The following is a 71855-nucleotide window of genomic DNA, read 5'->3' as shown; positions in this document are numbered from 1 at the left end:
CCCTACCCCGGGGTTCCCTTCTTTATTAAAATTTGAAAATGCCCAGTTCCATCCTATACTGAGGACACTGGGCACCAATGAGTTTTATATATATATATATATATACTGTATATATATATATAACTTAATCCCAGGAAGCACATCCCAGTCACTGGGCAGGTTATTAAGTATGGAGCTTCACCAGTTATTCCAATTTTCCTGCATAACGCTCATCTTGTTCAGTCATCCTTGTACTCAAAATGAGCTCTGCGGATCATCTTTTCCATATGTTAGTAATTTCAGACATGATAAAAATTGAAATTCTTTCTGAGACTCCGTGTTCAGAGTTTACATGTTCCACTCTCGTCATGGCGTTGCATCGTATTTGTAGTTGATGACGTCAATGCAAAAAACCCATTGTAACCATTGATTACATTTCATTGCACCTCTTGCCTCTTAAGTCAAGACTGAACGACTCTTTTATTTGATGCAAATCACACTATACTGTAAATGTTAATTTAAGCCCAGCCCTTAAGGCACGGCCCACTTTTACTGGGCCGTGGTTTAGGGACTTCCTCTGGGGATTAATTTAAATCTTAAAACGAGTCAGACCTTACCGAATCCAACGTACTGAAAAGTGTGTAGTTTATTTCTGCTTACACTTACCTTCGTTTTTTTCCTTGTGTAAAAGGTTACCAACTTTCCTACTGCATTTTTAATTCCTTCACTAGGATGATTCTTTTATATTTTTGTCATTGCCATGATTTTCCTTAGCTTAGGAGTCTTTTCAAAGTGGAAGATTTCTATATAACCCTCATAAATTCCTTAAATATAAGAGGCTTTTCCAAGTTTTATGAAATTGTCCACACCTAGCAAGAAGATAAAGACAATGACCCCAGACTAGAGGGGTTAACATTGGTGTGATAAGTAGAGGTGCTCACCACGCACTCCAGGTAGTGCCACTTTCAGGTGACTCTAAAGTTGTATGGACTGATGAACCAAGCGATTTCTTATGTGGGCCAATGCAGATCAGTGTGAGAGTAGTTCAGTCGGGTGTGGCCCACAAGAATTCCATCTGAGTGATGATTGAAGGTCACTGCTCACGTAATATCATTCAAAGATCATTCAGCGTAGGTCTGGACAGAATAGCCTCGTTCCCAATGTTCATGACGGGACACTAAAGGACTGGATAATAGGAAGCAAGATTGTACTGCTGTACTAACTCGATGCTTTGTTTGCTGGAATGAGGAATGAGAAGAAAAAAAGTTTGGGCTGTAAACAGGAACATGCATAATTAGAAAAAACATGGTCCTTAAATATATTTCTCCATAAATTCATATTGTCTCAAAAATAATGCTTGTATACCCAGTAGGGAAAACATTTCTTCAAGCTGTAAGGTAACGATGAGCATATATTTTTAAAGAAAGATCGATCTAGTGGAACTGTGGTTGCCTACATACCACGTGGAAGGTTTAAATCCAAGTCCATAATGGAATGCAGTAATACCGGTGCCAGCAGGTTGGGCAGTCATATTCTGCTAGGACTGACAGTAATGATATTCTCAGGACAGCCAATGCCAAAGTACAGTATACCAGTGAAGTACACAAACGTCTATTATATACTATAGGTCTACGCAAGAAACACTTGTAGCTGAAAAAGTCAATACTAAAGAACCTTAACGGCAGGCTATTATGAGTTTTTGATAATCGTTTCGCTCAGATGACGGTTTATTTAATTAATTTTATACAACCTCTAGATGATTTAATTCAGCTTGGGAAAGACCTCTTATACTGATGGAGTTAATGATCAAAGACTATCTAACCCCTCCAGTTTGAATCATCTGTAATATAAAAGATGCCCTCGGGCAAAAAGAGTTAAATAAACTATACTGTAGTTGACAGAAAACAGTGTAACTTTTCTGTATTTAATATTATGAATTTTTAAAATACAAGTATTCACAAACTTATGATCATTAGTCACGTAACTACGATTTTTTAAATGATTGTTAACACCTCCTTATAACCATTTAATTATGCATATAGAATTCTACGTTAATATTCACCAGAATGTTATTTTTACATTCTATTTCAGTATCCAAAGGGTATAAATTACCAGCGTGAGAACAACATAGCCTAACGAGAAAAATTGGTCACTGAGAAAAAGTGGTGATGCACACATTTGCTGTGACAATAATCCTTTTCATTTGTTCTGTTGAAGGTTAAATATAATCTGAAGAGTTGATGTGGATCGTAACCAAGGAGACTTATTCCTACCTCTTCCCTAAGGTTCATCGAATTTCATACAGCCACTTAGTATAGCACAGTCACTATTTTCTCGCCTAATTGGTACCGCAATTGTGGCACGAAAGTTAAACTCGCGAAATTTGTGCGTATACTTTACACGTTATAATTTATAATTGGTTCTGGGGTCAGCTGCCTCATTCCCCCTTAGCTACCCATTAATGACACAATACCCCTACTATAAATCACATACAGTTAATCAGACACATAATATATTACTGAACAAAGAATTTACTAACATTGATGCTTAGGCTGAACTGCTTGATGGGGCTTGAAGATGAGTTCCAAGGCTGAGAGCAGTGGTTAGTTACCACCTGCCCCCTCACTGCTCCCTGCCACCGCTGTTAAGTCTCCCACACCACCACATCCTGATGCTTCAACATCAAAGCCCTCAAAATACAGAGGGAGCTCAAAATGTCGTCAATGTCTTCCTTCACAGCACCTTCGTCCTCCCCACCCTGTATGTCCTCCAAAGCCTGGACTTCTTGAATACGAGAGGACAGGAATGATGTTATTAGAGTCTGATGATGTGCATGAACTCTGCCGTGGAAAAGGTCCTTGTAATTAGCTAGAAGTTTATTCACCATCGGGAGGAAAGTGTCCCTGATCTCTGTCCTCCCATCACATTCCTCAATTTGCTCTTTCAAACGAACATTGGTTGCCAGCAAGTCTGTGATTTGGTGAGATGTTGGCTCACCTGATGGGACAGGTAAGAATTTCTGAACTTCGTTGTCATTGACTTGTTCACCTGTTTCCAACATCTCCTCAATGGTCGGTTCAAAACAAGTGCCTGTGGAGATGCGAGGGCTCGCAAAAATCGTAGGAAAATCATGAGACTCCTAGGAAAAAAACATTCCCTTGCCACTGTGAAACGAAATTTCGCAGTATATATTGCGAAAATAGTGACTATACTGTATTAGAGTTGTTAGAGTGGCATAGCTCTGTCAAAGAATAAACAGACTCTGAAGCCATCATCACACGGAACATTTTCAAGCCATTTTCTTCCCGTAAAAAATGTGTTCATATAGGGGAATTCATTGTAAGTTTTACAAAAATCTTTCTTGAGCTCAGTATCATCTGGTGGCAGCAACTGTATTAAAAAATATCAAATCTGACCAGACCTGTAATACTGAATGAGTTTATGATGTCTATATCCAACTCCAATTCGAAAAGTCTCTCTAAAGCTGAAAATCGTCAATATGTCACTAGAGCAAAATGATTAACCCAGATTCAAGGATGTATTTTCTGCCATCAAACAAAATAATTTAGTGTTAGCCAGAGTATTAAAAAAAAAAAAAAAAAAAAATGTCCCATGAGGTTTGAGGATTAACTGCTTCAATTATTAAGACAGGTCTTTCTTGACATTTTTACTCAGAGGTTGCTAAAATAAAAACTTGTACTGAAAATGTTAGCCATATAAAGAAAATGAAACCCGGTTATTTATGAAAGTAACTGCCTGACATTTATTAACAATCACTACAAGTACTGTTGAATACATTTGAACCTCCATATATTATTTGCTTTGGCGTGACCTTACTGCATGGTATGCAGGATTCTACAATACCTGATGCATTTGTGACTTCTTATATATGCATACTTGGAAGCAGTGGGGTGTGAATATAAGGCTTTTTAACTTAGCACACCGATACAACCTCATAATAACAGAAATAATTATTGTAGAGTAATACAGTAATAAATATTCCTGACCCATTTTCCCCAGAAAGGGGTAAATACTGTAGGATCCAGAACAGGAAAAGGAAAGCATGAAAGTAGATGGTAACATGAATGCAAAGAAAATGGAGAACAACATTAATAATAATAATAATCATCATAATAATAAATACATAATGGTACATATTGCCTCCTGTCTAAAATATCTGTATGGAACACTGAATGTATGCACACTAAAACCTGATAACTCAAAGATACCTTTACTGTAGTTTCAAGATCATGGAAACATTACATATACTTCAGAAACAATGTGTTCTCAGCCATTCATACAACCCCTTCAGCCCAAAGGACATCTTGTTACCCTAAAATATTTGCTACCACATGATTTTATTCAGTGTTACATTCATCTTGCTACAAACTAATGAATTTATTCAGCTTGAGAGGACCCTAGTAGTAAATAGGCTATTGAAAGCTTTATCTTACTCCTACAGTTTAAAATATCTCCTAAAATTAAGAAAATCGTCTGGAGATTGCAAAAATAAAAATACCAAAGATGTCCTTGGTCTGATTCTGGCATTTTCTTTAATAAGAATTCACACATTCTCAACCAAGAAATTTATTAAGACCAACAAATAATACATTTTAATTTTGTTTCTGATACCTCCAGATGACTATTATAAATTTGAGGAGACCTCTTGCACTGGATAGGTTTGAAATAATACCCATTAAATTCCTCAACTGTGAGATTTCTCTCCAGTGCTGAACAAAATCATCCAGTGGTAGAAAGAATAAAACAAGACATCCTTGGACTCAAAGGTCAAACTTCATAAGAATTCACACTTTCCCAATATAATATTTATCTTAACAATGAAACCAGTTTTTTTTTTTTTTTTTTTTTTTTTTTCTCCTCATGACCTTTGTCAAAAGTCAGGCATTCACTTAAAATAAACAATACGTTCCCAAATTAGAGGTCCTAAAATTGACAAAACACATAAAATCACACTTGTTTATCTTCTACACTTCCTTAGTTATGAAATTGTAGCATCTGATTCTAAGAACAACTTCAGTACTAACTACCCTGTGTTTAATCCTATTTACTTCAATGACTATAAACATGGCATCTGTAGAACAAGGGAGTTTTGTAGGGGGAATATGGGACTATTGAGCTACATTCTCTTTGACATTACAGACGTCAGTGTACTTCTGCTGTACAAATTTATTTTGTATATTACATCTTGACCTATGATTTCAGTAATATCTGCTTTATTACTGCAATCTCCAGATTCTTTTATTAAGCTCCCAAAAGACTTTCTGAAGTGGAAAGGTAATCTAGCTGTCATTAACCCTGTCACAAATACATATCGCCCCTAAGCTGAAAAACTGTCTAACAGTGGCCTGATTAATGAAATCATCATCATCTAATCTTGTGCTGTGCCCTGAACTAGGCAAGTTGGTCCTGACATTTAAGATGAGAGTGACCAGCCTCACCCATTCCTGAGTGACATTACATGAGCTATAAACCCCAACCATCCCTTGGATATAAACCTTCACTGGCTCAATCCAATTGGAGCACCTTAATTACCCACTAAACCACCAGCCACCAAAATTTGGTTACATGGTTACCACCCAGCATAGTACATGGTTTCCTGGTGTACAGGAAACCATTTGGCTTGTCACACAGTGTAGAGTCACCCATAGGCAGAAGGAACAAAAAAGAATGAAGAAGACAGACAAAAGAGGGAATGTAAAGTCACTCCCAAGCAGAAGGAAGAGGAAAGAATGAAGCAAAGAAAGACAAAAGAGGAAGGAAGGATAGGATAGGGCAGACACCTGAGAGCAGCATTACACTGAATGAGTGGATGGTGAGCACCAATAGCAATAATAATAATTCATCCATCCATCTTTCATCCAATCCTATGTTGCCTCATGAGAGGCGTTGGTCCTGACATTTAAGATGAGTGTGACCAGCCTCACTCATCCCTGAGTAGCATTACATGAGCAATAAACCCCAACCACCCCTTGGATGTAAACCTACACAGGCTCAATCCGACTGGAGCACCTTAATTACCCACTGAACCACTAGGCACCAAAATTTGGTTATGTGGTTACCACCCAGCATAGTAAATGGTGTCCTTGTGTACAGGAAACCAATTGCCTTGTCACTCAGTGTAGAGTCACCCATTGGCAGAAAGAAGAGGAAAGAATGAAGGAAACACAGGCAGAAGAGGAAGTGTAAAGTCACAAGTTGGCAGAAGAAAGGGGATAGAATGAAGGAAACAAAAACAGAAGACAAAGGATGGAAGAAAGGAAAAGGCAGACACCCAAAGCAGCACTACATCGAGTGAGTGGATGATCAGCGTCCCCACCTACCACTGATAATAATAATAATAATAATAATAATAATGTAATCATGAGAGGTTAATGTCTATCTATCTGTCTATTACCAGACGCCACAATCCCGTAAGGGGTGGCCGTTTGACTTTGAGTTACTTGTTTTACGGAGAGGGGCACTAACCCTCCACCAACCCACTTGTTGGCACGTAGGGAGCACGTATGGTTTGGTTATATGGTTACCACCCAGCGTTGTAAATGATTTCTTGGCTTACAGGAAACCATTTGGCTTGTCACTCAATGTAAAGCCACCTGTAAAGGAAAGAAAAGCAATAAGAAGTGACAGGAAAGATGGGAGAAATAAGAAGACAGGAGGGCAGGCACAGAAAAAGAATGATAAAGACTAAGGTGTTTAGGCAAAATACAATGCACAAGAAGTCAACATGAAATATGGTCTCTTATCCTGACCTACTGAAACTTTTTTTTTTAAAGGGCTATGAAGATAATATCAGTTTCTGACTGGACATATAGTCGAGTCATCTAATCCGTGGCAATATGGTTCTGGACCACTGTCGTGCTTTGGAAATTCCGTGGTTTATAAATAACAACTTATGGGAAAAATTACTTATGGTTCTGGCCTCTAAAAGTTGCCACATATCACCCTACCTACACCCAACTAGTCATCAGCAAACACAAGCACACACTCAAGTAATTATTCAGTGCATATATTACTGGGAGTAAATTATATTAAACATTAAATAAACAATATTAAAGGGTCTTATCCGACTCCAACCGACAACAATGCTCAAGTGGAAGGGGTGGGGGTGGGGGTTCTGAGGCTAGAGGCAAACTAGGGCCTCTCAGCATAAGGCAAGTGTGGTGGTGCCTCATGCTGCTGTGCCTCCGCCCCGCTTCTTCTTCAATTCGTTGACACCATAATCAGCAGCTTTTCTTGCATTTTTCTCTCCATTACCGATGTTGTGAATAACATCCATTTTCTGCTCATATTTAAGTGGCGTTTTTTTTTTTTTTGCCCCTTTTGCAACAAAGTCTTAGGCTGGTTGTGGTCTGGCATCATATCATGCTGGGGAAGGGCAAGTAAAGAAACAAAAAAATAAGGGCCAAGTAGTCCTCAGAAACCGAGCTTGTGGCCACTCTTGCAGCAGGTGGTGCAGGAATAAACAATGGAGGAAAGTAGTGTGCACACTTGCTGCCAGGGAAGTGTTATGATTGGCTTCTTATTGCTTGTCATGCTTGCCTGTTAATGACTGATGGCCGTAGTTTGTGGCACAGACATGCACCATGGAAATCTCAACAGAAATGTGTCACTTTGGCACCAAAAGTCTGCGTTTTAAGAATGTAACCATGGTTTCTGTTACTTCTGGTTCTGATCAGGAACCATGCTGTGGATTAGAAAACAGTGGCTTACAAACACGTGTTTTATGTGACTCGACTGTAGTAACTTGCAGCAGTGGATACTTTCTGTGAATCTCTCTATATAACCTAAATAACTTCTTCAACAATCTTACTAACTTTCTTTCCACTATCTTCTTCACCAAGACTTCATTCAGGCTGAAACCAAGGACATTTAATTCACCTGAAACAAATCCTTGTGGACATAGGGTCAAACTTAATCTGCTGCACTGAAAATTCAATCAGGTGATGATTTTGTTAGTCAAGAGGTATGCTGGCAGACTATGGTTGATCATCATCAGTACCACTTCCCTATTTTCCACAAAACAATGGTTAGTCTATATACAAGGAATTCTTAAGTCATATTAATACCAGACCACTTTAAAAAAAAAAAAAAAAAAAAATCCTAGCAGCTACAAAGTTTATCTATATAATACCTTAGCAGAACACTATGATGAATATTTTTTGGGACAAGTGAGCAATTCATAAACTTATACTTACATCCCCCTTGTAAATTTTTATATATCTTGTAAATCTCATCCTGACTCAGTGCATATCACATGCAGTTTGAATAGTCAGTTCCACTTGTCACAATATATGGTGTCCTGTCATGCCATATAATATTCATTTTAATGAGTAATTAAACTGCTATATGACCTGGTAAAAAAATATGAAAATGAACTATTAATGTATTAAATATGAAAATAGTTGTTATAATTCTACTGACCAAGCTTGGATACGAGGGAAAATACAAGTGTAAATGGTGCTGAATGATTTATATGGATAAATAGAGTCTGGGAAGTCACACAAAATAATAATAAAAATAATAAAAAAAATAAACAAAATTATTATAATAACAATAAATTCCAGCCACATATTTTCCAAATGAGGAATTATAATAATAATAATAATAATAATACAGTAAAACCTCAATATAACAGACTTCAGTAGACCAGAATTCGCTTTTATCAGACTCAAGGAGCTACCGAACTAAATTTCTATATATTGGAAAATGTCCAATAAAGCCAGAAGCAGTCTGGACTGCCTGACCACTTCAGCTATGTTCACAACAATAAGGGAAATAAAAAACATGCTTATCAGTGTATAATATTGTGTATTATTATATATATTATACCACTTGATTAATGTAGTGAAGGTACAACACAGTACAGTACTGCAAAAACCATTGGTGCAATCCAGACTAATGTCTGATATATCGAAAGAAGTCCGGATTAGCAGGGGGAAGTCCGGATGTTGCTATTATCGGACTTACATTTTTTCGGAACGGTCTGTGCCCCAATTAGTCCATTATAGTGAAGTCTTACTGTAATAATAATAATAATAATAATAATAATAATAATAATACAGTACAGCAATAATAACAATGATAAGTATCCCATCACAAAATTCCCCATTGACGTGTAGAGGCCAGAGATGGTCCAACCTCTAGCAGTAAAAGACTGAGAAGCCTCCAGTTATCTCTTAGTGAGCTGAAACGTTAGTTAAGATTTGTCCACCTGTGAAAATATTCAACAGCATGGGCACTGGCAGAATAAAGCCCATCAGGGTGGAATGCGATCTGAGTCAGGAGGGGAGAGGCATGGCTATCGAGGTGGAGGATAAGTGGATACAATATCAAGGAGGGCTGAGGTGGGGGATAGGGCCAAGATCTCAGCAGCCGTATCCCAGGCGGATGTTCTTCTTATGAGTCTGCCTCATAAGGCAGGGCGAAGGGCTGCTATGGCAGGGCAATCCAACAAATAGTGGTTTAGAGGCCACTCCTTGAGTTGGTGACAGTGGGGGCAGGGTTCGGGATTCCTCCCTGCTAGTTGAGAGAAGCAGGGGTAACCCATCCTCAGGCAACGTAGGAGCACGATGAGTGAGTTGGGTGTGCAAGGTGGGGCGGAGAGGGGCTCATAGTTCGTAACTCTTGCATACCATGTTGCAGAGTGTGAGCCCTCTGCAACTCATTCCTTGTGCTCTGATCGACTGAGCCTGGAGATGCTGACCCCTGCTTTCCACTTAATGCGAGACAGGCCGGTTTTGAGGAGGAAAATGATGTCAGGCAGGGTGGTTGCTGAGCAAGCAGTGACATTGGCTCGCTCTTTACCTGAGATCCCCACGTGGGCAGGCAGCCAGTGGAGGTAGATTTCTTCTCCAATCTGTGAGATGGAGTCAGCCACAGCTATGATTAAGGTCATCAGATTCACACTGTCAGTGAAGCGTCATGCTCGTAGGCCATGCAGAGACAATAGCGAGTTGGTGCGTATAACCATCCTTTGGTGGTGTTGGCTGGCATGCTTGAGGGCGCCTAGGATAATGACAAGCTCTGTCTCGTGCGCAGAGGCTTTGGAAGGGCGCCACCAGGACTTGACATGGCCTTCACTGACAAATGCGGCACCTGCTGACCCCTCAGCAGTGACTGACCCGTCGGTGAAGTATTTGGCTGTCCCAGGAGTCCAGAATGATGCAATTCTCCTTATGCCATCCTGTTGTAAAAGGGCAGGCTGAGATGCTCTAGGGCAGGTGCCAGAAGGGACAACACTCTGGATCGCAGGGGGCAGCCATGGTGGTGAGGGTGTGTAATCAGGGTCAGGGAGGTCGGGGCCTCCCTGAAAGGCATCGGCAATGTTGAGGTAGTGAATTATATTGGTAGAGCTGAATCAACTGAATCAATATGCATACCCCAGTTAGCTCCTTAAACCACAACACCACCAGGTATTACAAAATTAAATAATTAAAGAGGGCAGTTACATTCCTGATAAAACATTCATTTGTCTAAACATTACCAAAGTCAGAATCAATCCTAACATTCACCCCAAAACACTGCATTGTGGGGCTGTATACAATAACAATACACATAATAACAACAATGACAACACATGACATGTATTTGTGCTTGTGGGCAGAAATACACAAACTAACTTACAATCATTCCCCTCTCGTAACTATTTCTTTGTGTAAGAAGAACAGGAGACATGGAAAGAATCCATGCTCATTTCATTTGTCCCTCCTCCTCCTCATCATCATCATTATCACCATCATCATCATCATCTAATGAATTTAATGATGACGGTGTTCTCCCTGCAATAAAAATCTTAGTTATGACAGAGAATTGATTGTATTTTTGTGAATCCATGCCTTGGTTTGTACATTATGATGATTTTGTTTACCTGGACAGTGAAACATTTATGATGTTTCTATTTATCATATGGTTTGTTCTTACCCTTAATGCTTTGTGTGTGTGCGAGACAGAGAGAGAGAGAGAGAGAGAGAGAGAGAGAGAGAATGTATTCCAGTTATTAGTACAAGGTGCTGCATTTCCATGGATTTGGAGGCTCCATGGCACCTCTCCCTTCCTAACTTGCTTTGCAGAATGTATCATAACCTATTCACCAAGACAACTTTTAACATTTTCATCACACTGTCACCAATGATTTGATTTACCTTAATTGTGAATGGGTTGATGTAAGTTGCAGCTAACTCCTCCAGTTTGAAAGTGACATTCTAAGCTGAATAAATTTATCAGGACATACCAAGAACAGAATAATGACTTATTCCAAGCCTTTGTAACCCTAGCTCCACCTCAGAAACAAAACCAGCTCCACATAATTACTTTCTTTTGAAATGTTCTTTATAGAGCTATGCACTTCACCAAAGTTCCTCATATGGTTACAAAAATAAAGCACCTGATATTCACCTGGAAAGCACTAATTCCCAACTTACAGTTTATATCTTTGGCATGTATTCTGCAATCTCCACCAAAATGAGCATAGTTATTGATATGGGTTGGTGAGCCTTAATCAGTAGGTACTTTGTATCATTAACTGACTTAGCAACACAATAAAGTACAACCTCAATTCCAGCGGGCTTAGTAGCCATCCTATCACCTCTTCCTTAGTCATTAATTTCTGCAAATTACAGTAAAGTACTAACTTGTATTTATTTATGCAATTTTTATTATTTTATGAAGGAAGCTATAAACAACAAATGAGAGTATAAAAATGTTATACACAAACTAAATCACAAAGGAAGAGGTGCTAAGGAGCCTTCTAAGCTCACAAAGAAACAGCCACAGCACGCTGTTAGAAACACCTGAGTGTTCTTGGTAATGATGATACATAACTGTGAACAAGCCTTCATCAACATCATCATCATCCGGACCTCCTTTCCCACCCTTCAGGAGGGTGAGGAGTAGCAATGTCCTGACAGCCCAAATTTGCCCACTCCAAGAGGCCATGCTTCCATTCACTCATCGTTTAAGTCCCAGGAGTCCTGGCTCTCTCTGATAAGCCAAAAACATTCACCACGTTCTGTAGCTTCACATAAACGTATCCGACAGAGTCAATGGGGGCACCCATCATCCACTCATTTAATGGAGGGATGCCTTAAGGTCTCAACAATGAGTGACAAGCCAAATGGTTCCATGTACACAGGAAACCATTTACTACTGTGGGTGGTAACCATACAACTGTGGTTTTTGGCCTGGTTAAGTGTCCCCCAGATTCCCCTATCTAAAAACACTTAACTGTGACAAGCCTTCTTAATTCATTATAACAGTTTATATATTATAATTACTGTAGTTCTTCTACAGGGCATCAAAGAAGTCATCTTGCAGTGGATGACACAACCACATCTCATACAGAGACATCACATGCTACCAACTCTTTCATTGGCAAACTCCTCACACACTGCCACACCAAAGAAGCCATGCAACACATCACAGCCACACCTCACTGTCACACAACACTACCATGCCTTGTACTGCCACAACCTCTCCCAAACATACAGGCATGCATGCACACTACTATACAACAAAGCTGCACGTTTCACATGACCACACCTCACACGGCAATATCATAATCTCCATTTCACACTACTACAGGTACCATACCATGCACTGTCACACCTCACACCATCACTCCAGACACTCCCACATTTTATACTACTGGACCTCACACTCCAATACCATTACAATATTTTACACTACCACCACACAAATTCCACTTTTCATACCAGGGATGGGGTCAAATACAAGCAACCAAATACAAATATTGATACAAATACTGTACACTAATCTGTCAAGAGGCAAATACAACTACTGTACAAATACAAATATTGATTTTAAGGTATCTGCAAGTACAAATACAAATACAAATACAAATATGTGATTATTGTACTTGACTGTATTTGAATCAAATATGGCAAATTGTAGGATCAAACACATGTAAGAATACAAGTATGCAACTTTTGACATTTTCAAATACAAATACTGATTTTACTGTATTTGCAAGTTCAGTACAAATCCATCTATCCATCCATCATCCATGTTGCCCCATGAGGAGCGTAAAAGCCCAGGGCTAGACAGTTGGTCCTGACATTTAAGATGAGAGTGACCAGCCTCACTCATCCCTGATTGGCATTACATGAGCAATAAACCCCAACCACCCCAAATACAAAAACATATTTGGTCCCATCCCCGTTTCATACTGTAGAACACAGGTCTACTCTCAAACATACTGCACCTTGCACCAGCACACCTATCTCCCACTGCATAGAGATATGTTTAACACCCTGTACTGGACTTCATATACTGGTATCCATATAAAGCTATCTGTATTGCCTTTCACCCACACAATAACTATACATATACTGTAGTGTCATCCCTGTACATAACCTTGTTTGATCTTATAGTTTCCCTGTTAAGTTCATTCTGTCACATACAGAACTTTTCGACATCAGCTCCATTTGTATACATCTTCTGTTTCTCTCTCTTTTTAAGCATACTTCCAATACTGGTCATTCTGTCATAAATGGAACATTTTGATCTACAATGACTTCATCTGTGCACATACCAGTTACTGTAGTTACAATAAAGTATTTACAACACCCTCCGAGCTCCCAACCCCTTCACTAAAATTATATCTTTGGACTTTATTTAGTGTTGCAACTATCAGGTGAGTTCCTTCAGATCAGTTAAGATTCATCTTTTGAGCTACTTTGGTGTGCTCCCAAAAAATAATTTTATTCGACTATAGAGAGACATGTTGTTGTCAAAACAATATCCACTAACTTGTCCATTAAGAGAATTTTTTTCCTATGCTGAATTATATCATCTGGTAGTAGCAACAATAAAACACAAGTCACTATCACTGTAGGAGAGGTTGAAAATTGTGCCAAGTTTAACAAATATCTAAAAAACGATACCATGTGATCCCTAAGACTTGAATTCTTTCAAGTTTTGTACAGACACTTCAGCATTTTCCAAACTTAGTGATATATTTGCTGCAATCTCAGAATGCTGCACAACTTTCTCAGCATTCTCCGTGTTCTTTGCCATCATTTCTATATTCCCCAAGTTTTCTGCCACCTCTATGTTCTCTGAATCTTGTGCTGTCTTTGTCTCAACCAAGTACTGTGCCATTTCTGTGTCAGCCATATTTTGCATCATCTTTTCTGCCACCTCAGAGTTCAATGCCTCCTTTTTGTTGATCTCCAAGTTTGGCACTACCTTTTTCATGCCTTGTACCATCTTGGAGTCCATCACACTCAGCTCCATTCCTTCTTCTAGTGCCACCTTTTCTAAGATCTCCAAGTTTTGTGCCACCTTGTCTGTGATCTCCAAGTTTTGTGCCACCTTTTCTGTGATCTCTAAGTTTTGCGCCACCTTTTCTGTGATCACTGAGCTTTGTTCTGCCATCCTCAAACTTGGTGCCATCTTTTCCAAAGTTTGTGTCATCGGAGACTCCATTCCACCCTGTGCCTTCCTCTTCATCAGCATCATTTCTTCTGTGATCTTTGAACTTTGTGCCACCTTTTCTGTGAACTTTGAACTTTGTGCCACCTCTTCCAAACCCTGCACCATCTCAGAGTTCCCCCCACCCTGTGCCATCCTTTCTACATACTGATCTGCCTCAAACCATACCTCCTTCATTGCATCCAGGTCAGAGAAGATGCCCTGCACCAGTTGGCGGTAGAGGCGGTCACTGTAGTAGGTGTTGGTGGGAAAAATGCCTTCCATGAACCCGATGTGGCCACCCCGGGATGTCACCACAATGGCCACATGGCTAGACTTGTTGGCTGCCTCCATGGGGATGCCTGCAAGGAGTCATATGGAGCTAGTATGGCAGGTTTTATCGTCATAATCATCATCCCAGTCATTTCCATCTAAGGGATGGAGTGAGGCAGGATCCAGATGCATCACCACCATCATCACTACATTTTCATCATCAATGCCATAACCCTACAACCCACTGACCCCTGCTGAACTGCAGACCTCACATGAGGTACAATGAAGGTCTGCACAGGTCACACTGCAAGCTTCATATGAGGCACAGTTTACACTGATCATGAAACAATGACTCAGGAGGTAAACTACCTTACAAATAATCAGTGTCGTAGGGTAGAGGTTAATAAACAGGGTTTCTGGACTCTCCTCTTCCTGTTACTTAGTCGGAAATAGGGTTAAGGCAGTAGTGATGATGATGATGATGATAAAGAACCATCAACTGAGTGACAGGCAGGCAGGTTTACACGTTACCATTATCATTTTCATTATCAAAACCTTATTTTCCTGATATAAATGAGGTGGGTAGGATTCAGAAACAAGAAATGGAAAGCACAAGTGAGAAAGCATTCTCTAAAGAGTGTCCAGCAAACTGTGAAATGCATTATGGTATACATCCATTCATTCATCATTCAATCAGTTCCCTGCCACAGCCATCCCCTGCTTCCTCCTGGGAACCCATCGACAGGATAGCTGGAACCCCATGACTGGGGATGACAGTGGCAGAACTCTTTAGGCTACTTTGTTTTTCCATGAGTCTCTCATTCTGCTACTGTCCCTCCCCTTCCACCTTCTCTCTTTCCAATATCCTATACCACTATTTCTTCCAAATAACATATGGTCTTCCTCTGTTTACAGTACTTCCATTCTCAGTTTCACAGAATTTCTTTAGCACTCTGCTTGGCTTTATTCTTTGTGTATGTCCATATCATCACAATGTAGAGTAAAGTACAGTAAAACCTCACTACAGTATAATAGACTAAATGGGGCCCAAGCCAATCTGAAAAAAGCAAAATTCTGATAAGAGCTTCATCTGGACTTCCCTCTGCTAACCCGGACTTTTTCCAATATATACCAGACATTTGTCCGGATCGCACCAACAGTTTTGGAACTGCTTTCACTACCACTATAGTACTGTAATGAATTATACATTCACTGCAATAACCAAATGGTATAATATATATAATAATGATGTACTGTACACTGATAAACATGTCTTTTATTTACCTTATTGTGGTGAAAATAGCTGAAGTGGTCAGGCAGTCCGGACCGCTTCTGGCTTTATCTGAATTTTTCCGATATATAGGAATTTAGTCCAGTTGCTCTTCGTTTCTGATAAAAAGGAAGTCCAGCATACTGAAGTCCACTATACTGAGGTTTTACTGTATTTCTCTTCAAGAGTTTAGCACTAAAATCTGCATTCAGAATCTCAATCCAAAACAACAAACAATCATGGCAATTAAAATGTACTAGGCATGTTACCAGATATTGTGGAGTGGCAACGAACAACTGACATGACCTTTTAAGGCTCCATCATCCAAAGAACAACATCAGGCACGGTTAGACATTACCGACCTTGGGGTTCTATTTATAGCATGAATCTATTCCACAGATGAAATGCAGGTATGAAGAAAAAATATGAAATACAGGTTTATGTGTGCATGGTTTGTACTTGTGAGATGAGGCCAGGATTTCAAAGACTTGAATGAATGGTGCAATCACTGGGCCTACTGTCTGCTAGTGCTAGTCTTGTGCTTTATTTGATTTTGGAGCCAACTCCATCTCTTTGGTGGAAATATGGGTTATAATTATTATGATGATGACAACAGTGGTAGGTGGTGGCGACCATCATCCACTCACTTGATGTAGTGCTGCCTACTTCTTCTTTAGCCTTTATTATTCTTTTTCTGTGCCTGCCCTCCTCTCTTCCAATTTCTCCCATCTTTCCTGTCACTTCTTATTGCATTTCTTTCCTTTGCAGGTGGCTTTACATTGAGTGACAAGCCAAATGGTTTCCTGTAAGCCAGGAAACCACTTACGACACTGGGTGGTAACCATATAACCAAACCATATGTGCTCCCTACTTATCAACATGTTGGTTGGTGGAGGGTTAGTGCCCCTCCCTGTAAAACAAATAACTCAAAGTCAAATGGCCACCCCTTACAGGATTGTGGCATCTGGCAATAGACAGATACACAGATGATGACAATGATGGTTTACATTATCAGTATACACTATGGCTGTATTTCATACATTTACTCAACATATTATCCCCATATAGTACTATACTTAGGAGGATTTAACCATTGGGATGGTGTGGTGATGCCATTTCCTGCATATTGATATGCAGCTAGATAGTACCGGTACTGTAGATTAACCCCTTTGATCAGGTCTTCATTTTATATTTCAATCAGATTAATGCCAAACAAATACTCAATCAGCATAAGAAGAAGACCTCCCTGGGTTGTAGGGTTGATAACACTGGCATTATCACAACCTTCATCACTCCTCTGCATCATACCAATACACGCACTGCAACACCACAACAACCTTTACCTTCAAGGGGCTGGAAGGGGTCGTCTGCAGCAGAGAGACAGAGGAGAGGGACACGTATCAGATGCAGCTTGTCATGAAGGCAGGCAGAGCGGTAGTATTCCTCTACGTCTCGGTATCCAAACTGCCGGGCAGTAAATCTGGCATCGAACTCTCGGATGGTCTTGCTCTATGGGGAGAGGATGTTGTGTGATACAAGGCTACAGAGAGACAAACAGTAGATGAGGCAGATGGAGTGTTTGTATAATGCTCCTTCACATCTCAGGAAGAGGAGAGAGGAGCAGATCCCATTAAAAAAAAAAAAAAAAATGAACAAATAGATGTAATCTTATTTGCATAACAGAAGAAAGATGATTCCATTAAGAATACATTAATACTGTTTTTATCATCAATATAATCAGTCATAATAATAATAACAATAATGATAATAGTGGGTAATTATGGTGCTCCAGTCAGACTGAGCCTGTGTAGGTTTATATCCAAGGGATGGTTGGGGTTTACTGCTCAAGTAATGCCACTCAGGGATGAGTAAGGCTGGTCACTCTCATCTTAAATGTCAGGACTAACTTGCCTAGCCCCGGGTTCCTACGCTCCCTATGGGGCGACATAGGATTGGATGATGGATGGATGGATGGATGGATGGATGGATGGATAATAATAATAATAATAATAATACTGTAATAATAATAATAATAATATCCACTCACTCGATATAGTACTGCTCTTGGGTGTCTGCCCTTTCCTCTCCTCCATCCTTCTTTTCTTCCATCCTCTTCTGTCATTCTTTCCTTCATTCTTTCCTTGTCCTTCTGCCTGTGGGTAAATACACTCCCTCTTCTGTCTTTCTTTCCTTCATTCTTTCCTTGTCCTTCTGCCTACAATTGACTTTACACTCCCTCTTCTGTCTTTCTTTCCTTCATTTTTTCCTCTTCCTTCTGCCTGTGGGTGACTCTACACTGACTGACAAGCCAAATGGATTCCTGTACACCAGGAAACAATTTACTACACTGGGTGGTAACCATATAACCAAACTTTGGAGCCTGGTGGTTTAAAGGGTAATTATGGCACTCCAATCGGATTAAGCCGGTGAAGGTTTATATCCAAAGGGTGGTTGGGGTTTGTTGCTCATATAATGCCACTCATGGATGAGTGAGGCTGGTCACTCTCATCTTAGATGTCAGGACCAACTTGCCTAGCCCTGGGCTCCTATGCTCCTCATGGGGCAACGTAGGATTGGCTGATGGATGGATGGATGAAGAAGAAAAAGAAAAGAAAAGTGGAGGAGGAGGAGGAGGAACAGCAACAGACCTTATGGTCTTTTCAAGGCTGCTTGTTACAGAGAAAACTATGACAACAAGATCTAACTCTACATGCTGAAGGACAAGGATAGTAAAGCAAGAAGGCTCCCCCAACCCCCAAACCCTCCAGGGAAAAGTGTGAAAAACCACCATGCAGCATGGAAAAACTGACATGGAAATTTCACAGAAAATACTGGAAAGGAAAAGTCACATTCTATAATACTTTGGCCACCCTGTCTGGGATACATGGCGTCTGGCAATGGATGGATGGATGGATGGAAAAGTCACATTCTATAATACTTTGCCTATAAGCTACCCGTCTGGGTAACCTGAAAGAGAAAGTAATCAAATAAACTAATAGTTATGGCATGACATTATAAACCAGTACGTTGAGTTAATGGGGTGTCTGTGGACATAACGTGGAAACTACACAGTGCACAGTGTGGATGTCTAGGGCTGGTGCAGCAGCCTTGCCTGGCGCTTTTAAGGTAGGCAGCAGTCAATTAAGCCCTAGCTCTGTTCACTCCACTGAGACAAGGAACTCTTCCATGTGGGTCAAGTATACAAGTTTCCTCCTGAAGCAGTGACCCCTGGTACATTAAAAAAATCCCAATGGTGGTCACTTGACTAACAGGGACCTTCAGTGATCCACAGCCCATCACAGGTCGAAAGTAAGAAGAGTGACCGTTAACTCAAGGCTATCTGTGCAGATCCTAATCTGTGATTATATTACTTTCTTTGCACTGAGGAGATTGAAAAATATATAAGATGGGGTGTCTTATAGGGACTGCACAGTGCACAGAGTGGAGGTTTAGGGGTGGTGCAGCAGCCTTGCCTGGCGCTTTTTAGGTAGGCAGCAGTCAATCAGGCCCTAGCTCTGTTCACTCCACTGAGACAAGGAACTCTCCCATGTGAGACAAGTAAACAAGTTTCATCCTGAAGCAGTGACCCCTGGTACCCGGTACATTTAAAAAATCCAGAGGAGGAGGCCGTAGCACGGGCCGAACAGGGTAGTACTCCCGAGGGGAATGGGAATGCTGGTGATAGGGAGAGCTGGAGCTCCTGTTTCACTAGCTATCTAACCATCCCCCTTTGCTGACCTTTTGAGTGTGACAGTAACATGGAGAGTAGACCAGCATAGTCTCCCAAACATTACCTCTAACTATCTATGCACTACACCACATGCACTTTACATTTCACACAACGTATCCCACTACGTTACAGGGGTTGGCGCCAGCAAGGGCATGCGGCCAGAAAACTTTGCCACCGCTACCTAGTGGCGGACTTCTGGGGGGAGGCGTGGCGGGGGTTCCGCCGGCATAGATCATGGGTCCAGGGCGAGATGGGGCTCGGGCCTGTGCTAGAGGGTACAGGGCATTGCGGTTCCCAGGCTGCCGCTTCCGCCCAATAGAGAGGGGCCCGAACCTGGGAGTAGCGTCCCAGGAGGCTGCCCTATCAGTGGGTGTATAATGGCGGGATTGTTGCAGTGCCAAGACGCGCTTGGAGGGTGTCCCTGCAGCTGTCCTGGCAGGGTGCCCCGAGGCCACTACCACAGCCACTGGTAAGCTGGTGGGCTAGGGGTCCCAGATCCATTGCCTGGACCTGGGGTTGTGCGGTGAGTGGGACCTGTGCTGTGTCTGTCCCCATTTATTAATACTGAAGATGACAAAACAAAAAAGGTTTCAAAGCAAGCCTGAGGACAGTAAATCACCCATGGGGATGAGGGTGGGTTCATGGAATGTGGGAAGTTTGAGAGGAAGAGCAGGGGAAGTCGTTGAGGCATTCAGTAGGAGGTGGGTGGACGTGGCGTGTTTGCAGGAAGTCCGGTACAGGGGTGGATCAGCCAGAAAGATTGTTGGGAAGGACTGTTGCTATAAGTTGTTTTGGCAGGGGAGGACAGATGGATATGGAGGTGTTGGTGTGATGGTTATGGAGAAATGGGTGGAATATGTTATGAATGTTTTGAGAGTAAGCGATAGGATATTGGTTGTGAAAATTCTGTTGGGAAGAAAGATAGCTGTGATTATATCGGCACTATATGCTCCACAGGCAGGATTGGATGAATCAGAGAAAGATAGATTTTGGGATGATTTAATACGTGTAGTGAGTGGTATGCGGGATGATGAGATAGTGATTTTGGGAGGGACTTAAATGGTCATGTAGGTGAAGCAGCCCAAGGTTATGAAGGAGTGCATGGGGGCTGTGCATATGGTCTAAGGAATGCAGAAGGGGAAAGGATACTCGAGTTTGGGAGGCAACGGACATGATTGTGTGCAACACATATTTTAGGAAAAGAGACAGTAGGTTAATTACGTATGAGTCTGGGGGAAATAGCAGTCAGATAGATTATTTTCTGGTTAGGAGGGCCGATAGGAGGTTAGTGAGGGATGTTAAAGTTATAGGAAGTGAGGAGTGTGTGCAGCAGCACAAACTACTGATTTGTGATATGGTGCTTAAAGAACAAATGATGAAAAAGAGGACTTATGTACCTAGGAGGAAAATATGGAAGTTGAAAAACCAAGTAGTAAGGGATGCCTTCTATAGCGAGTTGAGGAGAGTGGTGGCTGAACAGGGAGCTGTAGACAGAGGCGTTAATGAACAGTACAGAGCCCTCAAGAACAATTTCTTGAGAGTTACTGATGTAACATGCGGCTGGACAAGAGGACCACCAAGACATAAAGTAACTTCATGGTGGGATGAGGGTGTAGAAGCTGCAATTAAGGAGAAAGAAGGCTTTTCCGGGAATGGAAGAAGGGTGGTAGCAAAGAGGAATATTTGGCTGCCAAGCGTAGGGCTAGGAGAGAGGTATACAGGGCAAAGTCTGAGTCACAGAGACAATTACTTGATAACCTAAATCATGGGGAAAGGAAAAATATATTTAGGGTGGCAGGTCAGGTGAAGAGGGATAATCGGGATATCATAGGTGAGCAGTGTGTGAAGAATGATGAAGGAAGGGTAGTGGTGAACAGTGAGGATATTAAAGATGCATGGAGAGAGCATTATAACCGGTTGTTGAATGAGGGATTTGACTGGGACAGGAAGGTTTGGAGCCAGCAGATCCAGTGTCTGGCCCTTGGCCTTTGATTGATACTGCTACTGTGAGTGAGGCAATAGGCAGGATGAGGGTGAGGAAGGCAGCAGGTGTGTCTGGGTTGACTGCCGAGAATGTTGAAGGCCTCAGGCGATATAGGGGTGAGTTTAGTCACTGACCTGATAAATAGGATTATATATGAGTGTGTTGTCCCAGATGATTGGCTGAAGAGTGTAATTGTAAATGTGTATAAAGGGAAGGAAGGGTGATGCCCTGGAAAGAGGGAATTATAGAGGTATAAAGCTTTTAGATCAGATAATGAAGGTAATGGAGAGAGTTTTAGAAGGTATGATTAGAGAAAGAGTGAATATTGATGAGATGCAGTTTGGGTTTATGCCAGGTAGGGGGACCACTGATGCCATATTCATTGTTCGACAGCTTCAGGAAAAATATATTGGTAGGAGAAGGGATCTTTATTTTGTTTTTGTTGATTTGGAAAAGGCCTTTGACAGAGTCCCTAGAGAGGTGGTGAAGTGGGCAATGAGAAAGCTTGGCTTGGAGGAGTGGCTGGTTAGGGTGGTTATGGCCATGTATGTGGGTGCTCACACCCAGGTGAGAGTGAATGGAGATTTGAGTGATGAGTTTTCCGTGAATGTTGGTGTGCATCAGGGGTCAGTCTTGAGTCCCATGTTGTTTATCATGGTACTTGAAGCCCTTTCACGTGACTTTAGAAACGGACTCCCGTGGGAGTTGTTGTATGCTGATGATTTGGTGTTGATTGCAGAGAATGAAAGGGAGGCGGAGGAAAGGTTTAGGAAGTGGAGAGATGGTATGGGGCAAAAGGGTTTAAGGGTAAATGCAGATAAAACAAAAGTGATGATATCTAGGGTTGGTGGCGGTACTGTCAAAGACGAGGGAGAGTGGCCATGTGCAGTTTGCCACAAAGGGCGTGGGAAGTAATTCCATCTTGTGCGGTGTGTGTGATAAATGGGTGCATAAGAGATGTAGTGGTATCAGAGGTAGACTGCGAGATAATGCTGATTTTATGTGTACGGCGTGCAGAGTGAGCAGGTGGAGATCGTCAGACGTGAAAGAATTGAACTTGCTGGTGAATCTCTTGAGTGTGTGGAAGAGTTTTGTTATTTAGGAGACATGTTGTGTGCTGGAGGTGGGGCTGGAGCTAGCTCTGTGGCTAGGGTGAGAAGTGGTTGGAAGAAGTTCAGGAGCTCTTGCCTCTCCTGACATTGAGGGGGCTCTCCCTACGTGCTAAGGGGTCTTTGTATGCAGCGTGTGTTAGGAGTGTAATGCTGTATGGCAGTGAGACCTGGGCAGTGAAGGAGGAAGACATTCGCCGGCTCAGACGTACAGAAATGACAATGATTAGGTGGATGTGCAGTGCGTCCCTGCGTCCAAGGCCTGGAGGGGCTGGGTTTACAATGGAAGAGTTGAGAGGTAGGATGGGACTGGAGTGTATTGGTGTTGTGATGAGGAGAGGTAGATTGAGGTGGTTTGGACATGTGGAGAGGATGGGGGATGATAGTTGGGTGAGGAAGGTGAGAAGTGTTAATATTGGGGGTGGGGTTATGAGGGGTAGACCGAGAAAGACATTGTTCGAGGTCATTAAGTGTGACCTTAGGGTTAAGGGACTGAACAGGGAGGCTGCAATGGATCGTGCAGCATGGAGAGCCGCCATTAGGTGACCAAGGCCGACACATGCAAGCATGTTGGAGCCTTTAAAAACGAAAACGAAAACGAAAACGGTGGTCTCTTGGCTAACAGGGACCCTCAGTGATCCACAGCCCATCACAGGTCGAAAGTAAGAGTAGTGACCATTAACTCAGGGTTATCTGTGCAGATCCTAATCTGTGTTTACATGGGGACTGCACAGTAGGAGGAGGAGGAGGAAGATTACATTGGAAAGCAAACAGCAACAGACTTTATGGTCCTTTCAAGGCTGCTTGTTACAGAGAAAACTATGACTACAAGATCTATCTCTACATGCTGATGGATAAGGATATTAAAGCAAGAAGGCTCCCCCCACCCCCAATCCCTCCAGGAAAGTGGGAAAAACCACTATGCAGCATGGAAAAACTGACATGGAAATTTCACAAGAAATACTGGAAAGGAAAAGTCACATTCTGCAATATTTTGTCTATAAGCTACCCATCTGAGTAACCTGAAGGAGAAAGTAATCAAATAAACTAATAGTTATGGCATGATATTATAAACCAGTACGTTGAGTTAATGGGGCATCTGTGGACATAGCGTGGATACTACACAGTGCACAGTGTGGATGTTTAGGGCTGGTGCAGCAGCCTTGCCTGGCGCTTTTTAGGTAAGCAGCAGTCAATCAGGCCCTAGCTCCGTTCACTCCACTGAGACAAGGAACTCTCCCATGTGGGACAAGTACACAAGTTTCCTCCTGAAGCAGTGACCCCCTGTACATTAAAAAAATCCCGATGGCAGTCACTTGGCTAACAGGGACCCTCAGTGATCCACAGCCCATCACAGGTCGAAAGTAAGAGTAGTGGCCGTTAACGCAGGGCTATCTGGGCAGATCCTAATCTGTGCTTACTGTATATTACCTGATTTGCATTGAATAAATCGAAAAATGTATAATGACATGACGCAACACTATGTACAGGTATGTTAAGTTTCCGGGGTGTCCTGTAGACACGTGGGGACTGCACAGTGCACAGTGTGGATGTTTAGGGGTGGTGTGGCAGCCTTGCCTGGTGCTTTTACGGTAGGCAGCAGTCAATCAGGCCCTAGCCCTATGCACTCCACTGAGACAGGGAACTCTCCTATGTGGGTCAAGTACACAAGTTTCCTCCTGAAGCAGTGACCCCTGGTACATTAAAAATATCCCGATGGTGGTCACCTGGCTAACAGGGACCCCTCAGTGATCCACGGCCCATCACAGGTCGGATGTAAGAGTAGTGACCGTTAACTCAGGGCTATCTGTGCTTATATTACTCTATTTACAATGAATAAATTGAAAAATCTATAATGACGTGATGCAACGCTATGTACGGGTACGTTGTTTATGGGGTGTCTTGTAGACAAAGGGGAATGACCTTACACGTAGTTATAAAAGCAAGTTATTCGGACAGAAAAAGAGTCAGCTGAGGATTCTCGTGCAAATACTTGTCTATTTGGTTTTTGAATGTTAACTGAGATACTGTTCACAGTATCTGAGGGTAATCTGTTCCAGATATTTACGACTCTGTTGAAGAAGAAGTATTTTGCTTCATGGGATTGAAAACGCTTTCCCATAATTTTGTAGCCATAAATACATGTCAAGTGGGGTTGGTGGAGGATTAGTGCCTCTCCCTGTAAAACAATTAACTCTAAGCCCTTGGCCACCCCGTCTGGGATACATGGCATCTGGTAATGAATGAATGAATGAAAAAACTTCTGGTTTGACTCGACCGGTCTATTTAAAAATATTTATTCATGTCTAAGTTGTTATATCCCTTCATAATTTTGAAAACTTCAATTACGTCACCTCTTAACCTGCGCTTCGTAAGGCTAAATAATTTAAGTTCTTCAAGGCGTTCCTCATATGGTTTGTTTCTAAGTCGTAGTATCATTTTTGTGATTTTTCGCTGTATTTTCTCTAATTTTTCTGTCCATCCTGTACTACAGAGACAGAATTGCACACAATACTCAAGATGGGGGCGCACTAACGAGTTGTACAAGGCTAGTATGACTTTTTCCGATTTAAACTCGAAAGTTCTTCCAATAAAACCGACCAGCTTGTGTGCAATTTAACCACCTCGGTCCGCTGTTTACTCGGTTTTTGGTCATTTGATATTGTCACACCAAGATCCTTTTCATTGTCTGTATTTGATTACTGGACATTATTCATTCTGTAATTCGTATGGACGTTGTTACTTCCAATATGAAGTACTTTGAGGAGGAGGAGGAGGAGGAGATGACCCGTCATAAGCATACAGGCTGGGGTTAGGCTGTCCACACATTTTAAGCCAGAATCATCAGTTGATAACCCAAAAGGCATTATGACAGCCATAAACTCTAACCTCCTCTTGGATGTAAACCAACAATGGAACATCCAGATGGACAACCTTAACCCAACAGGTTTCATTTGGTTTCCGGTGCTACAACAAACTACTTGGTTTATCACTCAGTGTAGAGTCACTTGAAGGCAGCATGTGGCATTGCATCAAAAGAATGGATGGTATGCACACCCACCTGGCAACTATAATAACCCATCCATCCATCTATCATTCAATCCTACCTTGCCCCATAAGAAGCGTAGGAGCCTGGGGCTAGGCAAGTTGGTCCTGACATTTAAGATGAGAGAAACCAGCCTCACTCATCCCTGAGTGACATTATGTGAGCAATAAACCCCCAACCACCTCCAGGATATAAACCTTCACTGGCTCAATCCAATTGGAGCGCCGTAATTACCCACTAAATCACCAGGTGCCAAAATTTGGTTTTGTGGTTACCACTCAGTGTAGTTAATGGTTTCCTGATGTACAGGAAACCATTTGGCTTGTCAATGTAAAGTCAACCATGGGCAGAAGGAAGATGAAAAAATGAAGGAAAGAAAGACAGAAAATGGAGTGTACACTCACACGTAGTCAGAAGGATGACGAAAGAATGAAGGAAAGACAGAACAGGATGGAAGGAAAGAAGGATGGAGGAGAGGAAAGGGCAGACACCCGAGAGCAGTACTACATCGAGTGAGTGGATGGTGAGTGTCACCACCTACCACAGAACTATAATAATAATAATAATATCCATCATCATTATCATCATCATCTGAACCTCCTTTTCCACCCTAGGGCAGGGTGAGGGGTAGCAACGTCCATAGACAGCCCAAGTTTGCCCAATCCAATGGGCCACACTTCCATTCACTCATCATTCAAGCCCCCGGAATCCTGGCTCAATAATAATAATAATAATAATAATAATGCCTGTGGAAATACTGTAATAAGCAGTAGTAGTAGTAGTAGTAGTAGTAGTAGTAATAATACCTGTAGAAATACTGTAATAATAATAATAATATATAATAATAATAATAATAATAATAATAATATAATAATAATAATAATAATCTATCTATCTATCTATTGCCAGACGCCTCAATCCCGTTTGGGGTGGCCACAAACAAATCGCCTCCAAGTCGCCCTATCCCCCGCCATTTCACTCCCCTGCTCCCAGCTCACACCCCCCTCACTCATATACCTCTCCACCCCATCCCTCCATCTCATCCTCGGCCTCCCCCTCCCTCTTTCCCCCTCCACCTCACTCACTCACATACACTCTCTTCGTCAGTCTTTCACCCTCCATCCCCTCCACATGGCCAAACCACCTCAGTGTGTTCCTCATAACGCTTCCTATCACATCCACATCAACACCACAACGCTCCTTTATATCCTCATTCATCAGCCTGTCTCTCCATGTGACTCCACAGGCTCCTCTTAAATAACTCATTTCCACTGCTCTCACTCTTGACTTGTGTCCTTCCAACAACGTCCAAGCTTCACTTCCATACGTTAGAGTTGGTATCACAATACTGTCATGTAGTAACTTTTTCACTTCCATGCTCACTTCCCTGTTTCTTATCACTGCTTTCAAGGAACCAGCAACCTTTCTTCCCTGCTGTACCCTTTCAAGCACTTCACCCTCCAAACCTCCATCCTTACTCATCACACTACCCAAGTACTTAAACGTACTCACATTTTCCACTTCCTCACCATCCAACCTCGCTGTACATTCACTGACTTCACCTCTCTCAAAGACCATCACTTTACTCTTCCCTACATTCACCTTTAGATTCCGTTTCTTACACACTCTCTCAAACTCATCAACCAAGCCTTGCGGCTCCCCTTCGTCTTCACTCAACAACACAGTATCATCTGCAAACAACAGTACAGGGAGTTTCCAAACACTATCCTCTCTCACCATGGCCACTCCAACATCCACTACCCTAATAATAATAATAATTATAATAATAATAGTACCTGCAGAAATACTGTAATCTATCTATCTATCTACTGCCAGAAACCTCAATCCCGTTTGGGGTGGCCACAAAAAAATCGCCTCCACGTCGTCCTGTCCCCTGCCATTTCACTCCCCTGGTCCCAACTCACACCCCCCTCTCTCACATACCTCTCCACCCCATCCCTCCATCTCATCCTCGGCCTCCCCCTCCCTCTTCCCCCCTCCACCTCACTCACATACACTCTCTTCGTCAGTCTTTCACCCTCCATCCTCTCCACATGGCCAAACCACCTCCGTGTGTTCCTCATAACACTTCCTATCACATCCACATCCACACTACTACGCTCCTGTATATCCTCATTCGTCAGCCTGTCTCTCCATGTGACTCCACATGCTCCTCTTAAATCATTTCCACTGCTCTCACTCTTGACTTGTGTCCTTCCAACAATGTCCAAGCTTCACTTCCATACGTTAGACTTGGTATCACAATACTGTCATGTAGTAACTTTTTCACTTCCATGCTCATTTCCCTACTTCTTATCACTGGTTTCAAAGAACCAGCAACCTTTCTTCCCTGCTGCACCCTTTCAAGCACTTCACCCTCCAAACCTCCATCCTTACTCATCACACTACCCAAGTACTTAAACATACTCACACTTCCCAATTCCTCACCATCCAACCTCGCTGTACATTCACTGACTTCACCTCTCTCAAAGACCATCACTTTACTCTTCCCTACATTCACCTTTAGATTCCGTTTCTTGCACACTTTCCCAAACTCATCCACCAAGCCTTGCAGCTCCCCTTCATCTTCACTCAACAACACAGTATCATCTGCAAACAACAGTACAGGGAGTTTCCAAACACTATCTTCTCTCACCAGGGCCACTCCAACATCCACTACCCTACCTTGTACTGTAATAATAATAATAATAATAATAATAATAATAATACCTGTAGTAGTACTGTAATAATAATAATAATACTAATAATAATAATAATAATAATAATACCTGTAGTAATACTGTAATAATAATAATAATAATAATAATAACAATAATAATAATAATAATATAATAAATCATCATATTCTGCATTTTACCTGCATAACATGGTCAAGATCCCAAGAGTAGTTTCCTTCGAGCTGTTTCCTCATGGACCTAATGGACTCACAGAGGCAGTGTGCAAGGTGACGGTTTAGCATCAGGTTCCACAGGGGCTTCTCAAGGCTCTCTGTGCCCACAAATACGTTCCATGGGATTGACAGGACCATCGCCGCAACGAGATGATCTGCTGCTTGCTTCCCCCTTGTTACTAGGTAGTTGCCCAAAATCATGCTGCAGGATCGAGAAAATAGTTGCAATAACGGTAATTTTTTCACTGTCATCATCATCATCGCTCTAACCATCATTCCCTCTTAAAAGATGAGATGAATTAGGATCAAGGAAGGAGAAAAAAAAAAAAGTGGGAGATGTCCCAGCAGCATGTCCTAATGGTCCATACACTCATTCACAAATCATTAACTTCCTTGAAATCCTATCTCAACATAAAACCTTAACCATTTGAATTTTACACAAACACACACATATATATAGATAGATAGATAGACAGATAAATAGATATAGATATAGATATAGATAGATAGCTCATCATCATCATCATCATCTATCTGCCAGTCCACTGCTGAACAGAGGCCTCCCCCAAACTTTTCCACGAATTCCTTGACTGGGCCAATCTTTGCCACGTTTTCCCTGCAAATTTCTCTATCTCATCTCTCCATCTCCAGTCTGGCCTTTTTCTGCTACGCTTACAATCTCTTGGTGTCCAGTCAGTAAGCCTCTTGCTCCATCGGTTATCCCTTATTCTTGCTATATGGCCTGCCCACCTCCATTTCTGTTGCTTTATAACCTCTACAATATCATTGACTTTAGTCTACTCTCTCACCCAAGTTGATCTTCTCCTGTCTCTTAAAGATATTCCTAACATTGACCTTTCCATTGCTCTCTAAGAACGGATTAATTTATTTTCCATTGATTTTGTCAGTTTCCAGGTCTCACAACCATACGTCATGGCTGGAATTATGCATTCGTTATATACGTTTCGTTTCATACAAACTGGCAAGCTACTTTTCATAATGTCTCTATGTTTACCGAAAGCTTTCTTTTTATTTCGCTATCATGATCTTTCGTTAATTTTAGTACTTGTCCCAAGTAGTTGTACTCCTCAACTTCTTAAAGAATTTCATCGCTTATTCTGATGACGCTCTTTGGTGTTTGTGGATTAAACATTACTTTAGTTTTACTTCGGTTCATCTTCAGTCCTACTTTCAGAGTTTCTCTGTTCATGTCATTTAACATTTCTTGCAATGCCTCCGCTGTTTCTGAGATTAGGACAATGTCATCTGCATATCTTAAATGGTTTAGCTTTTCTCCATCAATGTTCACTCCTTTGTTTTCCCAGTCTAGCTTTCTGAAAATACTTTCTAGGCATGCTGTATATAATTTTGGTGAAATTGTATCTCCCTGACGCACTCGAGCAGATTTACAATGCTCTCATTCACTCCTTGTTCTCGCAATGAATTTGTAATTGCTATGTGCTCCACTGAGTCGAAAGCCTTTTCGTAATCAACAAAACCTATAGTTTTCTCAATTAGCTGGTTCATTGTATGTAGATGATCAATGGTCGAATACCCGCTTCGGAATCCTGCCTGTTCACGAGGTTGGTTTTCCTCCAAAATTGTTGGTATTCTGTTCGTAAGGACTTTAGTGAAGAGTTTGTAAATGACTGATAATAAGCTAATGGGTCGATAGTTACTAAGATCTTTTGAGTCACCTTTTGTAGAGTAAAATAACTATTGCATTACACCATGTTTTGGGAATTTTCTTCTGTTTTATGCAGTGGGTAAGTGAGCAAGCCTATTTTGTACTTCTACTCCGGCATCCAAAAGTAAATCTGTTACTATTCCATCTTCTCCCGGAGCCTTCCCTCTTTTCATATTTTTAAGACAAATATTTACTTCGTCTGGTGTTACCTCAGGTATTTCACTTGTGTCAACTGAAAAGTTAGCTATTGGTACTACTGTCTTTGATGCATAAAGTTCTTTGTAAAATTTTTCAACTTTCTTCACCATCTTATCTATGCATTTAATGATTTCACCGTTTTTTTCTTTCAGTGATGTCATTTGTTGCTTTCCTAGTGCCATTTTGCTTCGGACCTGTTTCATACTTTGTCCATTTTTGATGGTTTCTTTGATCTGACCCATGTTTCTCTTTCTTTTTTCTTCTCTTTGTCGTTTGTTGATAAGCTTATTTAATTCTGCTCGTTCTATTTCGTCTTTCTTTGTCTTTACTTTAATTTCCTTTCGTTTTTTCATAAGCTCGAGTGTCTTTTCTGAATACTTCTTGGCTTTGGTTGTATTAAGTTTTCCTACTACCTCTGCTGATTCTCTTAGCACTTTTGTTAGTCTGTCATTCAGCTCATCAGTGTCACATTCAGCATTACTTAGAGCCTGAAATCTGTTCCTTATTTCCAACTGAAAGGCTGCTTTGTTTTCGTTTACTATTATTGGGCATATCTTTTTATCTTTAATCATCTTCTTTCTTTCATTTCTGAAATTGAATCTGGCTGTGCAACCCACCATTCTATGATCACTACCTATATTTACTTTGTTGATAATTGTGACATTTGTGACCTTGTTATTCTTATCTGCTATAATGAAGTCGATTTCATTCTTTGTTTCTCCATTTGGCCGTCTCCAGGTCCACTTTCTTTCTGTTCTTTTGTGGAAGAATGTGTTCATTATTCTCATGTTAAACATTTAAGCAAAATTTACCAGCATTTCTCCTCTTTCATTCCTTTCTCCCACGCAAAATTTTCCCATACATGCTTCTCCATTTTTCGACTTTCCAACTTTTGCATTGAAGTCTCCCATGAGTATAGTATATGTTGTCTTTTCTTCCATGATCTGGGAGATGTCATCATAGAATGTTTCTATTTCTTCATCTGGGCTTTGAGAAATTGGTGCATATACTTGTATGACTTTCATGGTATATTTTTTGCATAGTCTAATGACAACAAATGCTGCTCTGTCAGATACACTGCTGAATTTAATAATGTTGTCTGCAAGATTTCTGTTAATCAGAAATCCTACACCACTAACATTTTCATTTTCCTTTCATCTGTAGTAAAATAGGTGTTTGCTGTCTTCGAGCTGAATTACTTTTTCTTCTTTTCTGCGGATCTCGCTCAAACCTACAATATCCCAACTAATGTTTTCCAGTTCAGTCATCAGGTTATCAAGTTTGTAATCTTCTGCGAGGCTTCTTACATTGTATGCATAGATCTTCATCGATTTCAGTTTGTTTAACATCTAAGATATATATATATATATATATATATATATATATATATATATATATATATATATATATATATATATATATATATATATATATATATATATATATATATATATATATATATATATATATATATATATATATATATATATATATATATTAGGGCGCATCAAACGAGACCCCGGGATCCCGGTGCTCCCTGTGATACATTCCCGGGAAAAGCATAAATACCCCCAGCATAAGTCACCCCGTGCATACGACACCGTGATCCCGTTATTTTCCCGAGATATACGGCTTTAGTCTCGGGATATTCCCGGTGCAAATGATGAGACACAAGCAAGCTGGAGGTTGCGGCATTTTCCCGGGATTACATGAATATCCCGGGGTCGAAGGAATATCTCAGTACATATCTCATTCACACTTCGGGATGAGATGAGAAAGAATGAGCATCCATGTCTAAATAGTCAGGTATTCCGGAGTGTTGATAATTATATACAGGACCCAAAGTTTCCAGTGAGAGATAGGATCCCGGGATCCCGGGAAAATCATATTATCCTGTTACATTCTAGTCATCACGGGAAATTCCCGGGATGTGTGCATTACAAATGTATCACCTCCTTTGAATCGAGATATTACTGACACCGGGACCTCATCTGATGAACGCTAATGAGAATGCTTGTCTGTCTGCAGGGGCGCCGACAGAAATATTTGTGGTGGACGCACATGTAAGGGGGCCCAGTTTTCAGGTCGTATCGGCCGTACGTCATTTAGGCCGTAACGTTCAAACTGGCAAACAGCCGAGTCGTCTAACGACCTAAACAACATACGACCTAATTTTCCACGGCCTAAATAACCAAACTTCATCAAGACTGACTCAGCTCAGACAGCTAAACTACGACCTAAATAACCAAACTTTAAGCTGATATTCATAACATGAAACATGGGTGTAAGGTCATTTGTCCCAGCGTCAAACACACCATCGGTCATTTGCTGTCCCTGAACGAACCAGCCAATATGCCTAGACAAAGAGCTCCACCGTGCCTTATGTGTGCCAGAGGAATACGATGCAATCAGCATGCGTGCGATATCTGTGACAGATGGCAACATCGTGCTTGCAATCCTGTTTTTTCCAAACAAGAGTATTTGGACATTGTGAATGGAGATAACGAGTTGCCCAGCTGGTACTGTTCTTTGTGTTCAGCTCCGGACACGAGTGGTTAGTTGAAAATTTGATGAGTAATTTTACTTCAAGTGAATGTTTTGTGCTATATAGTCAAAATCAGTTCTTTGATGCGATTTGATTGCAAATGATTTTTAGTGATCAGTGATCAATTGGGTCTTTTTTTACTGGTCGACAGTATGGTCGTTATCACTTCTCACATTCCCTTTCTTATCACTTCAGGGCTTAATCGGTCTACCACGTTATCAGCTATAGACCCTGATGCAGAAAGTATTCGAATCTCGGTACCAGTGGGCATACTGGATAGGCAACAAGACCTGGACATCGACCAACAGGATGACGATGTACACACACTCTACAAAAGTACCGTTACACGGAGGTCCGATGAGTTTCGTACTGAACAATCCACCTGTCTCGGTAGGGCTGGAGGAAGGCAGTTATCAAACGTTTCATTCGTAGTGTCTGTTTGTATCGTGCAGTAGCTGTAACGATACTTTTTTTGAGTGTGTGTACATGAATTATCTTGTGCTGCATCCCAATCTCAGCTTGCAAATCATCCTCCAGAATTCTTCAACGTCTCAACCAACTTTGATGTCAACTGTGTTCATCAAGAGGATATCCTTCCTGAAACACAACTGCCTTCAACACTGCCCACTATTGGACAACATGACATCATTACCTATAACATTGTGGAAGAAGGTACCAAACGCGGACGGCCTTTGCTGGTGGACTCGCATGGATTCAGCTATTCTGTGAAGGTCGACAAACGCTATAAGGGTTCCAAGGTAACATGGAGATGTACATCCCTAGGGGCTACTGGACCTTGCCAAGCGAAAGTTATTCAAGATGGTGATACATTTACTCCTTCTTTACACTTTCACAACCATACTGCCCAGCCAGGACTAGACCTGCTTCTCAAGACTTGTGCTGAGGTGAAGAGACGAGCCAAGAAAGAAGTGTTCAGATAGGCAATGACCATCATAGAAGAAGTGATGGCTAGGGACACTACTTCAGATTCTTTACTTTGCAGCCTACCTAATCCTTCCAACCTTTCACGATCTGTCAACAGATGCAGACAAGATAAGAGACCGCAGCATCCAAGGGATCTCACATTTAACCTTGATAAAGACCACATACCAGATGACTTCCTGTTAGATGACTTTTTTTTGTTGATGACGCCCGCCACTTTTAATCTTTTCAAGCTCAAGACAGAGGGACACACTGAAGGATGCCAGGACTTGGTATTGCAATGGAACTTTTCGTATTGTAAGGGCTCCTTTTATTCAGCTGTACTCAATCCATGCTTTTGTAAAAGGAGAGGAACAAGTGAAACAAGTCCCACTCGTTTTCGTTTTAATGAGTAGGAAACGTAAGAGAGACTATAAGAAGGTCTTGCAGTGCATCAAGAGGGTCTTACCAGAGGTGAGGCTACAGACTTTAGTGGCTGATTTTGAGGCTAGTTTTTGGGGAGCAATGAGAAACGTATTTCCTGACATCACCATAAAAGGATGTAGCTTCCACTGGCGACTGGCAGTGTGGAGAAAGGCAGATTCCCTTGGGCTTCGAGTGCCATATATAACATCTGGGGTCGTTCATTCATATATTATGGAGGTAATTGCACTTTGTTATATTCCTGCAGAGCACATCAAACCATCATTTGAGAAGCTCGCTTCAGGTGCACAACTTGCTGACCCTAAAGTCCAGGAATTGACTGCCTACATCAAGAACAAATGGATAGACAGCAGTATGTGGAGTTCAGACACATGGAGTGTTTTTAACATGACTGTCCGCACAAATAATGACGCTAAGGGCTGGCACGGAAGACTGAACATTCGTGGCTGTGCAAATGAACACTTGTACAAACTAACAGAAATACTGTACACAGAGGCCTCACTATAGTCGCGGCGCGCGACTCTGAGGGTGTTATTATCGTGCCCTGGCAACTACCATTCAAAAGTGCGTCTGATTTCGTGTACTATATGAGACGCATGTGATTCGTGTATTATATGTTCGTGTATAATAATATTCATGTATAATATATTCGTGCTTAATAATTTGATTCGTGCATAATGATACGAAATCGGACACACTTTTGAATGGTAAGTTGCCAGGGTACGATAATGACAACCTCAGACTCGTGCGCCGCGACTATAGTACCTGTGCAAGTGCAGTTAGTGAAGGAACGGAAATTAAAGCGTTATCAAAAGAAGCATTTTTAAGAACATGCAGGGTCGCCTTTTCAGTTTATGGGATCAGTATATCAAAAAGGAAATAAAAACTTCTCAACTTCTGGCTGCCTGCAGTCACCTCGCAGCACCATGTATATAGTCCTACAACAAACTAATCCCACAATAATTCCTTCATGTTTTTTTACGAAAAGATTCTTTTGCTCTGTGCTGATGTATCAGAGTCTATACGTATTGTTTTTAATTTACTACCGATTATGAAATAAAGTAATTCTTTTACACGCTGACTCAGTTCGACTATAATTCCGTATGTTAGATAGTATACATATGTGTACATTTATGACCATATGTGGGAGAGAATATAATACTTTTTCATAATGTGCTGATGCATTTTATTTCAATTCATCTTTAGATATTAATGTTAGACACTATACTATAGCTAGGCGTTTTATCTTTCGACTTTACAATATACTAAACAGCATACTATATTGCTTTATATTAATTTTATTATCTTATGGATTAATAAATGGTAATTCTCTTATACAGAGCTGATGTATGTTTTAGTTAGTTCGACTATGATTCCTTATGTCGGACTGTATGATCATATTTCCGCATATAAATTTTATCACTAGTCCCTTCGGCCTAAGCATCTCACAGCCTAAAGGTTCCTGGGGCCTAAACATCTTAAGGCCTAAACTCCAAACGGCCTAAAGTTCTAACGGCCTAACAGGATGACGGCCGAAAATAATATAAGGCCTAATTGTCCCGAACTCCCGTCAGGGGCGCCCCACTGGCGATCTTCTCACATATCTTTCAGACTCCTGGTCATCCTCCTTTCGGGACTTTGGCGAAAGCTTTGCCAATGCACTTTACATCTCTAAAGCTTTCGACTGAGTCTGGCATAACTCATTAATTTCCAAACAGCCATCTTACGGTCTCTATCCTTCTATCTGTGCCTTCATCTCTAACCTCCTTGCTGGTTGTTCTATAGCTGCTGTTGTGGACGGCCACCGTTCTTTTAGATCAATCAATAGTGGTGTTCCTCATGGTTCTGTCCTATCACCAACTCCCTTCCTTTTATTCATCAATGACCTTCTAAACTGTACATCTAACCCTAGCCACTCATACGCTGATGACTCCACCCATCACCTTTCCATTCGCTTCCCGCTGCGTCCATCTCAGCGGTTACTCCAACAAAACAAGGGATAAATGCTATGGCACACCTGTCTGACTTGGTTCGTTTCTCTGAGTGGGGTAAAAGTACTCTTGTTTTTAATGCGTCAAAAATCAGTTCCTACACCTATCAACCCGCCAAAATCTTCCACATGAGTACCCACTAATGTTTAATAATATCCGACTCAATTCTGCATCATCTTTAACCATACTTGAGGTTTCATTCTCTTTGGATTTATCTTGGAAAGATCATATTACATCTCTTCTAAAATCTGCTTCCAAGAGGTTAGGCGTGCCAAGCCGACTCTGTACCGTCTTTACCCTTGCACAGGGGAGCGCGGTAGCTCGGTGGTAGGGTGTCGGGCTCATAATCGTAAGGTTGCGAGCTCGGGCCCAGCCCAGTGGCTGCTGTGCTGGGAGGGGTAGCGCTCTCCTGTAACCCTAGCAGGGCTATATGATCTGATGAGGACTAGCTCGGGGATTAATCACTTTATTTATCTATCATCTTTACCCTTGCACAGTTGTTGACTTTATACATGGGATTTATTCGCCCCTGTGTAGAGCTGTTCTGGTCGTATCGGCCGTAAGTCATTTAGGTCGTAAAGTGCAAACTGGCAAACGGCCGAATCGCCTAACGGTCTCAACTACAATACCAAACTTCATCAAGAAGACATAATTGCTGAAGTTTTGTTCATCAATACATCATGGAACATAATATCTCGACTTATCATTAAGCTGAATGTCATATATATATATATATATATATATATATATATATATATATATATATATATATATATATATATATATATATATATATATATATATATATATATGCATTGTGGTAGGTGGAGGCGCTCACCATCCACTCACTCGATGTAGTGTTGCTCTCGGGTGTCTGCCCTTTCCTCTCCTCTCTCCGTTCCTTCCTTCCTCTTCTGACTTTCTTTACTTCATTCTTTCCTCGTCCTTCTGCCTACGGGTGACTTTACACTCCCTCTTTTGTCTTTCTTTCTTTCATTCTTTCCTCTTCCTTCTGCCTATGGGTGATTCTACACTGAGTGACAAGCCTAATGGTTTCCTGTACACCAAGAAACCATTTGCTACGCTGGGTGGCAACCATATAACCAAATTATGGCACCTGGTGGTTTAGTGGGTAATTACAGCACTCCAATCGGATTGAGCCAGTGAAGGTTTATATCCAAGGGATGGTTCGGGTTATTGCTCATGTAATGCCACTCAGCGATAAGTGAGGCTGGTCACTCTCATCTTAAATGTCAGGACCAAATTGCCTAGCCCCGGGCTTCTACGCTTCTCATGGGGCAACGTAGAATTGGATGATGGATGGATATATATATATATATATATATATATATATATATATATATATATATATATATATATATATATATATATATACGGTATAAAAGAGTCTGGTTGTTTGTTTATTTGTTTGTCTTTCAATCACAGCCAAACCTAGGGCCAGAGACCCTCAGACCCGTCTATATTCTGAATCAGTGTGCGCCAAGGATGGTTTTAGGGGGGTCAAAATTCAGATCTGGGTAATTTGAAGTCACCGATTGAGTGTTCGCCTTTTTTTTTTTTTTTTTTTTTTTTTTTTTTACCCGGGCAACGTCGGGTACCCCTGCAGGCCAATTTTTGGTATGGAGACTCACATGACCCCCAGTTCGGACACAGGCTATATGAGGTTGACCTCCGAGGTCATTTGGGGTCACCGGTGGGAGGTCATTTGATTCAGAATATATATGGGTCTGGGGGTCTCTGGCCCTTGGTTTGGGCGTGACTAAAGCACAAAAAACAAACGAACGCTGCTCTTTTCTGTATATATATAAAATGGGTATTCCTTATGTTAGACAGTAGTCATATTTTTGCATCTTATCTATTTATCTATCTATCTATATTTATATAAAGGGTATTTCATATGTTAGACAGTATAGTCATAATTCTGTATTATATATATATATATATATATATATATATATATATATATATATATATATATATATATATATATACATATATATATATATATATATATATATATATATATATATATACATATATATATATATATATATATATATATATATATATATATATTACTGTTTATGAAAGAAAAATAATAATGAAATGTATTTTTCTTTTATTTACCAATAGCTAAGACAATATACCATACCGTGGGTACAGTTTTATTTAATTTTCTCACCCTTCGGTGTAAGCATCTCACGGCCTAGAGGTTCCCGGGGCCTAAACGTCTTACGGCCTCAGTGTCTTATAGCCTAAAAGTCTTACGGTCTACACTCCAAACTACCTGAAGTTCTAACGGCCTAACAGGATCACGGCCGAAAATGATACGGCCTAATGGTCCCGAACTCGTGTAGAATACAACGCTCATGTGTGGGGAGGCTCCCCACATGCAGCTCTTCTCAACAAGGTGGAATCAAAGGCTTTTCACCTCATTAACTCTCCTCTTACTGGCTCCCTTCAAACTCTGTCTCTTCGCCGAACTGTTGCACCTCTATCTCATTTCTATCGCTATTTCAATGGTCACTGCTCGTCTGAACTATCTGCTTGCACACCTCCACCACTACGGGGTGCTCGTAGCACCCGTCTGGCAACAAACTAACATCCCTTTTCTGTCCAGCTCTCTAATGCAAGAGTTAACCGTTCCTCCCAGTCCTTCATTCATGCAACAGGTCAACTCTGGAACTGTCTCCCTTTCTGTATTTCCTACTTCCTATAATCTCGTCTTTCCAACGCAGTGTGTCCAAGCATCCGGAAGTGAACGGATCTTGAATTTGGCTCTGTGTTGTATTTTGTTTTTTCTTGGAAGGAACAGTTTGCAGGCTCCTGGTCTTTGGTTCCTTCCTTGCATTAAAAAAAAAAAAAAAAAAAAAAAAAGCTCTAACAGGTGTACAGTAACATACCGGTATTACATTTCAGCTGCTAAAGTGGCTCCCCTGATGGCCAAGACTAGAACTAATTAGGAATAATCAAGTCAACATGGTGGAAACACAGTAGATAATTACCTTTTTTTTTTTCCAACCTCATCATTATTAGCTACAACGTGTCGGATAGATGGAGGATCGGTTGGGTGGGGGGCAGGGTTGGTTGATGGGTGGGTAGTGGGAAAACAGGTTCACGGGGAATATATCCCTAGGGAAATGGCCCTTTCGAGCTGAACATAGGTTCAGTGGGTAAAACGGAACCCCGGGGGTCTTCACCCACAGGAGGAACGGCCATCGCGGGTCTCAGGTAATGCCAGGAGGCTATGCACTATCATAGGGTTTTACCCAGGCAATGCCAAGTACCACTACTAGTTATTATTATTACTGGTCACTATGACCCTATTCAGTGGATATGCTGTTGGTAAGTTCTCCCTCTATCCTGTGTTCCTCTTTCTTTGTTTTCTCGACCACACCTTTCCCCATTCCCTAAGAAGGAAAGAGATTGGGATGATGAGGCTGAGGATGACGATGATGACTATTAACTACAATATCTGTGCACAACACAAACACCGTGAAAGACAGGTGTTCCATGGATTAAACATGTCCACATAATGGCCACTATCCAAGCTGCATGGAATCCTACAGCATCCCTGCTGAGCTCCTAACCCTGTGGTCCCTGCCAAGCCCCTGACCCTGTAGTCCTTAAGCCCTAACCTTGAGATCCGTCAAGCCCCTAACCCTGTAGTTCTTGTCAAACCCCTAACCATGTGGTCCCCGTCAAGCTCCTAACCATAAGGTTCCTGTCACGCCCCTAACCCTTTGTACCCTGTGAAGCCCCTAAATCTGAGGTTCCTGTGAAGGCCACTAATTTTGAGGTTTCTGCCAAGCCCTTAACCCTATAAGTCCCTGTCATGCCCTTAACTCTCCGGCCCTGTTAAGCCCCTAACACTGCGGCCCTGTCAAGCCCCTAACCCTGCAGCCCTGTCAAGCCCCTAACCCTGCAGCCCTGTCAAGCCCCTAACATTGCGGCCCTGTCAAGCCCCTAACACTGCGGCCCTGCCAAGCCCCTAACACTGCGGTCCTGTTAAGCCCCAAACTCTGTGGCTCTGTCAAGCCCTTAACCCTGTGGTCACCGTCAACCTCCTAACCCTGGGGTTCCGGTCAAGCCCCTAACCCTGCAGCCCTGTCAAGCCCCTAACACTGTGGCCCTGTCAAGCTCCTAACACTGCGGCCCTGTCAAGCCCCTAACACTGCGGCCCTGTCAAGCCCCTAACACTGCGGCACTGTTAAGCCCCAAACTCTGTGGCTCTGTCAAGCCCTTAACCTTGTGGTCACCGTCAACCTAGTAACCCTGGGGTTCCGGTCAAGCCCCTAACCCTGTGATCCCTGTCAAGCCCCTAACTCCGTGATCCCTGTCAAGCCCCTAACTCTGTAATCCCTGTCAAGACCCTAACTCTGTAATCCCTGTCAAGACCCTAACCCTGTACTCCATCAAGCCCCTCTCTCTATGGACCCTGTCAAACCCCTAACCCTGTGCTTCCTTCTCTGCGCTACAGCCCATAATTTCTTTGGTGTGTCTACTAGGGGATCTCATTTCCACACTCAGAGCTGTGCAATGCTTCACCCAATTGCCCCCATATATTCTCTCCACACTCTATTATCCCTACAAACTCTCTCCACACTCAATTACCCTCACATATTCTCTCCACAAGTCCAGGTAATGTGTCCACCTGACACATTTCCAATGTAGCAGAACTCAACGTAGGTCAGATATGTGTTCCTAACTACAGGATCACAACTTTTCATGCAACTAGCACTTGTTGTTGCTCTCCCAGGTTCACTTGGACGTGAACCCGGACTACATACTAAACTATCTCTTGCAGTCCACCAGTCTCCTTTCAAGAGGGGAGCTGATGGACATTTGTATCAAACTTACAACCCATTACTCTTCTTACCTCGACATTTCCACTCTAATTCAGCCTGACCTTGAACCACCAACCAAAGTCACTTTACTGACCCGCCGAGAGAGATGCCAGTGGCCATGAGGGGTGCGGTGGGGAACTTTCTTCTGATATGCTCGATGGCTTCCTCTAGGTCATCGCTGTTGGCTGCACAGTATGTACGAGCGGTCTGCCAGTACAATGGGCACAGGTTAAGATGAGTCGGTTAAGACGGTGATGATGATGATGATGATGATGGTACAGAAGAGTAGTTAGGATAGGGTAGGTGGGAAGTGTGATGATGATGATGACAGATCTGGGAGAGAAGTTATGTTAGAGTCTTTGGAGAATGGGTAGATGATGATGATGATGATGATGATGATAATGTTGATGATACTATTGATGATTATGATTATGATGATGATTATGAAATCGAAAGTACAACATAAAAGAAGCCACAATACAAAACAGGTTAATGGATTATGTCTCTAACTCATTCACTGCTATAAAACCGCTAAGCTGAAAACTCTGTGACACAAATAAATCACAGCATAAAAGATATCATGACACTGAGTAAGCTGAAGGTTCCAAATTCCAATAGGCTAACCATATCCAATTAATTTTTGAACAATAACACCAACAATTAACGGAATCAAACAGTAAATCACTGGTGCTCGAAGTTTGTACTCATTTAATTTTATTGAGAGAGAGAGAGAGAGAGAGAGAGAGAGAGAGAGTTTGCATGCAAGAAAGCACGAGTAACTGTGAATGTGTACGTGTGCATGCATAAGTGTTCCTATATATACCCACCTTGAGCTGTACACCGCCTCTGCCTCTGTTATTAAAGACAACACACCTGGCCCCCGCATCCCTCACACTCAGCACGAAGCCCTTGACGTACTCGCTCTGTGAGGACCCCGTCAGGCCCGGCAGGATGATCACGATGGGGTGACTGTCCCCAACCTCACCGTACCCATCAACCAGCCAGTCCAGGCACACCTGACCACCATCTTTTAGTTCCAACATTTCCCTGCTCAGACAAAACGAGAGAGAGAGAATTGACATTATTTTAGGAGCAAGTTAAAAATACCAGCACAGTCTTATCTACTGCCAAAAGTTTATATATATATATATATATATATATATATATATATATATATATATATATATATATATATATATATATACACACACACACAGTGTATGTTCTGGAAAGAGGTGAAAAGAGTAAGACAGGGTGGAAGTGAAGTTAGCAGAGGAGTGAAAGATAAAAATGGTAGATTACTAGTGGAGAAGGGAGAAAAAGTGAGCAGATGGAGAAAACACTTTAAGAAATTGTTGAACATAGAGGATGGAAGTAATGCGAGTATAAGTGGTTGGTGAATGGCTGGGAGAAGGAGGGAGGTGAGAAGACAGGAAGAAATCAGTAGGACAGAAGTTGTGGAAGCAATGAAGAAAGTTAAATCGAGGAAAGCCCCAGGAATTGATGGAGTGTGTGGTGAAATGCTGAAGCATGGGGGAGAGACAGTAGTAGAATGGATGTGGAAGATGTGCAGATTGGCCTGGGAGGAAGGTAGAGTCCCGGAGGATTGGAAGTCCCTTGTACAAAGGAAAAGGGGAAAAAGAAGTGTGTGGTAATCATAGGGGCATTTGTCTTCTTAGTATAATACGAAAAGTGTATGGTAGGATACTTATTGACAGAGTTAGAGAAAGAACAGAGAAATTAGTTGGAGAAGAACAGGGAGGCTTTAGGAAGGGAAGAGGTTGTGTGGATCAGATATTCATTCTTAGATCTTTAGTGGAAAAGATTCTAGAGAAGGGAAAGAAGTTGTATGCGGCTTTCATGGATTTGGAGAAAGCATATGACAGGGTGGATAGACAAGGATTGTGGAAAGTGTTAAGAATATATGGAGTAGATGGGAAGTTGTTGAATGCTGTGAAGAGTATGTACGATGGAGCTAAGGCTGCAGTGCGTGTGGATGGTGAACTAAGTGAATTTTTCTCTTTGAAAGTTGGGTTGAAACAGGGATGTATCATGTCTCCATGGTTGTTCAATCTGTTCATGGATGGGGTAATAAAAGAGGTAAAAGGTAGGGTAGTGGATGTTGGAGTGGCCCTGGTGAGAGAGGACAGTGTTTGGAAACTCCCTGTACTGTTGTTTGCAGATGATACTGTGTTGTTGAGTGAAGACGAAGGGGAGCTGCAAGGCTTGGTGGATGAGTTTGAAAGAGTGTGTAAGAAACGGAATCTAAAGGTGAATGTAGGGAAGAGTAAAGTGATGGTCTTTGAGAGAGGTGAAGTCAGTGGATGTACAGCGAGGTTGGATGGTGAAGTGGAAAATGTGAGTACGTTTAAGTACTTGAGTAGTGTGATGAGTAAGGATGGAGGTTTGGAGGGTGAAGTGCTTGAAAGGGTACAGCAGGGAAGAAAGGTTGCTGGTTCTTTGAAAGCAGTGATATGGAACAGGGAAGTGAGCATGGAAGTGAAAAAGTTACTACATGACAGTATTGTGATACCAACTCTAACGTATGGAAGTGAAGCTTGGACGTTGTTGGAAGGACACAAGTCAAAAGTGAGAGCAGTGGAAATGAGTTATTTAAGAGGAGCCTGTGGAGTCACATGGAGACACAGGCTGACGAATGAGGATATAAAGGAGTGTTGTGGTGTGGATGTGGATGTGATAGGAAGCGTTATGAGGAACACACTGAGGTGGTTTGGCCATGTGGAGAGGATGGAGGGTGAAAGACTGACGAAGAGAGTGTATGTGAGTGAGGTGGAGGGGGGAAGAGGGAGGGAGAGGCCGAGGATGAGATGGAGGGATGGGGTGGAGAGGTATATGAGTGAGGGGGGTGTGAGTTGGGAGCAGGGGAGTGAAATGGCGGGGGACAGGGCCACTTGGAGGCGATTTGTTTGTGGCCACCCCAAACGGGATTGAGGCGTCTGGCAATAGATAGATAGATGTTTATCGTTGCTGCTCTTGTAATTTTTTTTTTTTTCGTCCATTTTCAAGCAGTTCAACATTGTTTACAATGATTCATAGGTATGTCTCCTTTCCCCATAAAATAGCAAAAATATTCATGTTGGATTCTGTTTCTATAGTTATACGCTGGCAAGCTTGTGATTGTTTTAAATACCATATATCTGCATTAATTTGGTATTTCTGCTGAATATCCATTCAGGTGTAAAAAAAAAATCAACATTCTTCCTATCCAACTCCTGCCATGACACTCACTTCCCTATTCATCATCCCCCCCTCCTCTCTCTCTCTCTCTAGATCAGGGTGTTTAGCGTCTGCGTGTCACACAGTAATCTCCCTCTTTCCTGTATTTCCTCTCCACACCCACACTGCACAGCCACTTCTTCAGTCATCTTCATCCCATCCCCCCCCCCTCTCCATCTGTATCAGAATAAGAAACATATCTGCATAACAGGAAACTCCTGTTAATATTATGTCTAGAAGACATCAAAGGAAGAGTGGTAATCTGTACATTTTCTCTTATCAAATGATCTCAAGTAAATCTTTCCGAAGTCATAAATGTTGCATAGACTCACTTGTTTTCTACATTGCAGGTCAGCACTGCTAATGAGTTATTACTGTTTTTCATCACAATACTAGCGAAGCCCTTTACCAGCGTGTCCCACGCTCTCCCCCACCCCTCATGTTTTTTCCATACCCCTCTCCCTCCATTACAATAGCACCTTTCCCTACCCATTCATACCCCACCGTCTCCCCTACAACTTTGGAGGCAGAGGCCCTGGTCGAGGCCGATACCTTCAAAATGTGGCCAAGAGGCCGAGCCCACGAGCCGAGGCCAGGCTTAAGCCCCATGCCTGGTGTTGATAATCATGTCAAAGTCAGGGAAAAAGATGGTATAACCGTATATTCAAAACATGATATAAAAAAAACAGCTGATTTCGCCGCGTTGTGAAATAGCATTCTGATGAACCAGGAGTTCACATTTGCCTCGCCCGTATGAAGGATGGCCGGGTGGATAAAGCCCCTTAGATGAAAACTGGCTTTTAGCTTTCGATAAACCAATTTTTGCTTCTCTATGTGATGTAAAAGAGCCTGCTAAATTGGGTGAAAGGGCCTTATCAACACGGCAATCAACTTTTTGCCCTGCTTCACCCTCTGCTGGTAGGCTATATCTCTCGATTGAATAATTTCGTATTAATCTAAGTAAAATTCCTGGGTGTGTACCAACAAGAGAAGAAGGATTACTCAAAGTAGTTTTGGGAGCCTTGGAATTGCTAGGATTTTTCTTAACTGAACCAAATCTTTTAGTGCATGCCTGAATACATTACGTTAATGCACGAACAGCAATGAAATTAAGTATTAAACCAGTTGTAATGCAGTGTTAGAAATCCTTACCTTTCTCTCAATGGGTTCACGCAGAGCATCTCTAAATAGGTTGAGACTGAGCACCTCTGAACTGGGGGGAAATGACTTATGACAAAAGTAAGGTAATCATTCGGGAGGCAAAGACTGATAACGAAAGTAGGGTTGCCCCATCATCCCACGCCGGAACCTGTACACTACTGCCCTCTGGAATTCAATTCAGTTTTCGTTTTAGCTATACTGAATTGCCGGGAAGAAAATTACTTAAACATTACTAGTGAAGAGAACAGATGCGGTGGCAACTGACACCGGTATGTCATTTTATCCTGTCCTCATTGTGGTTGCAATGGCAGTCAGAAATGGCTTCTGCTATGGGGCCAATTTTACAACCTCTTCAGCGGGGAGAAGGGAGCCAGTGTACAGTTTGTCTACCTGGTAATAGTGGACTGGCTGGGTCATAATGTTAGTGGTGTAGGGAGTGGTGTTTGGAGGCGCTTGCCCCCCCCCCCCAAAAAAAAAAGGATACAAGAACTTGAGGAGGCTGTACTTCTGGACAGTACTGTGTTCTTAAATACTGACAGAGATTGCCCAGCGTGCCATCATCCTCTTATCAATAAACATGTCATGTTTACAAATTAGGTGGAGGACCGACAGATATCAAAATGCAACGCAATCATCTGTTGCCGGGTACAGGTTAAAGTATTAAGTCCAGCCACGACGAGAGGTACAATGTCTTCATTGTCTAAGTGGGCCACATATCTCCCCCAGAAAAAATCCACACATGAAGAGTTAAGGGTTCTCCGTATCCTGAGTGAAGATTCTGTTTAGATCTTTCAGAGATGTTCAGATTCTTTGATTACGTCCATGAGGTGGCTGCACCACCACAAGTAATGCAGTCGACCCCTCTTCTGGAACTGTCAAAGCATATAGTCACCATCAGAAATGGACAAGGGATAGGCGTCATCACTTCCTGAGAGGTAAGTGTTTCTCTGGAGATGGACTGGGTGAACGAGTTAACAAAATGGACTGCTGATTATTATCCTATGTAGTATGTAAAAATAAGCACCAGACTCAAATTATATATCTATGTATGGAGGTGGGGGGGAGGCCGAGGATGAGTTGTAGGGATGGAGTGGAGAAGTATATGAGAGGGGGATGTGAGCAGGAGGGTGAGTAATGAAATGGTGGAGGACAGGGGGGAAAGGGCGACATGAAGGAGATTTGTTTGTGACCACCCGTTGCAGGATTAAGGCGTCTGGCAATAAATACATAAATGTATGACCAAATCTGTCAATATCTCAAACAATGTCCAGTGCACAAGTTCTATGCAGGCAGTGAAGAAATTATGTAAAAACAAACAATGATCATATTCCACAAAACAAATAAATAAACAGCACACTGGAAATATTACCGCTAAAAAGATATAACAGCAAACATGGGGCAATCAGAGCTAAAAGCTTTCGCCGCATGTTACACAAAGTATGGTATAAAGCAGTTCAGTAGTATAACCTTGCATATGGAATGTCTGGCAGCCTTGCGCGCAGTACAGATGCCAGTATGGTCTGACATCTTGCCTCGTAGCACCATGGTGTGGGCCAGTACCTCTCCTGTAGGATGCCCAGACGTGCCTCTAAGAATGAACGCCAGCGACCACCACGACATGCTAACACTGGACGCTGACAGAAGGGAAAAGAGATTATTTTCAGACAAAAGCTCATGCTTACCTATAGTTATATTCTGAATATATATATATATATATATATATATATATATATATATATATATATATATATATATATATATATATATGCAAGATAGCTATATCATATAAAGACTCTGACAGGATAATTTGACCAACTGCTGAATGAATAACCGTTATTTCAAGTTTGTATTCACCGTGAAAGCTCTCGCAGACAGGTTGGATCTAGCCAGACTACACTGGATACCATCCATTACTACTCACATTCAGACAAACTAGATAACAGTACAGACGACAATTATGGTTAAGTACATCATGGTTCAGGTATGTTGCATCTAATTATCTGGCAACTGCACAACCGGTTAAAGTTTGCCCTGGTGGAGTCTGTCAGCTTCCTCCACAACAGTTCAGTCTAATTGCGTGACAACACATCTAGCAGGGTGTAGGCCGTAGGGCCTAAACACAAATTACTAAACATGGCATTTTGTCCCTTTTCAATAACAACCTTTCCTCTACAACACATCACCCTTCCCACACTCTTAACCCTGGTAAACATTCTTTTTTTTTTTTTTTTTTTGGTACGCTACTACATTCGTGGTCACTATTGTGTACCCGTTTCTGGAAATTAATCTCCCTCCACATGGTTTTCGATCTAACTCGTCTAATTCCATCCTCCTCCTATTTCACACACCCAACCCTCATAAACTCCCCTACCTTGTCCACCTCGTTTTTTTTTTTTTTTTTTTTTTTAATCCATCCTAACTGCATATACTATATATCTCATCTCATCAGCCGTTTGAATGTCCACTGCAGGACCGGATCCCAACCGAAGTGGGGACGATACAGCCAATGTATCTCCAACAAGTGGCTTAGGTTGTCTGGTAGAGATTGTATGTAGAGTGAGAAGTGCATGTAAAAGTAACTGTGGTGTTGGAGTGGCTTTGGATGTGTGTGTAGTCTGTGAACCAAGTGTAAGCGGCCCGCGCAAGCCGACTGGGTGCAAGCATACTTAATAGTATGCGACATTGGTTCAACCACAGCACCCCTTGTGTCCGTCAATGCAGTATGTGGCCTGAAGAACGCACCCAACGTATATTACCTTGGTGCGCGAACCCTCGTTCTTCACTGTACAAAAACGCACACTGTACCACAGAGGCTTCTGTATATATATATACCGGTAATGAATAACTTTGTTGGGTCGCATTTTTCATCTATTCACTCTTCTAGCCCCTGTGGAGTGTTTGGCAGTTGCATAAATGAAGTTATACACAACTTTATCTCCAGAAAGTCTGGCTGTGAAGTGCTTGAAAATTCCCACTGTGAGGATACAAGTGTACACGCGCATCCATATCCACAGCTCAACGAAAGTTTAGCTGAGAAGCGTTCAGTAGGTGCTGGATAAACGTGAAGATAAAGTACAGCGTAAATTAGCCATCTTACATACAGCTCGACACAAGAAGTTTGGTTGTAATATGTTCGGTATGATAATTACCTGCACCGAGAGAAGACGGGTATAAACAAGCGATCTTATAGCCCTAAAAGATCAAGACAGTTTGGATGTGAATATTTAATAGGTGAGTGAATGAACATAAAACTATAGAGTTACTTAAATCATGGTCAAAACAGTTGGCTGTGTATGAATAAGATAAAACTATAAACCAACATCTTCCACACAAATAACATCCAATTTTACAAGCGGGTGGCTGGCCTCCCGTCTCGAGTGGAATTAGTAATGTTACCGCCAGCCGATTGCCTTCAGCTTGGTGGAGATCGCCCGTAGAGAAAATGTTAATGCCGGTTTTAGTGGGTTTAGGAGGCTCTTGTCTACAGTATATACTGCTGGCCTGACAGCGCCAGAGTTCGAATCCTGGTGCGTGAAGTTGGCGCCCCTCTATTCGGGTGTCCATTCATCTCTTTTGGGTTGGTAGGTAAACTGAGTACCCGTACCTAGGGTAACACCTAGGGGAGGTAACCTGGATGATTGTGTGAACTTTTATCCCAAGATAACTGTTAAATAACCCGCCCAAGGCTCACACCTAAGCGTCTTATACGACTGCTCCATCTTTACCTACATATGATACCTTAATTACTATAAACCATATCCAGTTCTGAAATGCTGTAGTTGGCATATCAGTAAGGAAGAGGTGCCTGGAAGTCGGCAAAGAATACAGCTCTTAACCCTTTATAACATCAGGGAGAGGTGGAAGGCTCTCTCGGTTGAAAATCGTGAATGGGTTGATCGAAACGACAGCTTTAAAATATGATTATTTCTCGCCCTCGCACTGAATCATTCATTTCATACCCTCCCTCACTCAAACTCCCTTCCCTTCAAACAATTCCTCTTCGTTCACACACACACACACACACACACACACACACACACACACACACACACACACACACACACCGCTCGCTGGTGCAGTGGTAACGCTCTCGCTTGCCAACTGGTGGACGGGAGTTCGCACCTCGCTCAGGTTGCGAAAAGTTTCACTGACGAAGTGGGTGGTTACTGTCCCCCTTGAGCAAGGGGACGTGTGTGTGCGCGTGTGAAGGTCACAGCCTTGCCCTTAGATCGGACTATATGAGCTCTCAGCTCCCTTCCGGGAGGGTAAAAGCTGACGATCACGACCATCAAGTGATCCTGACCGACCCGGTGAATTACACACACACACACACACACACACACACACACACACACACACGCACACGCACGCGCGCGCGCCACAATCACCGACAACCATTCCACCACCTCCCATACAATCTGAACTTCCAGGCCTCCCACCCTCACATCCAACCTCGTTCCTTCAAAAACTCACTCATATTCATCAGCTCCCTTCCTCCCTCGCACACACATTTCCTCACTCATTCACCCACTTACTCAACCACAATCACCACCACAAACGCTCAAACCCACTCATTCACTGTAGCACCAGTCGAGCAGGGCAGTACTCCCGAGGTGGATGGAAAGCTGATGACAGGGAGTGCTGGAGCTCCCGTTTCATCAGCCCTCAGGACTAGTTCCTGACCATCCCCCTTTGCTGAACTTTTTCAGTGTCTCAGTTACACAGAGAGTAGGCCAGCATGCTCTCCAGTACAAATTTCTCTAACTATCTTCACCAAACTACATGCACAGTACACACTACACTTCCTTTTCAAAAATCAACAAAAATGGCGTCTATTAATCAAGCCTCGGAGTCCCCAGGGGGGGGGGACCATAAATGCCCCCGCCATCTGCCCCTCTCCCGGTGACGACTCGAGGTGCCTGGAACCACTGTCTGACTCTCTTCTTCTTCATTTCTGCAACATTCGCGGCCTTTCATCTAACTTTCGCTCTGTTGAGCACCACCTCTCCTCCTCTAAACCTCACCTTCTTTTTCTGACGGAGACTCAGCTGTCTGAGGCAACCGACAGCAAACCCTTTTCTGTATCCTCCTACTTTCTCTATACTCATTTCAAAGCCAAAGGTGGCTGTTGTGTATACATACGCAACGACTTATCTTGCTCTCGTGTTCCTGAACTTGATTCTTCTGAATTCTCCACACTCTGGCTTCGGCTTTCCTGTCATTCTCTGACTAAATATATCTGTGCTGTTTACTTATCCCCTAATTCTACTGACTATCAAAAATTCTTCGACTATCTTACTTCTACGATGGAACACATTCTGTCCATTTCTCCTTTCTCTGAAATCTCCATTCTTGGAGATTTCAATGTTCACCACCACCTTTGGCTCTCCTCTCCTTTCACGGATCCACCTGGTGAACAAGCCTACAACTTTTCTATCCTTAATGACCTAGAGCAGCTTGTACAGCACCCTACCTGAATCCCTGACCGCCTTGGAGACAGCTCCAACATACTTGACCTCTTCCTCACAACTAATCCTTCTGCTTACTCTGTTAATCTTTTCTCTCCATTGGGCTCCTCCGATCACAACCTTATTACCTTAACCTGTCCTATCACTCCGGTACGGCCTGTGGACCCTCCAGGGAAACGTCGTCTGTGGCATTTTGGAGCCGCGAACTGGGAGGCCCTCAGGCAGTACTTCTTTGATTTTCCCTGGAATGATTATTGCTTCCATGGCCGGGAGCCATCTGAGTGTGCCTCGCGCATTACGGAGGTTATTCTCTCGGGCATGGAAGCATACATTCCTTTCTCATATCCTTTGACTAACGCAAGAAAGCCTTGGTTTAATCACGCTTGTTCTAATGCTGTCCGCAACAAGGAGAGGGCCTACAAAAGGTACCGGAGCCAACCCACCCCTGAATCACATCATCTTTACGTTTCTGCCCGGAATCGTGCTAAGTCTGTTCTTCGCTCTACTAAAAATAATTTCATCCATACTAAATGCTCTCAACTCTCCAACTCGAATTCTTCCCGCTCCTTCTGGCACCTTGCCAAAAATCTTTCTAACAACTTTACCTCATCATCCTTCCCTCCTCTTTTCTACTCTGATGGTTCTGTAGCTATTTCTTCTACTGATAAAGCAGATCTCTTCGCACACCACTTTCTCCTCCAATTCCACCTTAGACGATTCCGGTGCTGTTCCTCCATCACTTCTCCCCTCTGACTTCCTCATGGCTGACATTAAAATTTCTTCAGTTGATGTATTTTCTGCCATCACTGGCCTCAGTACTAACAAGCCATATGGGCCTGATGGGGTCCCTCCTGTTGTTCTCAAGAACTGTGCTTCTGTGCTTACACCCTGCCTAGGCAAACTCTTTCGCCTTTGTCTGTCAACTTGTACCTTTCCTTCTTGCTGGAAGTTTGCTCTCATTCAGCCAGTCCCAAAGAAGGGTGACCACTCCCAACCCTCCAACTATCGTCCAATTGCTTTAACGTCCTGTATTTCAAAAGTTTTCGAGTCAATTCTTAATAGAAAAATTTTAAGGCATCTTTCCTATCACAACCTTCTTTCCGATCGTCAGTATGGGTTCCGTCAGGGACGCTCCACTGGCGATCTTCTCACCTACCTTTCAGACTCCTGGTCATCCTCCTTTCGGGACTTTGACGAAAGCTTTGCCATTGCACTTGACATCTCAAAGGCTTTCGATCGAGTCTGGCATAAATCTTTAATTTCCAAACTGCCCTCCTACGGTTTCTATCCTTCTATCTGTGCCTTCATCGCTAGCTTCCTTTCTGGTCGTTCTATAGCCGCTGTTGTAGATGGCCATCGTTCTTCTCCTAGATCTATCAACAGTGGTGTTCCTCAGGGCTCTGTCCTATCACCAACTCTCTTCCTTTTATTCATCAATGATCTTCTAAGCTGTACATCTAACCCTATCCACTCATACGCTGATGACTCCACCCTTCACCTTTCCATTCGGTTCCCGCAACGCCCATCTCAACAGTTACTTCAAGAAACAAGGGATGAGGCTATGGCACACCTAATGTCTGACTTGGCTCGTATCGCTGACTGGGGTAAAAATAATATGGTTGTCTTTAATGCATCTAAGACTCAGTTCTTACACCTATCAACCCGACAAAATCTTTCACAGGTATACCCATTAATGTTTAATAATATTCAGCTTAATCCTGCATCATCCTTGAACATGCTTGGGGTTTCATTTACTCAGGACTTATCTTGGAAAGATCATATTACATCTCTTGTAAAATCTGCTTCCAAGAGATTGGGTGTGCTAAGCCGACTCCGCTCTTTCTTTACCCCTGCACAATTGTTGACTCTATACAGAGGTTTTATCCGCCCCTGTGTGGAGTACAACTCTCATGTGTGGGGAGGCTCCCCACATACAGCTCTTCTCAATAGGGTGGAGTCAAAAGCTTTTCGTCTCATTAACTCTCCTCCTCTTACTGACTCCCTTCAACCTCTGTCTCTTCGCCGCACTGTTGCATCTTTATCTCTTTTCTATCGCTACTTTAATGGTCACTGCTCCTCTGAACTGTCTGCTTGCATTCCTCCACCTCTACGACGGGCGCGTTGCACCCGTCTGGCAGCAAACTCTCATCCCTTTTCTGTCCAACTCTCTAATGCAAGAGTTAACCGTTACTCCCAGTCTTTCATTTATGCAACAGGTCAGCTCTGGAACTGTCTCCCTCTGTCTGTATTTCCTGCTGCCTATGATCTCCAGTCTTTCAAACGCAGTGTGTCCAGGCATCTCAAAATGATCGGATCTTGAATTTGGCTCTCTATTGTATTTTGTTTTTCTCTTGGAAGGAACTGTTACTGCGGGCCATGGCCTTTGGTTCCTTCTTCCTCGCATTAAAAAAAAAAAAAAAAAAAAAAAGCTCCCTCCCTCACCCTCACTCAACAACGATCATTCTCTCTCTCAATACCCACCCACTATCACCACCATTCATCCCCACCGCCCTCACCACCACCACTGCCACCATCACCACCATCACCCTCACCCTCTTCTTAACTCCAATTGACAATTTCTAAGCCTCTTTTATGCGTGGTAATGTCTGCAATGGAGACTGATGTGAAAGCTCAGAATGCCCGTGGCTGCATTTTTAAATAATAATAATAATAATAATACCCATACTGTCATATTGGTGTGACTTTGGTGTGGCATGAAAATGAAATATTAAAATGTTACAGCGGTGAAGATGGGGTTTTGAGAAACGTCTGCGAAGTGCGGAAAGACAGGATAAGAAATAGCCTGTGATTCGTGAAAGATGCAGAGTAAAGAAGTCCGTGGATAACGGAGCCGAAGAGAGCGTCCTATTGGTACACTCGTAATAATATGAAAAGAATGGGTATAAACAGGCTGGTGAAAATGGTACTGTATATGTGACAGAGTTTGTAGGGGGAAGGAGAAGTAGCAGGCCAAGAACAGGCATAGATATTGTAAATGAGTGTGTAAGAAAGAAAGGTAAGGAGTCCGAAGATGCCAGGGAACCGAAAAGGGATCGAGATAGACGGATAAAATTTGTACAGAGTGCGTAGGGTTTAGCATCCTGTTCTCAACTTACACAGTCATCGAACTGATTCTGCTTAATGGGTAGCCTCATTTTGACGTTACGTGTGGAAAGGTGCACCTATGAGTTGGATCCAGCTCCCGAGGACTTGAATGGTGAATGAATGGATGTGTACGAGTATGGATCATATCACTGGACATATTGATGAATAGTTCTGCCACTATTTTATTCTTTCGATTCCCCTGCTTTCTGGACCCTACATACCTCACCTGCAGGTGGGAGAGATGTGGGATGATGATATGATACTAAAGATAATCCGTAACACACACACACACACACACACACACACACACACACACACAGGTGTCCGAAGAACGTCATCACGATACCAAAAATAGTCAGAGGGATGTGGTCTTGCGGGTTTAGCATGCTCCTAAGTTCTCAGCGACTTATTGATCTTACTCCTGCATGTTATTTACCGTAGCTATATATTTTAATTACTGACACCGTTAACATACTGTCTTACAAAATAATGCTACATAACGTACCATGAGCAGAAAGAACTTGCAAGAATGAATGTGAAATATTCTATATACCTGTATATGACTAGGGGCATCCTAAGCAGGCGAGAAAACGGAATCATGGTGAACTTATATCAGCGACTTATCTATCTACTCGATTACGCAATAACACTAAAAGGGGAGGTTGCGTAATGCTTGAATATGCTGAAAACACGGGAATGAGGCTGCCATTTAGTCGACTCATTTAAATTAAAATTTCAACTCACTGTTTCTGACTAAGTTATCCCATCAGCGCACAAGCAAAAGAAACTCAATTTGAAAGTCCTGGCGACACTTTGAAGTAAGCAGTGAAATACAAATTTACGAGTTGACTTAATTGGCCTTCACTAAAAGTTACCAGACAGCGCCAGACACCTGCCGCTCAACTAACAAGTCACCGTGTTCCTCAACATGTTTTTAAATAAACAGTACATACTGACAATACCATGAAACTCAAGCAGAGATGGGTTATAATCTCAGGGTAGCCTATGTGATTATATATATATTGTAATGCTAGGTGTTCTAGGGTCGACTTCCCGTCCCTCTAACGCCTAGTGTGCAGCTGGGCAAGCTTATCCTTGCAGCTGGGTTCTTTTTCTAGACCGGAGCATAGACAAACAAGAGAGAGGCAAGACAAAAACTCAAGGCAACACTTTTACATGTGTATAGATAAATTCTACAGTAGAACGGGCAGATATCACAAATACAGTTATGCTGGACAATTATAATTCTAAGGCTTAGATATCGGGTGATTGTATCGCACAGGATACTACTTAGGACACGATCGGGTAAGGTGAATAGCACTTAGGGCAGAGAAGCTAAACACTATTATTTTGGGAAAGTCTAGGTTCTGTATACTGGTCGAGTTTGTGGCACGATTTTCACTGCTGGCAGGCTAACTGGTTTGTCGGTCGGGTCGTTTAATTATTACTCTTGCACTGGGGCCTCCGTACGATCTTAACGTGAGGCGGTGTCACTATGTTCACTGAGATAGACCTTTATTTCACTGCCTTGCCGTGTTCACTGTTTCACTGTTACCTTACTTATTCCACCTTTCTTTTATATTATTACTGATGTTTCGCGCACTGCCTTTCCATATTCTGACACTGTTCTACCCTTACTTCACTATGTCACGGACACTGTGCTTTCACTGTCACTCACTGTCAGGACTGGGTGTACTGGCGGTCAGGTACAAGGGCGACGGAGACGACTCAGCCTCACTACTGACGGCTGAGTTCCGTTCCGCCAGGGGCCTCCGTATTCAGGGGCCACGGGATCACGCGTAGGGGCGTCCTCTCTCGTCCGAGGCTGCTGGCGCCGAAGGGTCCCGCACTTTCAGGGCTTGGGGCTGGAGTCTGGCCCTCAGGGCTGGGGCCGAAAAGCTGCCTGAACTTCTCGCTCAGGCGTCTGACGGAGGACGAAGATCTCCGGCGTCGGGGTGAAGGGATGTCCCGCCCGGGGGTCCTGGGGGCAGTCCGGAGGTCCCGGGGGCTGCAGTCTCCGGCGGTTGGGGACGCCGTCAGGAGTGGGCTGCGGCGTCGACCTCGGTCGGGGTCCATCAGGCGGGTCCTCTCAGGAACCGGCTGTAGTGAGAAGAGCCCGGTGGTAGTTACGGGGCCTCTCCAATACTCCTCCGGGCTGGGGTCTCCCTCTGGGTCGTAGGATGGTGGGCAGGAGTCAGTACCTGACGGAGGAGCGGCTACTGGCCATCTCCTGCCGTAGGGCCCGGCTACTGGCTGTGGCCTTCTAGGGGTACGGCTACTGGCTGTGGCCTTCTAGGGGTGCGGCTACTGGCCGTCGCTAGGGCCCTTCTACTGGCAGTGGCCTGGGGAAGGAAGCAGCTACAGGCTGACTCAAGGGCACCTTCGGAATGGCTACCGGCCGTCTCCTGATGAAGGCGGGAGCTGCTACCTGCCGTCTCCTCGTTACCTCCGGCGCAGCTGCAGGCTGTCTCCTGTACGTGGGTCTAGTGGATACCGGCCGTCTCTTGAGGGGCACGTTCAGAGCGGCTACCGGCTATCTCCTGACAAAGGCCGGAGCGTTCTCCTTGTTACCTCCAGAGCGGCTGCAGGCCGTCTCCTGTAGGAGTGTCAAGCCGTTACAAGCCATCTCGTATAGGGCACCTTCAGAGCGGCTTCTGGTCGTCTCCTGACGAAGGTGGGAGCGGTTACAAGACGTCTCCTCGTTACCTCTGGAGCAGCTGCAGGCCGTCTCCTGTAGGAGGGTCGAGCAGCTACCAGCCATCTCTTCAGGGGCACCTTCAGAGCGGTTTCTGGCAGTCTCCTGACGAAGGCGGGAGCGGCTAATGGCCGTCTCCTCGTTACCTCCAGAGCAACTGCAGGCTGTCTCCTGCAGGAGGGTTGAGCGGCTACCGGCCGTCTCAGGGGTGCTGACTAGAGCTAGAGTAATAGCTCAACCCCGTGGTTGTCGGTGGTCAGGTCGCCTAGAAGGTAGTTTCACTCTCCTGCTATGGTGGCCGTGTGTGAACTCCAGGTCATAGGGGCGCGTGGCCCAGGCGAACTTATGTCCCTGTCACCCGGAGTCCAGTCGCACTGTATATGCTCCTCTGTGGGCTCCTTCTGGGGGTGTTGGGTTCCCCCTTGGTGATACTATACTGCATTATATGTATATATATATATATATATATATATATATATATATATATATATATATATAGATATATATATACAGTATATATATATGTATCTATATATATGAAGTGCTACCCAAAAGTTCCAGTAATTTGAATACTGTAGGAAAATAAGTTACCTTACCTCCTAGTTCTCACTGTCGCCTTCGAAATAGTCCCCTTGGGAATGTATACAGTGGTCCCAGCGTCTTTTCCACAGGTCCATGCATCTCTGGAAGTCTTCAGGCGTGATGGTCTTGAGCACCTCCTGCGATCCTGTCTGGATCTCTGTTGAGTCAAATTGACGCCCTTTCAGTCGTAATTTCAGCTTGGGAAACGGGGAAAAGTCGCACGGGCATGGTCAGGCAAATAAGGTGCGTGGGGAACGACTACTGTATTAGTGGAAGCCAGGAACTGCCGGACAACAATTGATGTGTGGGCGGGAGCATTGTCATGATGCAGGACCCAGTCCTTGTTCTTCCACTGTTATGGACGTTTGCGGCAGATGTTCCTCCTCAGATGCTGCAAAACTTCACAGTAAAACTTTCCGCTGACAGACTGATCAGGTGGGACGAATTCCTTGTGAACAATCCCTTGGATATCAAAGAAAATGATCAGTATCGACTTGATATTGTTGCGCCATTGCAAAACTGCCAAACCACCTACACACCACGTTACGATAGTAAGCGTAGCTCAACAACACGTCCGCTCAGACACGACCGGGGCCACAGTGATGCATAAGGGGCGCTGCTGACCCCTCCTAGAGGCAAAAGGCAAAACTGCAAACTGTTGGCTCCCTCTGTTCAAAATACTGGAACTTTTTGGGTAGCACCTCGTGTGTGTGTGAGTGTGTGTGTGTATATATATATATATATATATATATATATATATATATATATATATATATATATATGACAGAACATGCAACATCCTTTGGCCTACACTCTCACCTCTTCTGCCCAAGCCTCTAGAGCAAGAGTTAACCAGTTGCCCACTCTGTCTTCCATACAACAGTGTGTGACTGATCAATTCTGGAACGTCTCCCTCAATCATCTTTCCCACTGCTTATGATTCCTGGCATTTTTTCAATGCAATGAGTCCGGATAACTAGTAACGAACCCTTCTTTAATTCTGGTTTCCTTTCTAATCAATTTTCTATGAGAGACAATATTTTGCAGGGTCTCCGGCTTGGGTTCTTATGAATTATACAGTATAAACTATGCCGACATCGGCATATAAGCTATAAATATATAAATATACTATATGTGTTCTATAGATACTAGCAGGAGTACCCAGCGTTGCCCGGGTAAAACCCCATGATTATGCATACCGGCGCTGCCTGAGACCCTGCATTGCCACTCCCCCTGTGGGAGATCCTCGGGGTCTCATTTTACCCCTATGTTCCTCTTTGGGCCCACTTCCCCAGGGATATATTCCCCATAGGCCTATTCCTATCATGAACCTATTTTCCCTCAACACACCCACACACCAACCAAATCTGTCCACCAGCTCCACCTGTCCTACCCACCCCACCTATTCGTCCACTCATCCGACACACTGTACCCCACACACACACACACACTTTTTTAATGCATGGAAGAAGGAACCAAAGGCCAGAAGCCCGCAAGATTGTTCCTTAAACAAACCAAAAAAAAAAAAAAGTCAAATTCAAGATCCGTTCATTTCGAGATGCCTGGACACTGCGTTTGAAAGACTGGAGGTCATAGACAGTAGGTAATACAGACAGAGGAAGACAGTTCCAGAGATGACCTGTTGCATTCATGAAGGACTGGGAGTAACGGTTAACTCTTGCATTAGTGAGCTTGACAGAAAAGGGATGGGAGTTTGTTGCTAGATGAGTGCTACGCGCCCGTCTAGCAACAAACAGTTCAGAGGAGCAGTGACCATTGAAGTAGCAAGAGAAAAGATATAAAGATGCCACACCCCTGCGATGAGACAGAGGTTGAAGGCAGCCAGAAAAAGGAAGAGAGTTGATGAGACGAAAAGCTTTTTGACTCCACCTTTAGAGCTTATGTGGGGAGCCTCCCCACACATGAGAGTTGTACTCTATACAGGGGCGAATAAAACCCGTGTATAAAGTCTACAACTGTGCAGAGGTAAAGAAGACATGGAGTCTGTTTTGCTCACATCTTTGGGAAGTAGATAGGCCTATTACAAGTGAGGTAATATGATCTTTCCAAGATAAATCTCGAGAGTACGAAACCCCAAGTATGTTTAAAGATGATGAAGGGTTGAGTTGGATGTTGCTGAAGGTTAGATAATAATGCTATGGCTGTAGGGGGAAAAAAAAAAAAAAAAAAGGTAATTGGCTACCATGTTTCCACCATGCTGACTTGAATATTTCTCACTAATTATTATCATGACCTTCAGAGGCGCCACTTTAGCAAGTGTAATGCACTATGAGTCACAAAGGTATCGGTGCACACATGGTCCGATGTCCACCAAAAACATTCCACCAACTGATTATGTTGAGGGAGGGTTGACAGGCGTAACCACCAATGTAAGCCACGTTACCCACTACAGTGTATATTTGTCTCCCACGATGCATTATCAACGTCTCATTTTGTATGAACAATGTTTATATAAATATCTGCTATATATTTGCAAGAGGATATGATATATGACACCTCTCGACATAAGGGCTATAAACGTGTGGTAGGTCGGACACTAATATTTCAGTGACCTTCGTCCTGTAGTCCAAAATGTTTCGCGCATATTGTGCACCGATACTTTTGTGCCTTATAGTATACATCTAAATTCCTTGTAAAAAATCACATGTTAGAGCTGTTCAGGCTAGAGTTCCCTATGCATCCCCCCGATTTCTATAGAGGACAGACAACATTTCCTACACACACACACACACACACACACACACATATCGCTCGCCGGCTCAGTGGTAACGCTCTCACCTAGCATCTGCTAAGACGAGAGTTCGCGCTTTGCTCGGGATGCGAAAAGTTTCACTGACGAAGCTGGTGCGTTCTGTTCCACTTGAGCAAAGGAATGGGTGTGTGCGTGTGTGAAGGTCAAGGCTTTGCCCTTAAATTGGACTATATGAGCTCTCAGCCCTTCTGGAAGGGTAAAAGCTAATGATCACAACCATCACGTGATCCTGGCCGACCCGGTAAATTACACAATATATACCGTATGTGCATATATATATATATATATATATATATATATATATATATATATATATATATATATATATATATATATCATGCATTAACTCGTATCTACATTAATCTTCCTCTTTAGTCAATATACCGTAGTGTCGTTTACAGATCTACTGTATAATGGCATGTACGGTATTTAATACATTTCGGTGAACTATGGCACGAATTCGACAAGTCAGTTGTGTAACTTAAAAAAAAAAAAAAAAAAATCAGACCCCACTGTAGCCATTTTCTTTCTCCATGTATCTGATGCCAGAATATATAACTGAGAACATTTACTAAGACTGTAGGGCATGGTAGTGAAAAACGATACAAAAGCAATAAATTTACGATCTAGACAACGTTAAAAGCACACGACTCATTATTTCGCTGTACAGAATTTCTTACGTAATTTCTCTTTTCCGATGCTAGAAAAGTATACCGGTACTCGTGAAAAGGTTTCTAAAAAAGAAAATAAAAATGAAAACAGCCGAACAAGATGAGACCAGACAGCTGGTTAAAAAGATCGGTATTACGGTAACTCATTCGTATGTTTTTAAAAATATGTATTTAATCACTCATAGGTTAAAAAGGTCAGTATTAACTCATTCATAACTTCGATATAGACTACCAACTCGGCGCCTATTGCCAAAATTCACCCTTAGTAAGAAGCTGCACACATGACACTGGATATGATATATAAATCTAAAAAATGCAAACTTATTCATAAGCTGACTCCAATGCGGCAATCCGTTCTTACTATATACCCCCCCTAATCCCAGAGTTCACCCTAGTACACACAACGCTAAAGATCTACGGTAAGTTAAAGAAAAATAGTTGCTACAAATTATAAATAACAGCGAAAATGCGCCAAACACACTACTAAAAATAAGGAACGTCAGACTTGACCTTGTCAGAGTTCACCTAAAATTCCTAAATACAGTCCACATTGAAGCTAGAGATGCTACTCATTGATCCAACATAAAAAAAAAAAAAAAAACAGTTGCTAGAAACCAATCTGCTTAACTAAGTGATTAGCCTATAGCTACTAAACACGTTAAATGTAGGGAATGCCACATCGATGGATTAAAAGTACGGATTCTTTCAATAACCCCTATTCACACTGCACTACACCTTATCCCTGACTCCACGCTAGTATACACGTTTCTCGAGATGCTACCAGTTGATCTAAAGGCTAATATTAGACTCACCTTGACAGCCTCCACCAGGTAATAGACGAGCAACCCGGCTCCAACAGTCAGACCCAACACCATCTTGGGAGACTCGCTGTAGAAGTTATGCCACTCCATCTTCCCGCGCCTCTTTGAAATTCAGACTTTCAAATCCAACGGCTCTGAGTCAACGTTCAAAAGTCACTTCAGAATGTGATGTTCAAATTCATACAATCATTCAAAAAGTTCAAATAAATATAATGTTCAAATTCAAATTCAAACTTTCAGTGTTCAAATTCACTTGTTTAGTTTTCCAAGTTATTATTATTATTATTTTAAGCTATTCGCAAAATTTCAAATCCATAATCTGAATACCCATGCTCAGACATGCTGTTCAAATTCAACCGTTCAAAATCCCCATTTAAATTCAAAGATTCAAATTCAAAGTTTCACATTTAAAATTTTTGAAGTATACAGTTCAAATTCAAAACTGTCAAAGATTCTGTCATTTTAAGTGACAAACTATACAGTATGCAGAAGTCAAAGCTCTAAAACAGTATTCAGTGTGTCAGATTCACCAGCTCCTGTCCAGTGTTTATTCAAGGGTAATATCAGTTTTAATTCAGTTATTTAAATTTAGTTCAAAATAAAAGATTTCCATTTACTGGTGAAATGTAAAATTTCAAACTGAGTTCAGATATGCTGCCCACGGTTAAACGTTATGAAAATCAACCCTTCAGTATTAACCATCCAAAGTTCACTACTTTAAATTTAAAATCATTGGTTCTGAGTTAGTTTCACAATCAATACTTCACATTCAAAAGTTCAGATCTATAATCAGTTCAATTCAGTATACTTCTCACTCTTCCTCTGCTCTCACCTCCCCACACCCTTCCCTGTTTAGATGGAAAAACATTAGTAATACATGAAATTAAAATATGAACTCGTTAACACAGATGAATAGTTTGCCACGATTAATTCGGGTATGCTTATTTATTTATTTATTTATTTATTTTTTATGTAAGGCCAGGAGCCAGCAAGATTGTTCCCTCCAGGAATAAAAACAGAAACTAAACAGACGGCCAAATTCAATATCCGTTCAGTTATAATGTCAGTTGGTGAGATCAATGGGTAAGAACAGATTGGTGAAAATGGTATATGTATGTGAGAGAATTTAAAGGTGGGAGGAGACGTGGTACGCCTAGAAGATGGATTGATATGATAAATGTGTGAGTGAGAAAGAGCTCTATAAAAGCGAACGAGACAAGCGATTGATGGATTTTGCACTGAGTATATGACCAAGGTTTGGCACGCCGTTTTAACTTGACAATCGTCGGACTCACATAGGTGAAGGTGGAGCTAAGTGCGAAATGTTTTTGAAGTAATAGGTAGAACCAGGATTCCGGGGATCTGAATAATGAGTGAATGGGAGTATGGCTTAATCAGCTGGGTAAACTTTCCTTAATATTTCAGCCTATCAAGTTTTCTCTGGTTCTTTCGACCCTACCTCACCCCACCTTGGGATGGGAAAGGAGGTGTGGATAATGACGATGAATGTACTGTACACTATAATTTGTATTGCAATAAATAGTTCCTTTACCTAATCTTGAAACTCATAACTTAACGAGACCCTTCTAACACGCCATCAGTATTAATACGCATAAACGACTGGGGTTCGAAAATAACTAAACGATATTCCAACCGTTTTAACTATTCCTAATAACCACAACTATATGAAATCATGAAGGTGGACACAGTCTGCATTTATCAGCCACTTTGCAAACGCCCTCCCTTGAGATTCCTACGGGCTGAAGGACACCATGCACTTGTCACAGGAAGAATGATTCGCCCCCACCCATGTAATGAGCAATGAGGAGGGAAGGAGGTTTATCATGTATGCCAATGAGTTCCACGATATAAAACTATACCTTTTTTCATTAACCTGTCCCAGAGTATAACTTAGTGGCAGAAAAAGACAATGTTGCAGCTCTACATCCTTTCCACTGCACTTCTTCATGACCAGCATATTCTAATATATTGTTACACCTCAGCATTTAAGATGGACAGATGACAATATTAGGCCAAGTTAAAGTAAAAAGAGTTTCACATTATGCACATCAGTTATCACAGAATCGATATGGTACCTTACAGCACTACATGTAAGTCCTTCGCAGGTATGTATAACCGTTCTATTGTTATCACGAGGTCAGAAAAGTGAGTTGGGGGCTCTGGAAGCTCTCCTGTAAAGATCAGCACACTTACTAACCCGTCATGTCTGTCGACCAGCTAGTCGGGTGTTGCGTGTCCACCTTAAAGGGGAAACATGCAAGCCAGTTCAGAGAAAAGAAATGGAGAGTGGTATTGAAGTGGGGGGGGGGGAAGACTGCATGCAACACACGCAAGACAGCCAATAAAGCAAACTGCAAACACACACACACACACACACACACACACACACACACACACCCTGCATGCAACGGACTCAACAAGCAACACTCCCTGCCTTCATGCGATAAGCAGAACTGAATGAGGTAATGAGGGCTAATATCTTACTTCCGCTCGCACTGCATGAGTGTATGATGTATGAAATGCATGACTGAAGAAGTGTATAACGTATCAATGTGGATGATGTGATAGTAATTGATCGTGTCAGAATGCATAACTAATACCGTATATGAAATGTATGACATACTTGTATGAATCCAAGCGATGAATGGAATGTAGAATGACTGCTGAGTATGAATAGGACTAGAAAGTACGGAAATTATATATATATATATATATATATATATATATATATATATATATATATATATATATATATATATACCGGTATAGGCTATATACCGTATGTGGCAACGTTATATGAAGTACGAAAGTGATGAAGCTACAGAATATATTATATATGGTCGTGATGCATAAAGCTTCTGCTATGAAGTGTACGATGCTTGCTGTTGTTGTGTTACCGGTACGGTACCCTAGTCTATCTGGCAAAACAGATCCATTAACCGTGGGCAAGCACTCGCCCCTTCAGGGCTGTCCCGTGCTGTGAACTGATGTTCCCTTGCGGTTGACACTGCTTCGCCACAACGAGGACCAGGGATTAGTGTGGAGGTTTGGTTCCAGGATGGACATCACATTTGTGTCTCTCCACCCAATTAACACGGGCACCATAGTAGGCTCCACAGCATCCCGTTATTTGGTAATATGACTACCACCCAGCGCTGTAAATGGTTTCGGTATAAAGCCACCGGAAGTGGGACGAAGAGTGATAAATAGTGGCAGGAGGGATGCGAGAAAACTAGAAGAGAGGATGGCAGACACAAAAGAATGAACATGAAGCAAGAAGCAGGCAACACTACATCAACGAGCGACTGGATGATGGGCGCCCCCACCTACCACCAGTGCATGATGGTCTATTTATGTTTATAGCCAGACGCCTTAAACCCGTATGGGGTGGACACAAACAAATCTCCTTGTCGCCCTGTCCCCTGCCATTCCGCTGTCCTCCCCCCAACTCACACCTCCCTCTCATGTACTGTATTTCCCTATTCCATCCCTCCATCTCATCCCCGGTCTCCCCCTCCCCTTCCCTCATCCTCCTTCCACCTCACTCACATACTCTTCTAGTTAGTTTCTCACTCCATCCTCTCCTTATGGCATAAGGGTGATATAAGAAAGTGATGTACGATGACTGAACACTGAAGTACAAGCCCATTAACTGAACATCCCAAAATTGTACATGCGGGAACAAGAATATAAGCTATGCCTGAAAATAACTGTAGCCAGACCCATATTGCTCAGTAAGGAAGAACTCAACGCCTCTTAATTAATTTTACATAATTATATATCACATCTCAATACCACAGCCCCTTGTATGTTTTTATATCTTTTTAATAGCCACACAGATTACAAGTAACATACAAGAATATATTAAATACTGTACACCAGATAAAGAATGAACTACACCCCTTTTGCTCTAACTTGGTCTAAAATTTGCATCTCTCTATCTTGAATGCTGAGTTCAGGTTAACACTACTCATTTTTTTTTTTTAAATTGAGGCGAAGATGCACTTGACAGGTTGGTGATGATTGGCTGAATGCAACATGTCCGAATAACATTTACTAGCCCATATTCCCCCCTCAGACATATGTTGTTAATACTGCTAACGAGTAAACAGACTATGAAGTAATGTTGCAATCAGCCAATCACCACCAACCTGTCAAGTGCATCTTCGCCTCAATTTAAAAAAAAAAAAAAAAAAAGTGTAAAACATGTCGTCACCAATAAGCACTGTGGAAAAGACGCAGGGTCGTAGTATATATTGTCTTTCCAACACTGGCCTACGTGAAATTAGCTGCAAAACGACGAAAAACGACTACGTTTGAGCAAAAAGACGTACAGTAAGGAAGAGGTGTCAAACAGCCTCATAAGCAGACAAGAATTCTATCCTTATTTAGTTTCATTACTGCCAGCCTTCCTTGAGCTGTGTATAAAATCATCTAGGGGGAGCAGCTGTGCATAAAACACGTTACCATTTATCACGTGTTCAGTAGCGCCGGAAGCATTCCAAGACTGAGGGGCAAAAGTACATAATGTGTGGGCCACAGTACATACGATGCCTCATACGATATATATATATATATATATATATATATATATATATATATATATATATATATATATACGAAAATAATCCTCTAGGTGCAAATGTAAGGGGGATACAATAGCACAGGTTCTCAAATTTGATTGTGCCGCATGACATATTTGTAATGAGTTCATGATTAGACATGAGGAGGCAAAAAACCCCGTTTGCCCCCACTAAAATTTCAGGGAAGGCAACGACCCCCTTCGCCTCCCCTTTACTTCCGGCGACCTTGCACGCCATAGGACTGATGAAAACTAACTTTTAAAGGAGAGGGGCAACACTCCTTGGGTCGTATTCTGGTGGGCTTTGGTGGTTTTCAAGCACCTCCTCCTGTTATTTATTTTGCATATAACACCTTACCGGTAATATTATCTTGCAGCGTATCTAAATCTTGGCAATACCGACAAAGATGACATGCATAACATACAAAATACTGACGTGCCATATAAAAATAAGCAAGGAAGAGGTATTTTATTCAGCTCAGAAATAGGTCGCAAGAGCATAATAACAAAGCGCCATCGTCCTATTGGGATTAATTATAATTAATGCAACATCCATGCCTAATTCCGTTACCGTACATCTATCACTTTTCAGAGACAAAATTTAACACAAAATTTACCCCTCCAGTCCAAAGATGCCTTTTATAGTTTGCAATTGCTATTTACGGTACACACCACTACTATACTTGCAAGAATCTTTTTTGCACGGGTGTAAGTCTTTATTGATCCTTTCAACACGAGGTACTTCCTAAGGTGAATGAAATAGTTTATAACAAGACATATGACACGTAGACTCCACTTCAGTACGACTTTTTTGGGCGGAAGCATGATCCCTAGGAGTGATCCTATCAGTCGTCGGTCGCACCCTAAAGACACACTCGAGATGCTTCACTCAAGCGAAATGCCATATGATGCTTCATTGTACCTCCCAAATGATTTTCCCCTGCAAGGTGCATCACTAGCAAAACCCCTTTTAGTATTTCACTTTAGCGAAGTCTTATGTGGTACTTCACTTCAGCAAGGCCCCATATAAATTGTACCTCTGTACTTTTCTTAGTACTTCTCGTGATGGTTTTCATCACAGGAGAAACAATTCATAAAGATGATATCAGAAGCAGTCCTCACTAGCTTAGTCAGTACGACAGCCTATAACAATACGAAAGTATTATCGTACCGGTACTGAAGAGGGTATAGTTTTCAACACTTTCACCATGATTTAAAGCCTGAATAAAATCGTCTTGGGGGTAGCAATACATGAAATGGGGTCATCGTACTGGAAGGGTGCAAAAGTTTGACCTAGTCACCCCCGGGGCTCCCAATAAATAACATCGTCAGGGGGTCGCAAAAATAAAACAAAATGCAGTAGTTATCGTCTGGAGGGTATGATACATAAAAAAAAAACCTTTCGCTCTAGGCAAAATAAAACCGCTTGATGGTTGCAAGACAAAATAATAATAATAAAAAAAAAAAAAGGTATTGCAGTGAAAGGACTACACTCACTGATACAGCTGCAATATATAGCAAGTCACGTTTGTGGTGATAAATTCAATCATAATAATTATAATAATAATAATAATAATAATAAAAACATCCCAAGAATAGGATAGGTCGTTGAGACTCCCGCCGCTGGAATGTCCGCAGGGGATCAATAGCAGGACCCACCTTAGGTACTGTTCCACCACACCTGCTCTGCCTAGCTCTGTTCTGCCCTGCACTGCCTACTTTGCCTGCCCCTCCAATCTAATTCTATCCTGCCCTGTTCACCCTTACCCTGCGCTGTCCTGCCCAAACCCTACCTTGTTTTACGTGTTTATTCTGACCGGAGAAGTATTAATGAGAGAGAGAGAGAGAGAGAGAGAGAGAGAGAGAGAGAGAGAGAGAGAGAGAGAGAGAGATTAATACAACAAACTGAACTTTTCACAGCAGGATCAAAACTACACAAGTGGTGTGTCATAACCACCACACTGGCTTAACTCTCTTGAGCCAGTGCCACCCGGGAATAACGGTACTGGCTATTTTCTATATATACCGGGTATATATATATATATATATATATATATATATATATATATATATATATATATACCGGTAATAACATGGATACTGGAGTATTTCCCCTAGGTGCTTCACAACTAAAATCCGATAAGCGGACGGAAGTATGTTCCCCCAAATCCTACAAAGCAGCCCCTGGTCTTACGACTTAGGCGGGTTGGCAAGGGTGTCCCGTGTATATTTACTGGAGGATCCAGGGTGTCTTAGGTCAATTATCTCCGAGACAGTCATTCATATCATCTTAATGCAAGCAGGTTACTACCATGTTCACCACATTGCCTACGCAGTCCATATCGTCTTTACCGGTTCCCGATCTCCATCAGCACACAAGACCTAAATAATGATGTAATAAATCAATTGACATTGATTTATCGCAAGGCTGTATAATTACTATCATGTTAGCTTAATTATCTTCCCAGCCCGGCCCTTAATTATACAATGATGATCATGTACATTGAATGTGCCGTGGATAAAGCATCTTGTAGTGATGGGGTTAAAATCCATCAACAACAGTCCTGTCAATACAATTACTTCCTTATCGCCAAACACTTGCTACCGTCAGACAATTTCATTCACCTTAGGGGAGGTCACTTGTCACGAGGAAACATACTCTATATAACGATAGCTTTATATGACATTCATCTGTTTTCACTAATAAAGTTCCAAACGCTTTTAATATCTTCTGGGATAGTGTCATAATCAGTTCAATAATCAGCACTACCATCAATAAACACTTTATCAACACAATCAATGGTTCACATGTCCACAAAGGCTCACATGTTTGCAATATCTACAAATACTCCAAGGAGACAGGCTGATGTATTCTTTTCACTCACAAAAACATAGAAGTCAGAGCCGAATATAATGCAAGACACATCAACAACACACCTACTTCACCGCTCCGAGATCCCTACTGGCCCATCCCACCATCTGTGTTGAGTAATACTCGCTGTATGATACGTTTTCCCAAACCTGCAGCTCCTTCAATGGGTTATCTCTGTTAAGGGATACAATCGTTTTATGTTTCTTGAGTCTGCCTGATAAATGTCTCGTTTATCAGCAACGTTGGAAGTTTTTAGTTTGAACAGGTGTTGGCTGAAGTTACTTTATCTTAGTTTGGCAGTCATTAATACGTAACACTGAGACGGTATTTTGATAAGAACCTTATCAGTGTCCTTCATTGTTATAGCTTTTTTCTATTAAACCTCCAAATTCAAAGATCAAGTATCCCATTTATCTCTGTATCCACAGTTGTGGATATCAAATCATCACGCAAACTCAGCATGAGGATTAAAAGACCAAGTACTGTATTTCCCCTGGAGTATCTTAGTGTACTATAATACCATACGCCAGCCAGTCGTGTCGAAGCGAGGCAAATAATTTATTTTTCTGATGCACTGTAGGCTGTATATCGACTAATCACTTACGCCAGTGTGCTACGTCAGAGAGGGAGAAAGAGGAGGTGGAAAGGAATACAATAGAAAGGGAGAGTAGGAGTGGAGGAAAGATGGGAGATATGAAACATCACATTATTTCCACAATCGAGAGTTTGAATGACCTATTTTAATCTTCATAACCCAATAGTCAGTGATGCAATGAACATAGCTGAAATAAAATAAGTGGAAATGGGGAGGAGACGGAAGATTTCGACGTGTGGCTGCCATGACGTCATCTCCAGCTCTTGGCGTTCACGATGACATCACTATTGTCGCAGTGACGTAAGCAAGCCATGACGTTGCGATGAGGGTCGATACAAATTCTTGGAACGAAACCCCAACTCTGTTAGAAAATGCGAAGGAAACTGATAAACATTGATGAGATATTTGTCAACGGGGATGGATAAGTAGGCGTAGTCTGAAACCAGCGATAGATGGTTTCCTGTAATCCATAGAGCCACGTTGGTTGGTAGCCTAACCTTACAACCAACGAATGGACGCCTAGTGATTTAGAAGGCTCCAATTGTATGTGGCTTATGAGGGTTTCATTCCAAAAGTTGATGGAGGTTGTTCACATAATGACACTCATGAACGAGCGACTGGTAACTCACCTCGAATGTCTGTACCAATAACCTAGCCCCGGGCCCCTGCTCTCTTGATGGGGCAACACAGGACTGGATGATGGATGGTGTAAAGACCAAATGTTGTAGACAGTTGAATAATTAAACTTAACAAAAATGGAAATTATGTTTTCATCAATGGCAAAATGGATTCAGTATTAGGGACTCAGCCATTTTCAGCTCTTTTCCAGTTGTCTCTTGCCTGACGCTGCATGCTGTGAGAGGTGGTTTTAACAAAAAGGACTACTCAGCAACGACTCCTCCCCCCTTACAACAAACCATCCACCTTCTTGTAAGTCCTCAGCTCGGACTGTCTCCCCATCCAGCAACACTCATATACCCTCCTTAACTCTTCCACCTCGTCTTTGATCTCCCTCTAACATTTACCCTCCCCTCACCTTTTCTCTCCACCTCCTTCTCGGTCTTCCTCTCCTTCCCATATACACCCTCCCACACCATTCCCCCCCCCCCCGCCTTGTTCTTCCTTTACCTTCTCTCCACTGACAAGGATAATCAAACACCAAACATATGTGGAAATGTATTTGATAAGAAGCTAACTAGCAAATATTCAGCATACAAATAAGGTTAACAAACAGGTCCTAAACCCTTCGTAACAACTAATTCGTTCTTCAGTTTACCATATATCTATACAATATCTTTCCTGTAGTTAAATTCTAACTTCTTCCATATAACTACCTTGGTCCTAAACTTGAAAACTAGTATTTCATTATATGCACTTGTACTTATATATATATATATATATATATATATATATATATATATATATATATATATATATATATATATATATATATATATACTGTATATACCGGCGGAACCTATTTTAACTGTTCCTCATTCATTTGTAAGTTGTAAGCTACTGCATTTAAAAACTCCTCCCTACATTCAGTTTAACATAGCTGTCAGTCATGTACCTGATGAACTTAGCTTTTCTTCCTCTTCTTCTTCATCCTAGACAATCCTATCAGTTTAAAACTATTGATGAACTGCTATCGGATCCTGCGGCATATCGGATCGTACTGTACTGTACAAGTGGTCATATTCTCGTTGGTAGAGGAGACTTGGTAGCACCGATATCGTAGCGATGAATTTTGCATATTATACATCGATATTCTGCCGTGTACTATCTATAGCTTTTAAATACTGACGTGTTTTACATTAGGAACATTCTAGAGGATATTAGTGTAGCTAATGGGCAAAATAAAC

General features: G+C 42.2%; 1 protein-coding gene across 1 annotated transcript; it reads right to left on the bottom strand.

The window, feature by feature from the left end:
* Positions 1 to 13911: 13911 nt before the first annotated feature.
* Positions 13912 to 62010, bottom strand: LOC145405004 (protein ABHD1-like). Its single transcript, XM_080276505.1, has 7 exons — positions 61912 to 62010; positions 47273 to 47439; positions 42235 to 42454; positions 41502 to 41614; positions 28721 to 28955; positions 17317 to 17482; positions 13912 to 14792 (listed from the first exon to the last, which is right to left on the bottom strand). The coding sequence occupies exons 1-7, from the start codon at positions 62008 to 62010 to the stop codon at positions 13912 to 13914; spliced, it is 1881 nt and encodes a 626-aa protein (XP_080132631.1).
* Between the last annotated feature and the right edge of the window lie 9845 nt (positions 62011 to 71855).

This window comes from Coenobita brevimanus, chromosome 65 (genome assembly GCF_032717465.1).
Source record: "Coenobita brevimanus isolate Jiangsu-jjx chromosome 65, ASM3271746v2, whole genome shotgun sequence".
Taxonomy (NCBI): Eukaryota; Metazoa; Arthropoda; class Malacostraca; order Decapoda; family Coenobitidae; genus Coenobita; species Coenobita brevimanus.
The sequence above is the reverse complement of the archived record's forward strand: the minus strand, read 5'-3'. Positions and strand labels throughout refer to the sequence as shown.

What these genes read in the sequence shown, in the direction of transcription:
- LOC145405004 (XM_080276505.1), bottom strand. Translation starts at nt 62,010, where the DNA reads ATGGAGTGGCATAACTTCTACAGCGAGTCTCCCAAGATGGTGTTGGGT. An exon ending in CCAGACATTCCATATGCAAG is followed by an intron (nt 42,455 to 47,272) that starts GTTATACTACTG and finishes TTGTCTGAGCAG; the next exon opens with GGAAATGTTGGAACTAAAAG. An exon ending in ATCTTGACCATGTTATGCAG is followed by an intron (nt 17,483 to 28,720) that starts GTAAAATGCAGA and finishes CTCTCCCCATAG; the next exon opens with AGCAAGACCATCCGAGAGTT.